Source organism: Erigeron canadensis, chromosome 2 (genome assembly GCF_010389155.1).
Source record: "Erigeron canadensis isolate Cc75 chromosome 2, C_canadensis_v1, whole genome shotgun sequence".
NCBI lineage: Eukaryota > Viridiplantae > Streptophyta > Magnoliopsida > Asterales > Asteraceae > Erigeron > Erigeron canadensis.
Window position 1 is genome coordinate 29,866,532 of NC_057762.1, and position 61,410 is coordinate 29,927,941.

The window sequence follows — 61,410 nt, forward strand, 5'->3', positions numbered from 1 at the left end:
CTATTGATAACATAGCTCCTTCATAAATCATGTTATTTCTCTGACTAATTCAAAATATTTTATCTCAAAAATCGTACATCGATAAATTATAAAAATTATATGGGTTTTCTTATAGATGTCATTCGTTATAATTTCGGCGAATTTTTAAATCAGAAGGCGGAGCCCGTATGGCTAAAACATTTGACTATCACACTCTATGATATATCACCTTATATGACCTATCACCCCTGTCATCTTATCTTTTCACCTCTATTTAAGAATTCAATTTTGAAAGTTCTTTCTTAAGTTTTTAGGCTCAAAAAGTCTACCATATGTGTTCATAGTTAAATTTTTTTAAAAAATTTGAAAGTAATTTTATATCAAATATATTGAGATTTGTAGATTTTGTATTTATTGTTAAATTTATAGAATTTTAGAATTTTGAATGGTACTATATTAAATGTCATTAACCTCCTATGTATTTGATAAAACATGTATTAATAAAAACCTTAAAAACTTCAAATAAATTTTTATTTAATAAATTTTCAAAGCTCCAAGTGTGAAAAATTAGCAAAACCTTTTTTTTTTCGTATTGGGTTAAGGGGAAAAAGAAAGTCCAAAAACTTTGGTTTTATTTTGGTGAAGTCGACTTCATAAAAAAAAGTAAATAAAATATTAAGTTGAATATACAACTTCTTATTTTGGTATTGGGCGAAGTCGGCGGCAAAAAAAAGTAAAAATAAAATATTAAGTTAAGTATACTAAGATTTAATTATAGAAACTATAAGAGATAATGTTGTGTTTTTTCAATGATAAATTTGGTAAGGATACAATTATTTTGATCTAAGGGTTGTAATTAAAAGTTTAAACTCATCTAACGGTTCTTGTTTATCCATAAAAGAATTTAGGTCCTTATTATATATATATTGGTAGATGCCTTACTTGATTTTTTTTTAAAAACATTTATTTTAATTTTAACTGTAAATATTTTTGTTTGTATTATATAACACATGATAAAAAAAATTAAAAAATTTCTTTTAACTTTAACTGTAAATATTTTTATTTGTATTATATAACACATGATTAAAAATATATAAATGCATTAAGTTTTAAATACTATATATTTTTGATATAATTTTCATCAACGACTATATAGTACAAACATCCATTTATTTAGTCACAAATAACCTAGTAAAAAATCAAAAGAAAATATTTAAAATGATATTCTACAACTTTTTTTTTTGAAAGGACGGAATCATTTGCTCTCAACAGGGGATCTAGTTTACGTTGTCTTAACCGGGTCCGCGTTAGAGAGCTCCTTCACCCTCAATACCTAGTAGGAGGAGAACCTCCCAACTAAACCGTCTAAAGGCACATCATTTAATTGGGATAAAACTTTGTCTCCTCTGCAGGCCTCAAACCTGCTTCACTGGAGAACTTTGTGAAAAGTCCTTAAAATGTTTTTACCATGTTTCGAACTCAAGACCTCCAGCATGTAAAGTTGGTGCTTAACCATTAAGCTATAATGGGAAGTACGATATTCTACAACTAATTGAAAAAAAATAAATGTCAAATATAGAAAGCTTATGCATGAATGCATGATATATATTTTGCCGTTAAACATGTTATGCGTTTTCACCCGTTCCGACAAAAGTCGTCGGTCAACGAATAGACAATAGTATCATACTATCATGGCATATATGACTTTTTTGCTCGTAATATAGCTAAGAAAATATAGAGAATAACTTTTATCGAACACAATTTATTTTTAATTTTTTTTGAAATTTAAATAAAATGTCAACAAATCACTAGTAATAAACATTATTAGAAGAAATTTGTAAATATCAAAGAGGACCGAGTGCTTCACATATCAAATGGTTTGTGCTTCACATTGATAGTTAGTGGTTGTGGTACTAATCCTAATTATGACTTTTTAATTTATTATTTATTACTCCGTATTTATAAATTAGATGCATGCCTACAATTGAGGTTGTTGATTAGATGATGATTTATCAAGTCCTAGTAACGTACATAATGTCACGTAAGAACAAAGTGACGTAGTGAGTAAAAATGTAAAAGTACTCATCATCATTTGGAGTTAAAAAATTATAGAGAGAGAGAGATTAATCATGATAAGTGACTGTTCATTTATAGACGAAGCTCTCTCTTTATCATCTCGCGTCAGATGAAACAAAGGATGAGTCATTTTTCCTTCTCGCGAATCAGTGAAATATATTTGTCGATGGACTTTCACAAATCGCATAGCAGTACACTATCATAAAAAGCATTCAGGATGATCACTTCATACTTTGGTACTAAGAACATTAATATAATCCAAATGATTAAAAAAATCATACATGCGGGCCCATACTTTATACTTTATATGCTAATAAAAATAAACATTTGCATTAATCGTATTCAGACTTTTCATTTACGTAAACGATTTCAATATATGTTATTTAAAATAATAATTTGACTATATTTAGTGTACATATCAATATGTTTCAATTGAAATCCTTTAAGAAAAATATGTATTATATTTAAAAATATGGTCTTATTAGTTTGTATCGACTCAAGCTTTTCTAAAAAATAACAAACTTAAATATCTAATTTTTATTACTTTAACTAATAAATTACAATGTTTTATATGAATTACAATCCATATTTTAGAAGACTTTCACTCTTTAACTTTATTAATACAAAACACTAACTTACCAAAGCTATATAATAATAATAATAATAATAATAATAATAATAATAAATAAAGAAATCAACAAATCAAATGAATAGTGATCACTACAACGCTAGCAAAATACTGTATTTGTTTTTTACTACTCGATATATATACATGGCACAGCCGCCATACAAGACTTCTTGCTCCACGTGGACGTCAAGTCTTCCTAAACATAGTAAACGCCGTTAAAACACCATCATTAATTAGCAACCAACACAACCAGACGAAAAGTTTATAGTTGGATAAGGTGATAACGGCGGCACCTCAAATATCCCTTCACCGTTACCGTCACTAAAATCCCAACAAGCTGCTGCCCAACATGACGGCGTTAACGGCACAACACCATTTTCCGTCTTAACGCCGTCAAATTCCGGCTCAACTTTAGGCCTTTTAACATCCTCTACTACTTCTGTCTTTACAGCTACCCTTTTCTGGCCGGTACTCTTCACCGCCGGCGGTGTTTCCGTCGAACACCCAATTTCCAAGGGGAAGTTCAATATAGCTTTGCTACCACGAAGCTTAAATGCGGCTCGGTCGTATGCTTTTGCGGCCTCTAGGGCCGTGTCATATGTCCCGAGCCACACCCTAGTTCCTTTTTTGTTTGGGTCACGGATTTCAGCCGCGAACTTGCCCCATGGGCGTTGTCTCACTCCTCTATAGTGTTTAGCTGGTGCAACCGTTTTCTCCCCAACAACTGGTGGTGGAAACGGAATGCTAATATTTAAAGAACATTTGCGTTCTTTAATACTAGTACTATTATTTTTAATAATATTAGTATTACTAGTACTATTATTTTTAATAATATTAGTATTACTAATACTATTATTATTCTTACTATTATAATTGTTGCTGACACTATTGGTATTCTGACCAGAGTTTAGAGTGTCAGCAACAGAATATTGTGAAGAAAAGGATGACGAGGAATATGTAGGAGAATTTTTTCGGTCATTTTGAAGATCGTTTTCGGGAAGGAGAGGGTATGTTTGAAGGAATAATTGATCATCGATGAGAAGGTGTTGTCGAATAAGGTCTAGAGTTGAATATTCATCAATAGAAGCCATTATATTATGTTGTTGTAATTTGAGAAGTCTTTTGAGTTTGAAGTGGAGAATAAAGAATGGTTGAAGGGATTTATATACAAGCGATAAATGAATGATTAAGGGAGTTGAAATTTAAATTCAAAGAGATAAAACGGTGGGGATCTATCGACTGAGTGAGCCAGGGAGGTTCGAGGACAGGGGTACGAAACATCCGTGATTTTCATAGGAACTTTAGATTTCTACTTCTTGGACTTTTGAGTGCCGCTTTTTAGTTTTAACTTTTTAACTACTAAAGTACTAGTTTCCAAAAAATATTAGTCATTTATTGGATAAGAATAAAAGGAATAGTAGTTACACTAATTATTTTTATAATCATATCTATTCATTAGCTATTGTTTTTTAATCTATCTACACATTAGCTATTTTTTAAGGCTAAGTAAAAATAATGTAGTAATAATGTCAATAGGTTAGTGGCTCATTGGTAAGGTCTTTGACATTGAAGAAATACATCAGGTTCAAATCCCACTTCCTATATTTGTATGAGTGGATTATTATGGGGATTTTTCGAGAGTCCTGAGCTCATTGGTAAGGTCTTTGACATTGGAGAAATACATCAGGTTCAAATCCCACTTCCTACATTTGTATGAGTGGATTATTATGGGGATTTTTCGAGAGTCCTGAGTTTCATCTCAGGAATGCGTGATTCGAGCTATGCATACTGTTCAATTGGATGTCACGGTGGTGTCTCAAATGCTAACTAACTATTAACAATTAACTCGTTGTTCAAAAAAATATATATAAAAAAAAGAGTTTATAATAGTTACAACTTAAAAAAAGTATGTTTAATGAAAGTTTTGCACTTAATTAAAACCCAATAGTATTTTTGAGAGTGTATGGGTAGTCGTATGTAAACAACTTTATCACTATATAAGATAGAAAAAACGACCTCTAGCATCTAGATTACGAAGAGTAAGAATATAATCGAACATTAACTTCTGTGTTTTGAAATCATGGATTTTGCACTTACAAATGTATATCTACAAATAAACTAAAACACGATTGATATATTTTTGAAACAACACGTGGCGTTATTCCTTATCGACAGATGTCCTTTTAATTTTCCTTTATTTTATTAAATAGTTTTTTAATTGTATATAGATTTAATTTCTTTATTAGACTTAAAATTAAACTTTAATTCTAGGCTTATAGATACAATTACATTATAACTTTATTTGATTGATCTTTTTATCATTGATAAAATTGTTTTTTTTTTCTCAAATTTTCAACTTCTATTGCTTATATTTAGAGATAATAAGTTATTAATATGAAAACTTACAAAATTTGAGTTTACGATTCGAAATCACAAGGGTATTTGCCGTCATCAACTATGCTTACAAGTTCCGATTTTGCGTGATTGTAAAAATTTAAGGTAAATCCAAAACTTTAACTAAATATATATTATATTTCTCAATATTGTTTATTATAGTTTAGTTTCGATCATCAGTTTACTTTAACCACATTTTATTTCATACTCACTAATCATGTATGTGGCATATTCGAATTTATTTATGATACAGACTATATAGCTACCATATATCATACTGGTATTAGGACTACTGATCAATAATTATAATGAAAGTGTAAAAGTTTATAGTCATCGATCAAAGTGGAAATTTTTTTTTTCTCACTTATAAATTTGAAGTTTCAGAATTTAAATTGAAGATCTAACAATCTGTCTAAACTCCAAACTATTAATATGATTTAGTAGTGCACTAGTGCTATTTAAACCTTGTTTTATGACATATGTTTAAGTACGATGTATACTCAAAGTAGTGGCGAATATAGATAAATGCAAAACCATAGCAGTCAATAATCTATTGTAGTTAATTTTATAAACAAGTTTTTGGTTGTTTGATTATGTTTGAGTCAGGGTGATATATAATATGAACAATACATAGAGTGTATGATATTTCAAGATTAGTTACAAAGAACAATGTTATCTATCATTTTCAATTATTGTACAAATCTAAGGGGTATTTAAATGTTTCTCAAATACTAAATCACGTAAATCTTTTTTATAAAGTTTTGAAAGTGCAAACACAAAAATACTAAATTGTTTTTGAGTGTAATGCAATTTGGCAAATCATAGATAAAATTTCTTATCGTATTATTATATTAAATTTTTGTTGTTATTACATACTTTTAAGAACACGGATTAATTACTTAGCTACGTACTTTGCTTTTGCATGGTTATTTTGTTATTTATTTTCTTGTATTTAGTCTAAACAGTATTTTAATTGTGATTTTTTTAAGTTAAAAAGCTTAAGAGAATTTGACTTTATTGATTCTAACTTGTCGTTTAATACAATACATGTTCTAGTTTGGCTTTGCTACCTATACCAGTTGGTTAATTCAAGTACGTATCCCATCATCCCAGCCAACTGTTTTCTATCTGTTTAGGGGTGTTTGTCATTGCGTTTACAAAATAAATTTTGCGTTTTTAAAATAGATTATGCGTTTTCAAAAATGCGTTTTGAAAAAACATCTATGTACATGCTTTTCAAAAACTGCATTTTCATAGCAAATAATCATTTTTTCACACAAACACTTTTTCAGATTATTTACATTTTACAAACGTAATAATCAAATAATCACTTTAAATCGTAAACTCAAACACCCTCTTAATCTATATTTAATAGATTATTGATTAACTTTAAGTATTCTAGAGTTTAGACTTTAGTATGACCATATTACCCACCATTATTATTTCCAATTTTAAACATTTTAATCTAGGATGAAGATTCCCTCAAGTTATAATATTAATGAAATAATTACAACATAAATCATTCAACTCTTAAATAACCACACTAATTCTTTTTCCATCAATTAATTTTACATTCACCTTACATCGTAACTGTCGCCCATTGACGCCACCACTATCAGTGTCGTCACACCGTCATTGCTACCACCATCGCCGCTGCATTACGCAGGTAATTTTAGATGTGGAGTATCATATTTAATTAGTCACATTAATTATTTATATAAAAAAAATAAGTAACTGCTCAGTGCCGCCTTCCGCGGGTTGTGAGCCCCAATACCTCGACGATGTATGGGGGAGGTTAGGATGTAGGCAGACCTTACCTTTACCTAAGTAGAGAGGTTGCTTTCAGTTTCTACCTAAATGGTAGAAAAGGCCCTCCAACCTTTGCATGGGATGAGGATCGAACCCATGATCTCTGTCTCTAGAGGTAAGGGTGTTTACCACTGATCCAACCATGCTGCTTACATTAATTATTTATACCCGCATTCAATTTGACACACATATATATGAATATATGAGAATAAATTCCCTCAAGTTATCCTTACATTGTATGAAAATTATGTGTCACTTAAGTTGGGGAAATAACTTAAGGAAATCTCCTCCCATCTTTTATAATGATATCAGTAACTATATGAGTGAAACACCAAAATATTATATTTAGTGTTTAGCTAATCATAGTCCTTATGATTATTGTTAACACGTATGAAAGGTATAAAAGAAAAGTGACTCATAATATTGTTTTTCATGGGTTATATCTTTCAATACTATGTCCGACGATGCATACGGAAAATTGAGATGTAAAGAGTTTTATATCTATTTATGATGGAATGGTTGTTTCCTAGGTTTATATTTTAGATTAAAAAAAAAAACAAAACTGTTGGTATTGCAATAAGTAAGGAACGAACATAATATTAGGATGCGGTTGATTTTATGTAGGAGCATTTTCCAGGCGTATTACGGATAACTAATGGTGATAATCTTGAGGGTTAATATTGTTGGGTTTTGATCATTTGAAAACTAAAATTTTCGTGAAAACTAAAAAACTGTCAAAACACACTGTGATCTGAATTTAACACAATGTGTTTTTAATATGTTTTGCGAAAACACATTGTGTTAAGTTCATATCACAGTGTGTTTGAACAATTTTTTAATTTACAATGTAATCAAAAACTCACCATGATTTAAAACTTAACACAACATATTTTAGGTTACACAATAAAAAAATACATTGTGTTTTATAAAAACACATTATGTAGTGTGTTTTGGTCAGTTTTTTAGTTTTCACAAAAAATTTAATTTTCAAATGAATATTTCACTAATATTGTTATCCACAAATTTAACGAAACATTCTTGATATTATAAGAATGTTTTTTTTTTTTTTTTCCGTATGATAAAAAAGTAATTAAAAAGATATGGTGCGATAACAAAAGGGCACAATATGGTCCCTATGCCAGCAAATAATCCAAAGGTTTGGACTTCCGACAATCATTTATACAAGTTGCAACACAAACGCCCAAGTTGTTTCCAATGGTCCCATACTCCCGTTTCATTCAATGTGTCTTGTTTTTTCAGTTTATTTTTAATATTTTCATGTGGTGATATACTGATATGTATACTTATAATGAATAAATAATTATACTTACATATTCTATATGAATTAAAATATAGGGGTTTCAATAACCAAACTTACATACATAACAAACATATGTTCACATTCCTTATATAATAAATAGGTTATTGGATTTAATTTGTAAATACCTAAGGAACTTGTATAAATACAAGCATAATACATGCGCGTTGCGGCAGAATTTTATAATCATCTTTTTGGATGAATACATTGGTTACATAGTGTAATTTCAATACAACAAAGTTGTGATTTTATTTGTCTGCTATTTTGTTTTAGAAGTGACAATTTGTTATAAGAGTATATATGGTATTTTAGTTTTATAGTGTGTGGAGAGACATTTTGAAAACCATAAATATGTTAAAAGAGGTTTTTGTGAAAAATATATGCTTAATTTTTTAATTTAATTCTTTTGATAAGGAGTTAAAAAAAATATCTACTAGGTTGTCTTAAGAGAAAAATGTAATAAAAATTTGTCTGATACTTATCAGAATATACGTCTATACACTCTTTTCCAATCAATATGGGCATATGGCCATAGCCCATAAGATTTGTTAAATTATGTATTTATCTTGAGTTTGACTTGCTATACATTATTTTCTTTCTCAACAAGTATCTACCAATAAACTAAAACATGATTCAGATTTTCTTAAAACAACACATAGCTTAATCCTTGATCGATACATGTCATTAAATTTATTTAATTAATTAAATTAGCTTTTTTAATTATATATAGATTTAATTTTCTTATTAGACTTAGAATTAAACTATAACTCTTAGCTTATAGATACAAAACACATTATAACCTTATTTGATTGATCGTTTTCCTATTAATAAAATTTTCTGTTTTTCTTTCTTAATTTTTCAACTCATATTAATTATATCACTACTACATTATAAAGCATTTGTTCCCTCCATTTTTTCAACTTTACAAGTGAAACCCTAAAATACTCATATCACTTATTGATAATACCCTTAATAAATCTCAACCACTCATTTTTCTCTCTCATCCTTAAATTTCTCTAATTTATTGAAAAATTTTTATCTCAAAAATCGTAAATCGATAAATTATAACAATTATATGCATGGGTGTTCTTAAAATTTCATGCTCTTTCATTAGAGATGTCATTCGATATATTTTCGATGAATTTTTAAATCCGATGGTGGAGCCCGTACGACTAAGGCATTTGGCTATCACACTCTATGATATATCACAACCTATGACCTATCACCCTACCATCTTATCGTCGTAACGCGCGGGTACTTACTCTCGTTACTTATAATAAGTTATTTCAAAAAATTGAGTTTACGATCCAAAATCACAAGGCTATTTGTCGTCATCCTCTATGCTTATAAGTTCTGATTTTGATGTTATTTAAAAAATTTAAGGTAAATCCAAAATTTTAACTAAACCTATATTGTAACTATCATTACTGTTTATTATAACTTAGCTTCTATCATGGGTTTTAACCACAATTTATCTCATATTCACAAATCATGTATGAGGTATATTCGAATTTCTTCATGATACAATCTATATAGTTACCATACATCGTACGGTCATACGGGTATTAGGACCAGTATCATATATATAGGTGCAAAATGCACACATTAAAATAGTCAAAAGTTTTATATGAAAAGGTTGGTTTACGATTATATATAATACCTTATAAAACAAGCTCAACTTTCCTCTTTATTTAATTAAGATTTTGAAATACCTGAATTACCTTCACAAATTCAACATTCTTCTCATTCATCCATTGAATGTATCCAAGATACCCCTAACAATTTCAACCCACACAAATCTACGGTCAAACCCTAATCTAATTATCTATCTACATCTACATTATATTATACAACAAATTTCATTTTGTTGAATTTTAAGTTTTAATATTCCACAATTCATTAAAATCACATTACATCAATAACTTACACTACTTGACGCCGCCATCATCACCACCAATCGTCGCCGCAAACACCGTCAACGCTACCGCCGCACGCCAACATTCGTTACCGCCAACGTCTATAGTTGTATATGGCCAAATTTTGTTGTAGAAAATATCACTTCCCTTATTATATACACAAGAACTCTATAGTTGTAAAAGTATGTGGAAGTATATATATAATATACACAAGATTTGGTATTTACTATAAATATTATTTTAAATTTAAAATAATATTTTATATGGTTATCCAATTAGGAAATGATTAATCCTTTTAACTAAATAGCCTAAAAATCCTCTAAACCATGATAAATGATGACATTTGAAAAATCAGGGTGCAAGATTAGATTAAATATTTAGTGGATATCCCATATCATCTTTTTATAGTTTTAGGGGGATTTTTAGGCTAATTTTTCGAAAGATTTATCATTTTTCATATGTATATTTACTAGATTATTGTTCCGCGTAATACGCGAGTAGATATATTTTTATACTTATCTATATCAAAAATATAACTTTCTTAAGTAATAATTAAGGAATTAAAATATTCAATTTCACTTTATTAACTTTTGTTTTTTTGACCTTGATAATTTCACGTAAATTTATTATGTTGTTAATTAAGTCTTACTGATTCAATAAATTATTCAATGCCAAAATTTATTTCTTATCCATGTCAGCACAAATATCTTAATGTCATTCGGATTTCCATGTCATGTCATAAAAAATATCACACATGACACATTCTTTAGATGGTGTCAAGGCATACAACCTTGTAAATCGAGTTGCAAGATTGCCACCATTAAGCCAATGATCATTCCAGAATCTTGTCTTATTTTCACTCCCAACTGATCTTTAATAACATCTTAAGGGGGCTAGCAATCGTGCCTCAGAGATGAGAAACATATATTCGTCCATATATATATTATTACCATTTGTTTTACATAGGAACGCAAACTCAAAACCATTAATCAAATGAATAATTTTAAACCTCATGACATCCAAGTTTTAAACCACATGTCATATCCATTTGTACATATCAATGCTAAATTTTGATTCTCCAGACCACCAAAACCTAAACCACCCACTTTTTTACCTGACGATTGTCTTCCAGTTAATCCGTTTCATTTCATTTTCCGAGTTCGACCCCCCTCCTCCCTCAGCCCTTCCACGCACAAAAAAAATGAAATTGTGATTTTTATCAATCGAAATAAAGAAAAATAATATATCCTAAATACTTTGAATTGCTGAGTTAGAATCCATCATAGGCAACACATTAGTATTGAGTTTAGATTTTTTTCTATAATAACTTTGCAAAATTTATGGAATATAACAATAGATGGAGTCTGACTCCAATTTTTGTACAATGTAAGGGTATATTTCAAAATATTAATAAATAAAGAATACATACAAACATTGACTTTGTTGTCATAAGTCTCTTATTTAAAAGTACGTCACTTGGTTGGAAACATTAGTCATGAGATAAACCTTTATATTGGTAGAGTAAAAACTTTGAGTTGTTTTGATTTTTAATAAAATAGGGGGAAAAAAAAGAGGATGGAAAAATGGTTTCTTTTTTATTTGGGTAAATATACAGTACATTGATAATATTGTTGTATGTAAAAACATTATATTTTTTTTCAAATTTTTTTATAACAGTAATCATAATAGTCACACATATTTACAAGCTAAATTATATATCATTAATTTATATAATTAATTTTATTTTGTTTAATAGAGCGTAACTTCACTGTCACCACATGCTCTAAAATTGCAGATAAATGTTAAAGGTTGATGTTCCCAAAGTTGTCACTCACCTAAGTTAAACTCGGCCTTCTCAACACTGGAGTTGATAATTTGACTAAACCGGACATTATATGTGTATATATATATATATATATATATATATAACTTGACTTTTTTATCAATAGAAAATTGATCTAAATATTTTAATGAAACATATCTCAAATATTTCAATTAAAATATGTTGTATTTTTTATATGATATTAACTATTATTCTATTGGATAAGATATAAGATAAAGAATATTATTTTGTTATCTCTAAATATATATTAAAGAAAAACCTTAGTTATAATTGAAGAAGTATGAACCCTTGGATAAATTTTAACTTTTATTTAGAGTCATTAGATCAAATGATGATATTATATATCTTATTTAACTTTTTTAGATTTAATATAATTTTATTAAATTTAAGTTATTATTACTTTCTTATTTAAACTTGTAGACATTAATAATTAATGTTTTTAATGTTATAATTATGGAAACTAATAATTTTTTTTTATTTTGCATCATTTTTTATCTATAAAATTAATTTTTAATGTTATTATAATAAAATTTTCTTTTTTAATGTAATACGTTTATATTAATTTGACTATTTTTATCAATAGAAAACTGATCTATATATTTTAAATGAAATATATCTCAAATATTTCAATTAAAATATGTTGTGTTTTTTTTATATGATATTAACTATTATTCTATTGGATAAGATATAAGATAAAGAATATTATTTTGTTATCTCTAAATATATATTAAAAAGAAAACTTAATTATAATTGAAAAAGTATGGACCTTAGAAAAATTTTAACTTTTATTTAGAGTCATTAGATTAAATTATGATATCATATATATTATTTTAACTTTTTTATATTTAATATAATTTTATTAAATTTAAGTTATTATTACTTCTTTATTTAAATTTGTAGACATTAATAATTAATGTTTTTAATGATATAATTATGAAAACTAATATTTTTTTATTTTGCATCATTTTTTATCTATAAAATTAATTTTTAATGTTATTACAATAAAATTTTCTTTTTTTAATGTAATACGTTTATATTATAAGTTATATTTTTGTATAAGATTTTTATCATATAACGAATAAAATTTGGTTATAAGGATTTTTGTATAGGATTTTTATCATATAACATTTTTATTAAATCAATGTTTTAAAAACTGGACCGGAGTCAAAACGACCTTCTTAATAAAAAACTAAAAAACAAATATGGAGTCTATAGTAAGCTATCACAATTATATATCAAAAAAATAATTGTATAAATATTGCAATGTATTATGCATAATTTCAAGTTATATTAACATAACATACGATATATGGATTGATAATTAAATTGCTTAAAAATTTTAGTGTATAACTAAATTATTCGAGCAAAACATTAAAACACAAGTGCAATGACAGTGCAGAAATATCCGGATGAATGGAAGACATCCAAAAAAACAAAAATTTTACTTAGCGGGATCTCTAATGGATGATGTATCCATTTTTCAAAACTGTGGTTAAATAACACACAAATATATATGAGAGACAATGACTAAGGTTTGTTACAAAAGCGAACTTCATGCCTAAAAGTGAACTGTCTGGTCACTGTTAAGGGGAATCTAATCGACGACTGATGTAACTTCATGTTTTCTAGTCATTTAATTCTTACCTGGTTAAATATTTGGCAACTTATAATACCATAAAAATTTAACATGTCATTAATTATATATGTTTCATGCGTATTACGCGAGTATTAATCTAGTTAGGATATATATTAGCTATTAATATAATAATATATTAAAAAAAATATTAATTATTATTCTATTAGATATATATATATATATATATTAGCTATAATTTTTGATTTGTTGATTAAAATTATAGGTAAAAAGTGTAAATTTATGATAGAAAACCAAAAAGTGTAAATTAAATTTAAAGAGGTATATATATTAGCTATTATTTTTGATTTCTTAATTAAAATTATCAGGTAAAGAATGTATATTTGTGATGGAAAATTAAAAAATGTATGTTAAATTTAAAGGGTTATTTTTGTGATGGAAAACCAAAAAATGTATATTAAATTTAAAGGGGTATTTTTTGTATAATCATAACAAGTATAAGTATTAATATTGCCATTTATGAAAGATAAAATAATTAAATTTGATCTAGTGGCACTAAATTAAAGATGGAATTTATCCAAGGTCATATATATATATATATATATATAGGGTAAGGTTCAATTAAGAACAATTTAAATTGGAAGAACCATGAGAACCACTATATTATAACTTGATGTTCATATGTGATAGGTATATGTGAACATATTCGTTCACATAGGTTCATTTGAGAAACATTCATATATGAACATAGGTAATATTAGTTATAACTTGACATGTTCATATGTGCATGAATTTGTTCACATAGACTATTCACATATGAACACCAAGTTATAATTAAAAGGTTATCATGGTTCTTCCAATTCAAAGGGTTCTCATTTGAACCTTTTCCTATATATATATATAGTGAAAAGTTATTTTGAGAACTCTTTTTTTTGCGAGAACCTTTGAGAACTTTTCAAATCAAACCCTACCGATGATTATTCTTTACATAAAAATTGTTTTTTGATTGGTTTTTGAATAATTTATGTGTAATTTTGAAATTTATAATTGTGTGAAGGCATGGATTATCATCCGTTATACAATTATGTGGAGATTTGGATTCTTGATCACATGTGCACGAATATTGCTATGATTACATGTGATCGACTTGCATACATGTGATCATAGCTAATATTCGTGCACATGTGATCAAGAATCCAAATCTCTACATAATTGTATAACGGATGATAATTCATGCCTCCACACAATTATAAACTTCAAAATTACACATAAGTTATTCAGAAAACAGTCAAAAAACAATTTTCATGTAAAGAACAATCATCGGTTGAGCTTGATTTGAAAAGTTCTTAAAGATTCTCAAAATAACTTTACTATATATATATATATATATATATTGTTGCACCTGTATTCATTAATTTAAATATAAAACAACTGCACCTAGAAGGCTACAAAAACATCAACCCACACCAGGGACTCGGAAACGCATTACCGAAGACTAGAGACATATGTGTTTGACTCCTTGACCTGTAATTTAGCATATATAGAAGAACTTCATATGTCATATTAATTAATTAATCATCAACATTTATATTGTATATTTGAAAGTGATTGACATACTACTATCAGAATATGCTGCAAAGGCCATAAGCAACTCTCAAAAAAGGTCAAGTCAACATACATTTATTTTGATTTGCTCGCGTGAGCAGAAACTTTAAAACTCACGTTTCCAAGAAAGGACATAATAAAATTTTCATATATTGCGATTACATTTTGTTATTTTGTTATTAATGTTTGATAAAGATATATATGTTTATTTAAGGGCAATACAATAACCACGTTTAAAAGTCTATAGTATCAAGTATTATATGTTTATTTTGTGCAAAACAAACTAAAAATAAAGAAAGAAAAACATTAGCAAGAAATTAACCAAACTAAGAACGTAAAAAACCAAAACGAAACGCAAGGCGGCACACTCTGAACAGTGAAACAGGAAGATGCATAGCAGGTTATTTTTGAAACCAAAGGTCATGCCACTATTAATCGTCGTGACCTTTTAATATATGAAATCCTAAATATAATACACGTTGTAATAAAAATGGAAAAGAAACATATGAAGTAGGATGGTTTTGGGTATGAGAATGTAATGAGAAATATATTATGTTTTGTAACGAACTACTCAGGTGTTTATTATATATGTTTATGTTTTGTAATGTACGAATCGGGTGTGTATTATATGTGATGAACTTTCGGATCCCATTTATTGAATGTACAGGTTTAGGGACTATGAAAAGAAAAAAACTTGTTCGGCATTTTAGACCTCCTGTCATTCGCGAGTAATACACATAATTTTTATCGTTTAAAAGATACAAGTTTATTTGTAAAAGCTTTTCAAGCAATTAAAATACACTACTAGTTTGAGAGACTCACCTTGAGTGTTAGAGGCAAATCTCAACTCAAAAGCTGTGGTTAATGAAAAAACAAACATTTACTATTGATTAGGTTGAAAGAGAAACAAACAAACAATCGGTGTTTTCTTAAACTTCAAAAGCTTGATGGTTATGCTTGGTATAAGCTTTTTAAAGCTTTATCTTTTTATTTTAAACTTAAAGCCTCATATAATGTTGATAGCTTGTTTGAATGTAATTAACTTTAGCTTTATTTGGAAAAAAAAAACCTTCCAAAATGAAATAGTGATTGAAGTAACGTTTCGGAAGCTGTTAGTTTAAATGAAACTTTTAATTTTTAAAATTACACAAATACCTCTTAAAGTTGTAGATACAGCTAACATACCAAACACTTTAAAAAATAAAAGCTCTAGTTAACAGTTTTGTTTAAAGGTTGTTAATATATGAGCACATAAACACATAACAATTCATAAGTACGCAGCGGATAAGAACGTATATGCAATCAAATTAATTAATAAAGAAAATTGAATATATGTACTGTGACATCCGTCACCAAAACTAGTAATTTATTATAGTCTCTAACTTACATTCCAAATTTCTTGACTAGTTAATATGCCTATATAGTATAACAAGCATAGAAATGTGGTGATCATTTCCAATATGGGATTTCTATTACTTGAATTTCAAAAGTTTAGGATTGAGATATTTGATTTTCCTAAACATAGATGACTATAACTATCCCCGAAATTTCTAGACTTGTAGTTGTTAGTCATATTTATTTCTAGACATTGATAAATTAGTATACGCTATTTAGCGGTGAACGAAATCAATAATTATGAAAATAATATATAATTAGTATAAGTAGTAAGATGGTAATAGTAATAGTAAAATATCATATGTTTAGTAAAAAATTTTAGTCATATATATATTACAACAATTTATGGTGAGCAAGGAATTTTAATTCCATTAGAATTCTTATGTTGCATTAAGTCTAATCATAAACTAACTAAAACACTTATCTCCATATATATATATATAATAACTATAACCTAAATAATAATAAAAAAAAACCAAAACCTTTTTTTGATTCTTTTTCTTCTCTTTGGTCGATCAACACCAAAGCACCACAACATCAAATATTTTTTATTTTTTTATTAATCATCTCATTGTCAAAGCAAACTTTGGTAAGTTTAATTATAATTCTATTGAATCTTGATTTAAATTACAATTAATAATAAAATTCTTAAGATTATATTCTATTCTTTTTTTAAGGTATCTAAGAAGAAGATCATCAATCTTGGGGTAAAATCACTTATATTCTCTTTTCATATATATTAGTCTTTTTATTTATTAAATATATATATATAAGCATATATTTTCTTTTATTTATTAATTTTTATTTATAAGTAACCTATTTGATGAATATATATTATGGAAAATTTATAATAATGAATGAAAGGGTTTTTTTTAAGGTTAAATCAAAAGCTTGAAGTATAAATCATATTAATGTTAAAAGTTTATGTATTTATTGTATTATAATAATTAATGTAATTAGAGAAATTCAATTATGAAGGCATGGAAATCATAATAACACATGTAAATAGGTGTTGGAAAGATTTGAAAGTTTATATATGAATATTAGTTGTAGTAGTCTTTAAAACAGTAAGTTTGGGTTATTTCAGAATCTGGACAGATTCTGTTTGTTAACTTTGAAATGTCGTATCTTGGTCATGGAAGATGGTTAAGTCACGTTTTTGGTGTCTAAAATTAATTTCAGGAAGTCTACTTTCTGGTGGAAGTGGTTTCGTGTCAAAATATGAAGTTTAAGGTTGTCAAACGAATTTTATAACAAAACTGCGCAAAGCTGAGTTTTCAGAACAGATTTAGGTCGACTTCAAATAGTCATATCTTGGTCGATTTTATGAACTGGAAGATTATTTTTTTCCAGAAACATTTTTAAGATGTTAAGAGTGTACAGTAAAAATTTGGATTTTTTTTTTAACTTCGAAGGCCCTTAACTTTTATAAAACTTTTCTGTGCGCAAACAGTGAATTTATTAACTAGTCTGTAATTATCGAATTTTTAAAAATAGTTCAAGAACAAAATAAATTCTATAAAAATTCATTTAAGTATCTAACACATAAAAGTTACTGTGGTAAAAATTTAAGGACTTGTTTAGTTCGGGTGATCTAGAATAAAAATTGATAAAGTTACTAAAAATTTCAGCGAATAAGAGCTTGTAGAACTAAATCATAAATCATTAAAACAAATACTCTATATTAAGTTATGTGACTTGTAACTTAATAATAGATGACAAATCAGTTGGGAATATTTTGAAAGTAGCCATATATGTATATATCATCAAATACGGGTTACAATGGATGGTTCTTGACCATGTCCATAATTGTAACTTGTTCATATATATGTTGTGTAGATTCTAGCGACCTTGTTGGACTTTGCATAACTACTTGCTTGTTGAGGTGAGTTTCGTGGCCCCTTTTTATTTTATTTTTTTGGGGGAAAATGATGCTCAAAACACTTTTCATTTCTTTACTAGTTGTGCCAAAACTTGTTTGTTTTCATGGACAAATACGTGTAATTATGAAATTGTGTATGCTAGCTTGCCTGTATTGATTTCTTTGATGCAATAGATGTCTTTTGATATCTATTGAAGACTATTGGAAAACTATCGACCAACTTTATACTCCAGCTGGTAGTTGTTGGTATTTAAAGCATGATTGAGTTGTTGGCAAGAGTGATGGGGATTGTGTTGTTGGATAACTATGATGGCATTGATCAGTATTTGGGTTGCATACAGGCTGCTACATGTTTATATTTACACTATTGTCCAAAACTTGATATATCATGCACAGCAAACTCATTTGTATTCCTTTAAACCTACGAACTCACCAACGTTATGTTGACATTTTCGAGCATTCATTTTCAGGTGATAACAATGCTTAAGAAGATTGACCTTATGGACTTTAGGAAGACCAATAAAGAGATCCTTCATGGACTCCTAGATTGCATGTGAAACATTGAACACTATTTGCAATTGTTACTTCTTTGCTATTTGAGGCGTGTTGCCTAGACTTTCCGTTTGTGAAAATTACATTTATTTGAATTTCATTTAGTATGACTCTATTATAAAGTCCATGTGCTATAACTATATCTTTTCGTCATATCCTACGATTCCGCCTAAGGTGGGGTGTGACATGTACCTTTTTGCGTAAGCTTTCAATAAGATAATAATAATATTGATATTATTATTGATTAGGGTTTAAAGTAAAACTCTTTTACGATCGCATACTTGACACCCCTATATCGTATGCTAGTATCCGATCACGAATTACAATCCTTTGTCTTATTCCTTTGAAGTCGAAAACCACAAAACCCAAAACCCTTTTGTTGCTTACTTTCGGTCGAACCCAAAAGAGAAGAGAAGAGATTTTCACAATTGATTGTATTGTGAATTGTTTGTGAAAACTCATGGAATTAGCCTTTTATTTATAGGCTAATATGTAAGGGTTTTTACCTTGGTGAACAAGCAATCATAAAGGCTTTAGGAAATAATACTAATTCCTAATTTCACTTTTACACCTCCTCTTTTAATTAATTAAACACTATTAAATATTTAATTTGGTTTAATTGATCATATCATGATCATATTAATTAAAATATTACAGTTAATACATTAATTAATTATATAGAGTTTACGTGTCATTTTGTGTGACCCCGTAGGCTTAAATAATTTCCAGACATGCGTTTATTTAACGTGATTACATATTACAACTCAAAATTCCAACTAAAACTACAGTTACAAGATACAAGTCATACAACTACTAGCTACAGTTACTTTTTTCAAACATATTAAATTATTTTGAAGACTTTTTAAATTACTAAAAAACTTCTATTTGGTAAGAAAAAAAAACTAGACAGGGTCAGATGCTCTAACCAAAGGGAGACATTGAATGGGACAGGATGATTTGCAGTCCTGCGTAAGATCACCACATCGGTAATGCTCCATGCTCTTAGAAGCAAACACACAACTTGAATTGAGGTAATATCAAACGAATTTCATATTATGATTTATGAAAGTGCAAAAAGATACCAAATGATCGAAAAAAACAAATCCACCTACAAGTTGGATCCAACCAGCAACATTACCTTAAGCATAATCAACGCAAGATGCTCGTTATTTGTTTGAGACGTCTATTGAGTTGTCTCGAGAAAAACCTTTTGCTGAGGAAATCAATGGAAACAAACATATTGTCAAAAGCAAAGGTAAATCATGAGATAAAATGTTATCGACTTTTAGCAAACCCTTTAGACAAATAGTTTCGGTTTGGGCCAAGCTCAAGCCCATTGTCAAATGCAAAGCCCTGTCGGCAACCGATGTAATAGACTTTTACCCTTTTATTTTTCTGTCGATATTAAGTCCAATTTGAAATCGTGTTGATCACTGCAGCCCTATACTTTAAAATAAAAAAAATTCATCATGAAATCAAACCAATTGTAACAAAAACGATATTTAGCTAGCTTACTAGTTATTACAATGTGTAACACATAAATTCAGTAAGGTTCTACTAGAAAACCAATTAGTTAAGAAAAGAATAATAGCCCATTTATTTGTTACATCTTTCAAAAAAAAAAAAAATGGAATTGACTTTTCAGTTTTCACCTAATAATACTTCTTTTGAACCTATGTATATATGTGATTTTTCTTTCGGTGGCTTGCTGAAAGATTTTTAATATAATTTTTGTTATAAAAGAAAAACAGAAACAAATGATGAGTTAAAAAGACAGACTAGGGTTCAAATCCTGACTAGGTGTCATGATATTTTTTCAATAGAAATTAATGGTATATAAGTTTAATGTGTTGACCAATCATCAATAGATGAATTAGTATATGGTGGAGTTTGAGCCTAAGGGGTATTGAGTTCAAATCTTGATGTGAGTAGAATAATTAAAGTAATGGAGACAGAATGTTTCCTTTAAAATTGGAGTTGGATATATGCATAATCATGCTATTGCGTCCAAATTTATTGTTTTAAAAAAAAAAGTTTATTATGTTTCTAAAAAAATGATAGATGCGGACACAAAGATGTTTTTTGAAAATGAACGTCACCATGGAAGGATAAAGTCGAAACAATAAACGGATGAACTCAAAAAGCGAAACTCTTTTTCATCGAACCGCATTCAAGATATGAAAGGCATTCCTAACTAATTTATATAAATAGAAACTCCTCATTGTCGCCTTTTGCGGTTTTGAGCCACAATACATCGACGATGTATGGGGGAGGTTATAATTTATATAGATAGAAACTGCTCAATGCCGCCTTCTGCGGTTTTGAGCCACAATACATCGACGGTGTATGGGGAGGTTATAATGTAGGCACACCTTACCTCTACCTAAGTAGGCTGCTTTCAGTTTCTACTTAAATGGTAGGAAAAAACCTCCAACCTTTGCATGGGATGAGAATCGAACCTATGACCTCTGACTTCAGAGGGTATGGTGTTTACCACTGATTCAAACCATGTTATTTTTATATAAATCTTTTTCTTAAAAGAAATCTTTGTTTCAAAAACATACACTTTTCTAAGAAGCTATAATATACTTTTTGAATGTTTTTCATTTTTTAAAATTTTGAAACATTAAATTGTATTAACTCTCTTTTACACCCTCGTCCAAGCCCCGTCACCCCTCGCCCCCACCCCGTCAGTATCAGCGGCGGAAGATGAACCCCTTTGTGAGGGGGTAAAAAAATTTTCCCATTTTTTTGAGGGGGTAATGTATATATAAAAAAAAAATTTAACTATAATTTTAAGTAATTGCTAAATAATACCCAAATTTTTGGGGGGCTCTAAACCCCTTCTTGTCCGTTAAATGTTCCGCCCCTGTCCGTCACCCCTCGCTCCTGCACCATCACCTCTCCCCCTTACCCCTCGCCCCAATATCCCACTTAACCAAGTATATTCGAACATGTTTTTTTTATATAATATATTTAAATAACATTTTTTAAGTTTTGAACGCATTTTTAAAATTTTTATTTGTTTTTTAGAAGAAATTAAAAACTCCTATTTTCTATAAAATTAGAAATAAAAAACTAAGAAACATTGTTTTGCATTTGTAGGAGTAGATTATTAGATAGTTTTCATGAGTTATGAGTTTCATCCCAGACATGCATAATTCGAGTGCCCCATATTAACCAATTGGATGTCATTGTAGTATCTCGAATGGTAACTATTAACTACTAACTATTAACATGTTGTTAAAAAAAAAAGGGAAACATCTCCTACAATTTAACGCACCCTAAATCTTCCCAATTACACGCACCTAAAGCATTTTTTGACACATGCATACACGTAATAACACCAAAAACATATACTCAAATATGGACAACGTGAAAATTGCCAGACCATGTTGATTATTTTTGTATGTTTATTGAATGGAAAATGATAATGACAGTCCTTAGACAACCCTAAGGGCTGTTACTAACAACTTATTACATATTTAAAAACTTATATAATATATATTTAAAACTGCCTTTGAATTATCTAACAGTAAGGTATAAATTTTTATGCACCCAATTATTAACAAAACCCTTATTGAATTAGTAAAATAAAAATATATAAAGTTGATAGAATCTTCTAAAATAATAATCGGCAATCTCTAATTTTAAATTTACTGGAGATTGGGAATTTATTAATTCTTATGCACTACTGGAAATTAAACTAACGTCTAATATCAATTATTTAAGCTACTTAGCTACACCTTTCACATACTATTATATTATGAACATTCGTTTTGGCGCCTTTTGGATGCTCTTGTTTTTTATTTCATTATTTTGTTACTCGACAATTGTATATTGTATTATTAATATTAATAATAATGTTAATTTACAATACAACTTGCTGGAGTCATCCCTGTTTATTTCAGGTCATGGGATTGACTCTCTAAAGTGACATGTCCAGAGGGATTTTTCTTTAAATCACCTGTAACGACTTATAGTCTACATTTTCTAATCTAGAGTACATGCAAGGCTTCATCATTATACGGTAAGATGTCCCCTAATTTTGAATACCGACTTACTGTTCGAAACAAATAATATTCTTTCAAACACTTTGCTTCAATAAAATAAATGCAACAACTTAAGGGACCTACAAATTTTAAAGCGTAAAACATTAGTTATATACAGTTGAGAATGTGGTAAAAAGGTAAAATGACTAAACGTATCTCCGCACGATGTGGCGGCGATGGTGGTAGTGATGACGGTGTGTCGTCATGTGTGGACGGAGGCAGTGGTGGCGGCGATGTGTGAGGTGACGGTGGTGGTGGTTGTAATGTGGTGATAAATGTAAAATTAATTGATGTAAGAGAGGTTAAGATGGTTATATAAGGGTTGGAGTACCTAAGTTGTAAGTTTTTTTTTATTAAGAGTATTATAGTTATATAGGTAGAAATGTTTAAAATTCATGAATAAATAAGAGGAATAATATGATTATTTGAAAGTCTTAATTGTTTAAAAGGGTTTGTTTGTTTTATATAGTAGCATAGAATTATGGAAAATGATCAATCTTCCTAAAAAAAACTCTTAATGTCATAAACATTTAACATATGTCACTTATTATTTTTCTTTATCTCCATCTTGATTTTTACATGTGACATTATCGATAATTTTTAAACGGGATTTGCTAACTAGTGCCTCTAGTGCACTAGTTAAAAAACATTTAATGAACTTGTTATTTCCTTATTAAATAAAAATTATATTTAATGTATATTAATTTGTCACGCCCCACCTTAAGCTGAATCGTAGGATATGACGAAATGATTTAACATAGCACATGGAATTTATAATAGAGTCTTGCTAAATGAAATCCAAATAAAAGTAATTTCCACAAGCGGGATAAGTCTAGGCAACACGCCTCAAATAGCAAAAGAAAAATGTAGCAAATAGCAAATAGAGTTCAATGTTCAAATGCAATATAGGAGTCCATGAAGGATCTATTTATTGGTTTTCCTAAAGCCCATATGCTCAGTCTCCTTAACCATTATTATTACCTGAAAATGAATGCTCGAAAATGTCAACATAATGTGGGTGAGTTCGTAGGTTTAAAGTAATACAAATGAATTTGCTGCGCATGATATATGAGGTTTGGACAATAGTGTAAAACATGTAGCAACTTATATGCAAACCAAATACTGATCAATGTCATCATAGTTATCCAACAATACAACCCCAACACTCCTGCCAACAACTCAATCACACATTACCTACCAACAACTACCAGTTGGAGTATAAAGTTGGTTAATAGCTTTCAAATAGTCTTCAATAGATATCGACAGACATCTATTGCCATAAATAGTCTTCAATAGATATCGACACACATCTATTGCATCATAGGAATCAACACAAGCAAACTAGCATACACATTTCATAATTACACGTATTTGTCCAAGAAAACAAACCAGTTCTGGCACAACTAGTAAAGAAATGAAAAGTGTTTTGAGCATCATTTTCCCCCAAAGAAATAATATAAAAAGGGCCACGAAACTCACCTCTATAAGCAAGTAGTTGTGCAAAGTCTAAAATGATCACTAGAATCTACACAACACATATATAAGAACAAGTTACAATTATGGACATGATCAATAACCGTCTATTGTAACCAGTATTTGATTATATGCATATATGGCTACTTTCAAAATATTCACAACTGATTTTTCATATATTATTATGTTACAAGTCACATAACTTAATATAGAGTATTTGTTTTAATGATTTATGATTGAATTCTACAAGCTTATATTCACTGAAATTTTTAGTAACTTTATCTATTTTTTTTATTAGGATGAAACGAACAATTCAAGCTTTCAAATCTTAACTACTGTAACCTCAAAGTGTTATAAACTTACATGAATTTTTACTTAGTTTATTTCACACGTTAACTATTTTTAAAAATTCCTTAATTACAAACTAGTCAGATATTTCATTGTTTGCGCACATAAAAGTTTTATAAAAGTTAAGGACCTTCGGAGCTTCAAAAAATCCAATTTTTTACTGTACACTCTTAATATCTGAAAAATGTTTCTGGAAAAAATAAACTTCCAGTTCATAAAATCGACCAAGATATGACTATTTGAAGTCGACTCAATTCTGTTCGGAAAACTCAGTTTTGCGCAGTTATGTTATAAATTCCGTTTGACAACCTTAAACTTCATATATTGACACGAAACCAATTCCACCAGAAAGTAAACTTCCTGAACTTAATTTTAGACACCAAAAACGTGACTTAACCGTCTTCCATGACCAAGATACGACCTTTCAAAGTTAACAAACCGAATCTGTCCATATTCAGAAATAACCCAAACTTACTGTTTTAAAGACTACTACAACTAATATTCATATATAAACTTTTAAATCTTTCAAACACGTTATTATGATTCCCATGTCTTCATATTTAGATTTCTTAAATCACATTAATTATTACGCTACAATTAATACGTATACTTTTAAGATTAATGTGATTTATACTTCAAACTCTTGATTTAACCTTAAAAAGACTTTTACTAGTTATTATAAATTTTGCCATAATATATATTCATCAAATAGGTTATTTATAATATAAGATCAATAAATATGAAGATAAATTTATATATATGAAAAGAAAATGTAAGTATTTTACCCCAAGATTGATGATCCCTCCTTATATACCTTGACAAAATAAAAATATATAATCTATAAGGATTTCATTATAAATTGTAATTTAAATCAAAAGTTCATAAGAATTATAATTAATCTTACCAATAATTTGTTTGACAATGATGATTAAAATAGCTTTGATCTTGTGATTTTTTTTTTCTTTAGTTCGACGGCAGGAAAAACAAAATCAAAGCATTTTAGTTTTATTTAGGGTATTTGATTTATATATATATATATATATATATATATTATAGAGATAAATGTTTGATATAGTTTATATTTAGACTTAATCCATCACAAGTATTCTAGTAGATTTGAAATTCGTTTTTGACCGACATTTTGATGGCATTGTCACTCGTTATATACTCTTTGTATTTTTTATTTTATTTTAAATATGTGTTTCATAAGGATTACTTAGTTATCCATAACTTTGCTTAATTAAGTTGTTGTTATCATTATTATTGTAACATGTAACATGCATTAAAATGAGAATTGAGATCCCTGTTGTTAGTCGAACCAATCTAACAGGAGGTTATCCTCCATATTTTATATATAGTATTTTTATTATATGATGATCTTGTTAGTCTTACATAATTTTTCATATTATAATTTAGTTTTATTATTAATTCACCATATATAGTTATTTTAATTTACTCGGATATTCATAGAATTTATCACACTGCTAAGTAGTGTATAACGATTTATCAACGTCTAGAAATAAATGACTAACAACTACGCGCCTAAAGAGTGCGGAAGTAGTATTAGTCATCTATATTTAAAGGAAGATCAAATGACTAAATCCTAAACTATTGGAATCCAAGAAATAGAAATCCCGTATTGAAAATGATCATTACATTTCTATGTTTGTTATATTATATAGGCACATTGACTAATGAGGAAATTTGAAATGTAAGTTAGAAACTATAATAATTTACCAGTTTTGGTGACGGATGTCACATAATTCAACCTAACAATTTTTATTTTTAAATGAATAATTAATACATATTTAATTAATACATATTTCCATACTTTAGGAAAGTTAGACTTCAATAAATATTTCATTAAATGTATCTTAACTAGTACACTAAGGACACTAGTTAACAAATCTTTTAGAGCCAATGATAACTAGTCCAATTGGTCAGAGGCATCCCAGGTTTTACCCAAGGTCTTGAGTTCGATCCTTAGGAATGACAAGTCTTGGGGTTTTTTCCTCCGAATACTTGTAACGGCTTATGGTCAACATCTCGTTGTCCAGGGTACATGCAAGGCTTCACCATTATATGATGAGGTTTCCTTGATGTCGCATACCAACTGAATGTTCGAAAAAAAAACAAATCTTTTAGATTAAGAAGTTTTTTAGGTTATTTGATGGGAAGTGATATTCGTATCATAACTTTTGATAATTTTACTACACTGTACAACTATTAAAACATACTGTACAAACCAATAATGCATATTTGTGGTAAATATATCAATACTTATTGTACGATTAACGATTCCTTATTTGATTGACAGAATTAATCATTTCCTTCCTTAGAATTATAGATGTATGTTATTGCAAAATGAATATATGATGCACAAATTAATGCGATTGGCACCGTGGCAGTGAGGTCATCAGGTGCTATACTTGGTACATGCACCACGTGAATTATTTTTTCGTTTTAATATATCTATTTCGTAATTTTTATCAACTTGACCTGCAAGTTGCAACCCCCCAATTATATGAAACTTCCACTTGACTTCTTTATCTAATCATCCAATGTCCCACATCAATGTTAACGATATTATGAAAACAGTCCCTGGACTCTTGTTTAATTTGTAGATTTAGGTTCTAGATTTCTCCTTGTACGAATGAACTCATCTAGGCATGTCAAATTGCCAATAATAATCAATGTAGACTAATATAACAAATATCTATGTGAACTTGTTCATCGATGAAACGATGATGGATATAAATAAAGTTAAATATATAAGTATTAGATATGAACAAATGAATGAATTTGGATGAAAATGTATCCTGGATGTGTATCTTTACCCGTTCACCCAAAATAAGAATTATAACTTAACATCATTCATTCTTCATCGGTTATCGATATATATAACCGTTGTGTAAAGATAAATGAAAAATCAAAGTCAGTAACTCGAAGTATGTTTTGCTAACTCCGCCATTTCCAAGTTGTTGTTTTATTTAGGATGAAACATCAAAAAGTCTTAACAAATACTCGTATAACACGAAAAGATCATTTTTGATATAGGGACTATATATGTCAAACGAAATTGCCAATAGATGATATATCCAAATTCAATAACTAATGTTTTTATAACTTTATGTCCCTATATAAACACCTTGTTATCAACTTTCTTCAAGTCTTCAAAGATAAAATCCAAAACCCACTTCTTAAAATTCCAAAAAAACCTCAAAAATGATGCAAACAGAAGCTTTTCCAGCGACTGTTCCCGGCGAACTTCCGGTGTTTTGCCGGAGCACAAGCTTTAGCAGTCTCATGCCATGCTTATTTGAAAACTGGGGTGACTTGCCATTAAAAGTTGATGACTCAGAAGATATGGTAATTTATGGCATTTTACGTGACGCTGTTAGTGCTGGCTGGACGCCATTTAATTTCCCGGCCAAAAATAATTTAGCCGAGAAAATAGCAAAAATGGAGCCAGCTCCACAAGTCGTGGAGCCGCATAAAACCACTACAAAAAATGTAGCGGTTTTGTCCCTAGTAAGGGGGAAGCATTACCGAGGGGTAAGGCAAAGGCCTTGGGGTAAGTTTGCAGCCGAGATAAGGGACCCAGCTAAAAATGGAGCCAGAGTATGGCTTGGGACTTATGAGACGGCTGAGGAAGCCGCTATTGCCTATGACATAGCCGCGTTCAGAATGCGCGGCTCTAAGGCTTTATTAAATTTCCCACAAAGGATTGGGTTGAATGAGCCAGAGCCGATTAGGGTGACCTCAAAAAAGAGGTCACCGGAGAGTTCCGCTTCTGATAGTGGCTCGGGAAAGAGGAGAAATACGAAAGTATCGACAGCTGAGCCAGTGGAGCCGGAAGTACAAAGCCGATCACCAAATGAGCTAGACTAAATACATAAATGCCAAGTGGGTTGCAAGTGTGGTTTGTTAGATGCCAGTTTGGACCACATTTGGGGGGGGGGGGTTTCCATAAGAGGGTCCGACCCGAACTTACAAGATACCCGGCCCTGAATTTGCTTTTGCGAAAATGGTGCATAAGCCTTGCCAATGGAATATGACATCATTCATCTCAATGGTTGTGTACAAGGGGTGATGTCATAAATGGAATTCGAAGGCATTTTGGAGATTGGTATAAGTCTACAACCAGAAACGGCTCTATCAAGCAATTGATTTTGATCATATGTTAAAACATAAAACGACGTCATAAATGTCAAAAGTACATAATATTGTAACTTTGGATATATTTTAATCTTATTTTGGTGTGTGTAAATAATAGAAGCAACGTGTGCAATTTTTTCATTGTGTTTATTACGAGTAATATCTTATTAGAAATAAATAAATAAATTTGTTTGGTTGACAACTTGACACGAAATAAATGCCTTGGGAAATCAGGCATCTAATTTGTGTTATTGTGGGCCAATTTTATTTTGATATACCAGCTTGCTACATTTAGCAATCTGTGAATAGCAGGAGTAACAGTACAGTATTGTGAATTTTTTTTGGGTTTTTATAAGTTTCAGATAAAACTAGAGGCAAATATCTAACCAAACATGAGGCTTCTAAGAGATTGCTTCGTCTAAATATGAAATTAAAACAATCACTTCCAAATTAAAAAACCTCTAACTGAATCAAGAGATCGTAGGTTTTCAAAAGTTTTCTTCACAAAAACAAACAAGGCCTGAGTTATTAATAAAGAGGTAAAAGGTCCTTCAGCTACGCTTCAAGTTTGTTAAACTTGATAATATCATATCCTAATCGTTTGAAAGCATTATTTGAACCAAACTCCCATAGTAACATGCATCTCTCCCACCAACTTGGATCACTAGTTATATAAAAACTATCATACTTAGCAATTATTTTTGGGTCTTTAACTTTTAACATTAACTCTAGCTCACTGCAGGCAAAACATGTAGTTGTTGCTGAAACCAACTACCAAAGTACAACCACTTCAAGTACAAAACAAGTTTTTGCTGGATAATAAAAGTATATAAAGGAAATGGATAACTTGAAGATAAAAGGGATACATATGTTACATATATAAACCCCACAATGGAAGAGCGTCATGCAAAATAGAGAAATTGGATATCCGCTTTGACTTGTACCAGAATCAATCAGTATATTGGCATTGTTCAAGTATTAGGTTACAATAATCCATGGTTCGTTCGTCAAGAAGACCGTGATTCCAAAGTTTAATCATGAATAATCTCCAACACCTGCCAAACAACGTAAAAGCCAAGTTCCACAAGGTTAGGAAAATACTAATACATAAACAGTGAATAGGTTGGTCTTGTGTCCTAGGATATAGTAATCCATGGTTAGTTCATCTAGAAGACCGTGATTCCAAAGCTCTTGGACTTTGAGCTATTTTGACCCTCTTGACCAGTTACCTTATTGGCTAAGTTTTTCAGTTAATTCTAAAGATAGACTACCAAGATATGACATATAAATGAGCGTAAACTACTGTTTCTAACCATCACATTGCTGGTTTAATGGCCACAGCTGTCAACAGGTATTATTGATACAGGTCAAAACGAGAAGGTGAGATAGGATGTTGAAACGGTATAGAGATAAGTGGTTATTAATGCGCATCTAAACCAGCGAATAAGTTAATATGTCAAAGAAGGTATGACTATACTCTTCACGTGGGGTCATAAGAGAGCAGATTTAAAAAGGTTGCGAGTATCTACATGAACTGTGGGTCATTACTCATAACCGACAAGTTGCACACTTCCACTCATAACCAAGTTTATAGAGTTCATTCATTTGACCTGTTATTATCTAAGCTCAATACCTAGATAAGGATCGAAATTGTTCACCACTAACTGATATTACAAAATGATATTTCCAACTCATTCATCCAAACTCATTTCCTAGAAAGGATTGATATTACAAAATTATTTGCAAGGTAACCACCTGTGGTCAAAATCATTTTGCACTAGCTATATCATATCAGGCATCATAGACCTAAGTCACCTAACAATATATATCAGGGTCAAGATTCAAGGGCTTCATTGAACACTAATCACACATACATAACAATCAAACGAATCATATGCCCGCATAATGCGGCGGCGATGGTGGTAGCAGCGCGGGTGGTGGCGGCAACGGTGGTAACGACATGTGGTGGTGGTGACGGGTGGTGGGGGGCGGCAATGGTGGTGAATGTAAAAGTAAGTGATATTAATATAGGTAGTGCAGTTATTTTAAGGATTGAGGGATTTATGTTGTAAATTATTTCATTAAGGGTATTATAGGTATATTAGGTGGAGATGTTTAAATTAATGAATAAAGAAGAGGAGTATTTTAGGTAGTTCAATTCCTTATTGAGATTTTTGGAGGTGGGTTCCCCTTTTATGAGGTACGAGTCATATGCCCGCGCAATGCGGCGGGGATAGTGGTACTGGCGCAGGGTGGTGGCGGCGGCGACAGGTAGTGGCGCCGTGGCGGTGAGGGAGGCAATGGTGGTGAATGTAAAAGTGATTGATGTTAAAGGAGGTAGTGTAGTTGTTTTAAGGATTGAGGGATTTATGTTGTAATTTATTTCTTAAAGGTAATATAGGTATATTAGCTGGGGAGTTTAAATTAGTGAATAAAGGAGAGAGGTATTTTAGGTAGTTCAATTCCTTATTTGAGATTTTTTTGGGGGGGGGGGGGGGGGTTCCTCTTTTATAAGGTAGTATAGTATAGATTATAGATAGTAATAAAAAAGTGTAAGACAAGTGCAAGTAATAAAACGTTAACGAGTATCGTAAAGTGTGATGATGGATCTCAGAGGTATAATAAGAGAAAGAAGACGGAAGGATACCAGAGAAGTGGTGGGTTATTGACAAATTCAGGTCCATGCAACTTCGTAAAGGCCTCACATGCCCATGAAATATGATCATCTGCCAGCACCCTAACACCATAAATAAAGAAATGTAAGTGGTATGCACAAGATCATAATTTTAACCCCCTTTTTTTAAATCTAATGAATTTTATTAAATACCCATATAAAATATATTGGTTTGAAACAACGATAAACAATATCACAAGCTCACAAGGAGGGGGGCCAACGATTACACGAAGAGCCCTTAACATGCCTTGTACATATAATATATACAAAGACTACCAGAACTTGCACTGAACTAAAGCAATTTAGCATATTCTAGCCAGTAGCCACAAGTGGTAATTGTAAGTCAACACCAAACATAATTTTAATCCATCAACTTACGAATGGGCCAATGTGGGCTATGTTTTATCTTTTAACTTATTGAATTGGTTCAATATACTAAATGCAGAAAAACACAGTAATTTTAATATCTAAAAAGTGGATTTTAATTGCAATAGTACAGCAATTGTATCTGAAGCACCAAATTTTTATTTTTTATTTTTGATCAGCGTATCTGAAACACAAATAAGAATCAGTTTGCAAATAAAGCTGTGTTGGTCCAGAATTTCAGTTACTCAAGAATATGAAAAAGTTGAAAATTGCTTGAAAGTAAAAAGATGCAGAAATGTCTTTGACCATTAACCTACTCGTACAACAATATTACATATTCACATGAGATATGTGCATCTAATGTAATGAACTGTAATGTAATGCGGGTTACACATTACCGTTGCTTTCGAACAAAGGAGTTCCAAAGATGCATCATGTGCTTCTCATCTTGGGTAACATCAACAAAGTCGTCCAGCATCTGATAAATATGAAAGTACCAGTCAATACTTCGTATTCAATTAGATCATACAAACATCCAGTTCTGTTGGATTTTAAGGGAACACGTCTGATTTGCTGGCCAACAAATTATAGATGTCTTAATGAAGAGGCACAAGTACAAGTGTTAGGATTGTCACAGATACACCCTAAGTGCCTATGAAATTAAAGCAGATATCTTATACTTTACAGGCCATAGCAGAACAGACATACCCTTCTGTCTTCAAGATCAGCAACATCATCGTCAACTTCATCTTCGCTATCTCGATCATCAAAAACTTGCTCTGGAGCCATTGGCTGCAGGTCATTGAAACATAAAGTTCAGCTCAAATACTTGATGCTGGATTGTAATTTCCATAAATGAATAATCCAAATCTTTTCAAAAAAAAAAAAAAACACAACAGAGAAATAAACAGGAACACAACAAAATAATACATGATATTCAAGCATAAATAATACCAATCAAACTAGGAAAACAATCATGACAACTTTAGTGTATCATTGATGTGCTCTTTTTTTATCTATGTACATGAGACTTTTACGACATATCCAATACTAACAGATATCCCCTATGGATGATCCTAATAAAAGCCTTTGTTGACAAATTAACAAGATGTTTAGTGGTCACCTGAGCTCGGTGTGAGTGAAAGACTTCCCGCTTCTGCAATAGTGCCCGACTGCAATATAGAACAACAGCGACAAGTGTTTCTTATATAGTAAGCATGGAAATTTAAAATTTTATTTGCCTAGAAATGGGAAGATTCAAGTACTATTTTAACTCTCATGGCTCAAATGCATAGAATTAAAGAACATGATTAAAAATGAAACGGGATTTATCTTGTATTACAAAGCAGATTTGGCAACGTATTTATATGTCCTCCTGGGCCTTGTCATGTATTAACAAACTTCAAGAAGAGAGGACAAAAATCTGTTTGCGTATCACCCCAAACCAACTACTTTGACACACATTAAAAAAATGAACCGCTTGTGACCCAATCTATATAGATTTGTTACCCAATCCGCTTGATGACCATTTTTCCACCTCTAATATATACCTTTTCTACATGCATCTAATTCATTGACATTCCATGCTCATAAGGTATTAATTTAAATATTTTAACAGGCAGTTTAGGCCGCATCAAAGAGATAATAAAGATAAAAGGTATGTACCTTCTAGAGTCGGATAGTTCACTGGATAGCTTTCTTGTCTTTGCAAATTGCAACATAGCAGGAGGCGTAAGGTTGCTTCCAGATACAGAATGTACAGAATCCGGTTCAGCTAACGAAATACCAATAGGACTTGACATAGATGTTGTATTAGGACTAATATCATTTTTTGCACCCTCACGAACATCTGTAGACAATCAAGCAACATAATATCATCTTTTGCCCCCTCGGGAACATCTTTAGTCAATCAAGTAACTTTCTAAACTTAAGGATTTGTCGTTCAAGTAATAGTTAGTTATTGATCCATTATCATCTACCCGAAACAACACAGATAACTCAGGAAAAAGAAACATAAGCACACTGATAAGTGAAGAAGATGTGACAGGCATTTAGGATTGTTCTTGAGCTCATTGAGCTTTGAAAGCATACCTGAGTCCAATGGAAGGGAATGCACATGGACTGAATTTTGAATTCGGCTCCTTTTCCTAGGTTTTATGAAACTGTAGCCGTACAAAGTGGTTTACAGCCATATTAGTAAAAAAAAATTACTATAATTAATAGCTAGAATTATACATCCTGAAAAAATTCACTATAATTTACCAAGATGAAAACGTATCACTTCTGGGATCAACATGAACAAAAGGAATCTGAGCAGCACATTTTTAGGAAGAAAAGTGTTAAACAAGAGAAATATAAAATTAAAAGGAACTTCAAATAGAAATAATTATAATGGATAACTCATATTTGAATATATGAGCATGTAGACCCAACTGATGGATAAGACACCACGAAAATGCAAATGTATAGTTATAATTAGCATTTCCTACTACTACAGTACTACGGTCCCGTTAAACTAATCACAGGAATATAAACAATCCACCTAGTCCCCAAAACAATATTTCAACAAATCCATCAAGAAACACAACCATCTCTGTTTGCAACTCAACAGGAAGATGGCAAAAATTATGAATGTCCTTTAAACAAGAAGTTTTTGAATGTCCTTTCAACAAATGAGGAAATAAATTATGAATTACGGGTACCATCCTACACAAGTTACTTTAGAGATGATCCTATCCTTACCGGCAAATTACGAGTATCAGTCTTCACGGATACATTAACGACTTGGTAATCTTCATTTACCTACATAAAAGAATGCAAGTATATCAGATTCATAATTAATCTATTAAATTATTATATGTTTATTAGTACAAGAAGCATCCTATATATAGATACAAAAAAGAAAAGGCCAAGAGCCATGAATTAATAAACCCACTGTTAATGCTACGTATGTAATTCTATACATTGAACACATGTGACTGCAAATATTTTGGTTAAAATTGGCAATAAGGTCGTGAAAGCTTCATATAAGTTACCAACCCAGAATTCAAAGTTAAATAGATCATGTGACGAGGTCAAGTGCAATCTGAGACCCTGAAAGAAAGCAAGATAATCACATAATGATTACACTAAACAAAACATTAAGAGTATTAATGTATAAATAAACAATATGTCAGAAACAACAATTACCTTATAACTTGCACATGCAATCAAGCAGAAAGGACATGCAAATTCTTCCGTAACTGTGCAGATTTGAACACGTAATTAGGTTCCAAAAAACAATAATAGGGTGAAAAAATTCATAGAAAGAGGTCGGTAAAACATTCCATAGAAAGAAAGCTCATTTTTACTTTTAGCTCGGCAAAACATTCTACTGTTACATTTTTACTTTTAGCTTGGCAAAACATTCTACTGTTAAACATCATAGACCATTTAATGTTGAAATATTATACTTGTTCATATTTCACAAGCTAAATATCGATGGCTTTTTTGAAGTGGACCCCAATCTGAAACATTTCAAACATATCGAGGATATATTGGATTTCTCGGGGATATATCAGGAACATATCATCTCGGTCGACCACCGACAAGCGATATATCAGGGATATGTCGGCCGTGATAACCGAGATTTACAACCATGACCGAACATTAATGTTCTGAGCCGTGAATAACTGATCAGACCAACCCACCCACTTTCCAACTCTCCCAAATTAAATTCCACAGTGTAACAGAAAGTAATTGGTCCCTATGACTCTATGACGGCCTTAATCAAGTTAGAGTAAAAGTCTAACTAAGCTTTCACCTCATCTCTCTATGTTCAATCTTATGCCATGTGGTAAATATACCTTCAGAAATGATCAGCGGAAAATCTAACTTTGCTGCCTAAATAAAAAATATCAGGTCTAATGCCCATCAGGTTTATAGTGTCCACCTTGTGTTGACATTGGCAATTAAAATGGGAAGCATATAATAATTTTGGATTTATAACACTAAGAATCGATATCCTTAAAGAACTTGGATAAAATGGATATACATATAACACTAACGATATATCAGGGATAGGTCGGCCATGATAACCGAGATTTACAACCATGACCGAACATTAATGTTCTGAGCCGTGAATAACTGATCAGACCAGCCCACCCACTTTCCAACTCTCTCAAATTAAATTCCACAGTCTAACAGAAAGTAATTGGTCCCTATGACTCTATGATGGCCTTAATCAAGTTAGTAATAGTCTAACTAAGCTTTCACCTCTTCTCTCTATGTTCAATCTTATGCCATGTGGTAAATATACCTTCAGAAATGATGAGTAGAAAATCTAACTTTGCTGCCTAAATAAAAAATACCAAATCAGGTCTAATGGGAGGCATATAAATAATTTTGGATTTAGTGTCCACCTTGTTAGATTTAGAAAATCTAACTTTGCTGCCTATGCCCATCAGGTTTATAGTGTCCACCTTGTGTTGACATTGGCGATTAAAATGGGAGGCATATAATAATTTTGGATTTATAACACTAAAAATCGATATCCTTAAAGAACTTGGATAACATGGATATACATATGAACGGATTTAATTACCTTAATACCAAGCATGGTTGTCAAATCTGTATCTGAGCCTTAATTAAACCATAAATAAACAGCAGAAATGCATGTCAAACAATATATAAACATGAATACACGATACTAAGGGAAAATATTATAATTAAGGTTACGAACCCCATGTGTATTTAACTCCACCCCTGAAGTATTGTTCAGAGACATATCAATAATTTTGAAGGTTTTATTTACTAATAATTGTATATCGCCGGCACTTACTACAAAGTACTAATGATACTTAATCTTTCTAGGTCATGAATTTCTTGGTTTGGAAAAAAAAAAGGAAAAAAGAAGATAACATGAACCACCACTAGGGGTGTAAACTAGACAATACAGTTCGCGAGCTACCCGAATTCAACTCGCAAATTATTCGAATCGACTCGGTCTTAGTCGAGTCGAGCTCGAGCTACTCGAGTAGACGTTCGAGTCGAACTCGAGCCTCAAAATAGCCTACTCGAAAAGCTCGCGAGCTTAATTGAACTTGTACTTATTTACAATATTACCCTTGAATGTTATTTATTTTTCATAATTTATATTCTACCGAGCTGAGCTTAATCGAGTTGAACTTGCAATTGTCGAGCTTATGACACTAACTTAATTTAAAACTTATTTTTAATTCTTAATCGAGTTGAGCCGAGTCGAGCTCGAAGGTGTCGATTCGTGAAGCGAGCTCGAGCTCGAGCTTGAAAATAAAGGCTCGGTCGAGCTCGAGTCGCGTTTCGAGCTTCGAGTTTCACAATCGAGTTGAGCTCGAGCTTGGCACTGTGTCGGCTCGATTACACCCTTAACCGCCACGAATCCATCACAGGCCATATTATTTTGACAACACTAAGACTAACAGTTTGCAGGCAAGATTTATTTTCCAAAAGAAGCAAATAAATATTTGAACAAATTCAAGCAGCAAAATATGAGCACCATCAGAGAGTTTCCCTTTATGAAATGAAAAGGACAGACCACAGCTATTAATAGTGTAGTCAATAAATTTTCATACCTTCAGTCTTCTGGAACGTATCATTGTAGTACTTGTAATTGAAAATGACATTTCCAGTTCTCAACCTGATAGTAAATGCAGCAAAGTTATAGTTGCCATTCCAAAATCAAAGGAAAGTAACCATGGGGAAAAATCAAAATCGAAAAAACAAAAGAAACGAAAACAAACAAGGTGGTTGTGTTGAATAATTATATAGGATTCATTTTCTTAATTAAAAAACATATAAATAGGGAAACTAAGAAACCAAGGTACCAAGGTACCAAAAAAAGGCAAAAGCTACATTGCTACATTGAGGTACATAAACACTGTATGATTCCTCCATACACGACAATAACACCACATAAGCTTGATAATATACTGAGCATATGTCATATGATATGTGAGGGTCATGAACCTATAATGATCCATAGGCATCAACTGGCAACTCTCTACGTGAGGAAAGCTCATACATGTATATGAGTATATCAAAAAATAATAGCACGTGATTAACTATTTCTGCGTGTAGCATAGTACCTTAAGACACAATATACATTAACATCTTAATGAAAAATTCAATGAGAACTAGCATAGTACCCGCTTAACGCAACGGCGTCAAATGGTGTCAGTAATTGATGTAAAGTGTTTGATTTAAAGGGGTAGTATAGATATTTTATAATATAATGGAGCAATGGTGTAATTTAATAATCAATGGTTGGTAGTGATTTTAATTAATTAGGGGTAGTTTGGTCAATTCGCATGTCCCATTTTCTTAACTTTTAACATAGGGTGGAAGAATTTTTATAAGGAAGTATAGATAACAGTAATTTTGGAAAAGAAGAAATTGAAACTTATTATAATAAAGAAAGATGCATGCTGGCAGAACTATAATGCTATACTTAAAATAGCTCAAGTATTCCATTTAAGCAGATCATAAGAAGGGGTCACACCTGATATATAAATCAAAATACAAAATTGTCAAGTTGGGAACACAGACCTGATTAAAAAATGAACAATAAGGGTGTTCTAGTCAATATTCTGATGCCCTCTTAGGTGACATGACTTAAAAGGGAGTTATTTTTCTAAACACCATCTAGTGAGTATTTACGACAGACATGCTACTCATTAAAAACATGGAACTAGCAGTTACACTATGAAAGTGAAAACTAACCAGACAATTATAAATCACAATTGCGAACAAGTAATGCCCATTAGAAAAGACCAATGCTGCATAAATAACATAAATACCTCATAATATGAGACAGGGAATTATCAGGAATATCTCTGTATGAATACAAATCATAAGCTGATATATCTTTTGCACCAAGCTCTTCAGCAGAGACAATAATTGGTACCTGTTGCAATATAGTCTGTGGCAACAAAAATGAATTTATGAGCAATAGCCAATAGGAATAGAATCATCGCATAAGTCAACCAGCGAGCCACAAGGGAGCATACCACTGCTTCGGAATTATGTGGAAACTGAAAAGACACGCGTTTTTCCTCATCCAAACTGCTCAACTGCAAAAACACAAAGTGATGAAAACAAGAAGGGAATATAACATGCAGAAATAAAAGCAACAAATTAGTCCAGCTTCTTCCAGGAGCCTGTGTGGACTCAAGAGGACAGATCAGTACGATGCATTTCCTAATGCATCTGTGCATATAAGACATAAACGCGTTAAAGCATCGTAAAATCTCAATTTTACCACTCTTCACCAAATTATTTATTTGTCGTTTTTCTAGTGTTCGGTGAACATACCTTCATATAGCAGGAACGCATGCTAACACTTGACATCGTCTCAGCTCTCCCTCCTAAACTTAAATTCGGAGATCTTTCCAGCTGAAGTGAATCCATTGGGATCTTACCCATCAAGCAGTAACCTCCGACATTTGCTGTCAGCATGTATGAATAGTAAACAGATGCAAGAAACATATGTTTATTATTAAAATATTAATGTGTATATATGAACAGAGCCAAAATTAAATCTTAAAGATTGGACACTACAGTAAGAATTCATTTAGACAAATATGAAGGGTAAACTAAGGCTTTCAACAAAAATTTCAAACAAAATGCTATCTCAGAACCACATGTTGAAAGTTTTAATTCTGTTTACGTTTCTATTATGTGGTTCGATATTTTAAGCATCATAAGGAATAGCATGAGCACAATCCATTTACCATCCACAGCATTGCACAAGAGTTTAATAGGTGAAAAGAATCGGTCCGACCAAAATTGCATTGTTATTTCTACAGCTAAAATTATGCAGGAGGGCATTGGCATCTTTTCAATAACTTATTATGTTAATTTGGTCCACAAGACTTCCTTATTTCCCTCATTAAAGAGTATCAAACAAACCTAACTAATAACTTATTCACTTTATGCTAAAAGAAAGGGAAAATAAGTATTGTTGTATTTAAGATGATTTAAAAGAAGCTCCTAGTATGGACAGTTCTGGGAAGAACACTAATTGGTTAAAAAAATTATTTGAATAAAGAAGCAGAAACTATGACTAGAAAGGATATTACATAACAAAGCAGCAACATGTCCATAAAGGCTCTTAACTATATATTGTTACCACATTTGACTTATATGAAATGCCTATAAAAGCATAACTATTCATCTTAGTGCGAATGGTAATACTTACGCCGGTACTAATGCAATGATATAATTGAAGATGTGATAAAATTCCAACACATAAAAGCACAAACAAAAAGCACAGATAATCGTGCAACAGGGTGTGTATAGAGAAGTATCACTTGTCATATTAATGACATCTAAACTCGATTAAAAAATATACTTTGTCTAAATACACATCTTACATGAAGCAAAAAACATGCGGTCATCAGTTAGATCAATTCCTTGACGACTTGCGCTATCAACTGTAAAATAGATAGAATATTGTTACTTATCACCAAGAGAAGCAACAAAATATTTGCATCCACTAGATATGACCTAAACTTGCAAACAATGGCATACCACAGCTCACTAACAGCATTGCAAGGGAGCCAGATTTGACCTCTGCTGATAATTTACTAATTTCTGGGAGAACAAATGTAGCTTGAGCAGAACTCACAGTCCCAGCTACACTAAAAGCGGTCACTTTACAAGCCCGACTGAAGCAATAAACAACAGAACGCTGCATCTGGAAACAACCACAGGGTCCACATGGCGTCAGGAAAACAGGTAACAACACAAAAAGTTAGCATGAAATAAGACATAACAGAACAATTCATCCAAAACTTAAAAGATAGCCCTACCTCCACATTTGTGGTAGAGCATGTCCTTGCCAGCAATATGTATAAAGGGAAAAGGTTTTGAGTACGCATCCCATCATCAATAGTTCCAGATACGGATACCGATAATTGAATCCTGGAATGAAGTCATGAACAGATGTGACAATTGGTAAATTTGTAGGCTACCGGTTAAAGAAGACTATTCATCTCAGCCTGAATACAATCAGCAAAGTCTTTTATCCAAAATCAGGGCTAGGCTGAAAGATTTAGGGAAAAAGCTATTAAACAATCAAGAACTTATAATGCCAGTACTATTCCTTCACACTTTCTAATCTGAAACTAATCATATAAGCACATTTCTGTCTTCCAAAAACTCTATTGACTACTTCCCGTGTTACCTTTGGCCATCTCCACGTCTACTTATTAAAAATGGAAATACTAACAATAACTGTTAACATGCATTGGTCTGAGGTTTTTGTAAACTTCTAACAAATATTATAATTGCGGTCAAAGATGTTGGGGAAAAATCTTATATGTGCATAACTGACTCTGTGTTGTAGCATTCTTGCCTTCTTTTGTTCTTCGCTTGTAATTTATAGCTCAAGCATCGTTGAATGAATGTTGGCTGCATGAAATAATACCATTTGTTAGAAACAAAACGTATAGGCTATCGGTAAAAAAAAACCCATCTATATGTGAGTTTCTTTGTAGCGACACTAAAATCATAACTTTTAAAATCATCTCTTGACATATAATGTCGGCAGAAAATTGTGTGACTGATATAAAACTAACACTGCTAGTAAATTATTCTAGCCACTGTTAATCACCGACAAATACAGATATAAGAGTAATATCTGTGATCAATATCAAGCAGGATATTCAACCGTCGCACAACCTCAAATCTACAACAACCAATCATACCCTAAAAGACAGTAAATTAATAAAAATGGAAAACATTGGGTTGAATAAAGTGGGTCACATTATGAGTTGCTCGCCGTTGAAGAATGTTGTAAAACTCCACAGGCTTGCAATAGATAGAAAGGCTTTCTTCCGCTGCAACTTCCTCTTCTTCATCCAACTCAATATGACGTCCTCGCGGGTCTGAGCCTCTGGAGTAACTGCAATTGCAAACAGAATTCCTGTTCCATGAAATTGAATACAATGAATATTATCTATTCATAAACTAAGAGATACCGATTGTAAAGACAATCCATAAAGAGAAGAAAAACTTCATACATGGTTTTCCGGGCAGCTAAATTTATGCCAGGCATTCTTTTTAGAGAATGTCGAATCGCAAATTCATAGCTATCTTTTCTATTCAAGAGAGTCCGTTTTGACCCCACCACACCTGCATATAACCCTAGAAATTAGTCTATATTAATGCTAATAACTTCAATGACGATTGATGTCCTAATGTGTCATCGCTAATAACACCAGATATTAAAAACACACACGCTCACACGTGGATACCTTTTACAAATACTTGTAACGCTCTTTTTCCAATCAATTGTCATTTTATACCACAAATACAAAATAAATCAACTGCTTACATAAAACCAGTCCAATACACACGATTTTAACATCAAAAGGTAAGCAACCCTAACCAGCAAAAATCTATTTAAATTCATTTCAGATTTTACAATAATCTACCATTACATCTATAGATTCTAACAAATATACTTTAAATGTAGATTATGATACCATATATTTCCACAACATACACCGTGTTCATAACTTCATTCAAGGTATAGTTCTTCGTTTTTGTTAGATCACATGTTAAAATATTCTGCCCCTTCATTAAACACTTCTTTTCTACTTGGTCATCATTTTATACAGCGAACACAGCCTAAATCAACATCTACTTACATTATTTTCAGTTCAGAACTCCATTCATTTAATTCACTCCATCCACAAACTACAGATTTTGGCATTTAAAAACAATAGCTGGCCTATCCACCCTGATTAATGGAAATCTGATCCTACAATAACCCACCTTCTAGATGCTAGCATATACTTTTAAAACGAATAATGTTACCAAATGATTCCACAGCAAAAATCGTATTATTTGATTATTTCAACATCTATATCTTTGTATTCCTTAAATCATAAGTTGACATCTTCTGAGACAAAGAACTATTTATAACACTTAATCGGTATTCATTTCATACTACAAACACAACCTAAACGACTTCTTACATATCTTCCACGATCCACAAGTTTGAACATCAAAGAATAACCGCCGTATGCACCCTAACCAATGGAAACCTATTTAACTGAACTCCAAATCTTATGAAATATGCTCAGATATACTTTAAATACCGATAATTCCAAGGCAAACGTCATATTTCTTTGTTTTCCTTCGATCACATGTTAACATGCTTCTACTGTTCTACAACTACTTATGACAGCCTTTCTAAAAAAATTTAAAATATAAACATAATTTTAATCATCTCATCCACTCCATCCTAAGCCACATGTTTTTAAACCTAATACAGTTATACAGTGACCATCCTATGCACCCTAACCAACGGAAATATACTCAACATAACTCCAAACCATACGATGAATCACATTTACATTTATATATACCAACATATACTGTTAATACATATTTTTCGGGTCGAAGCCACCACTCCATGGCAAAATATTGCGTTCTTTAATAGTCACTTTCTTCATTTTCCCTAAACCACATGTTCATATCTTCCACAACTACTTATAGCTCTTCGTTTCTAATTAATCATTAATGTAAACCACAAACTAAATCAACGAGTACTTGCATGATTCAACTTTCTAATTCCAATCACTTCATGCACGTGCCACCACTTTTAACAACCTAAAATCATGTACGTATCCGTAACGGTCCTATCGAAACCTAACTAATAAAATCTATGCTCAACTTAATCCGAATCTTACGATAACATATATCCATGTATAGAATTATATCTCCACTTTTAACAACCTATTATCATGACCGTATCCGTACCGGTCTTATCGAAACCTAACTAATAAAATCTATGCTCAACTTAATCCGAATCTTACGATAACATATATTTCCATGTATAGAATTATATCTCCTAAACACAAAACCTAAAAATTCTATTCATCTACAAAATCACATTATATAGATACAATTAGAATATCAACACTATTTTTACTTCGTAATTTCATTATGCTCTAACTGCTTAAACAAACCGAGTCAAATCAGAACTTATAAAACATTGAATTTAACTACTTTTACGTAATTGAAAAACAAACAAATTGAAAAATTACATTGATCAATCAGTAACTTGTTAAAGTATAACCATAATAAGATTGAAATGAGACTGAAAGTGTTACCGGTGGAATGTTAGGAGCCCTAATTATAATTGAAGAAATGGGAGAGCAAAATTAAGAGTATGAAAATATGAATTAGTAACTGAGGGGGAAATAGATATAGAGATATATATATACAGTTTGTGTATGTATTTTATAGAGGACGGTGATGATGACTCTAGCAAGTAGCTCGGAATTTGGGGGGGGGGGGGGAGTGTTTTCTGGGCAATAAATGCATAAGTAATAAATACTTTGAATGGAATGTAAATGTAAATTGATATAAAATGTTAAAAGTGTTTTCGTTAAAATATATTAATTATACACTTACTATAGAATTATAAAGTTAGGAGTGAACTAGGCTTCATTTAGCATTTTTTTAACGTTAAATGCAGGCCAAAGTTCAATCTTTTTTAACGTTAAATGCAGGCCAAAGTTCAATTTTTATGTTTAGAAAAGATAGTTTGAGCCTTCTGAGTTTTTTTTTTTTACTTTTTGATAAAATTTAAAAACAAACTTTGTAAATAAAATTGTCTATATTTCAACTTTTCTCATATATCATCTAAGATAATATTGGAATTCAAACTCGTAAAAGACCGCATTAAAAGAGTTACTTTTTAGTTTGAGTATAAAAGATTATATTTTTTATATTAAAAACATGGCCTTAAATTTAATGGTATTTATATAAGTATTTAATGCCCTTCAACTATATCCTTTATTGTTGCATTTAATTTAACAAAACCCTTTTTCATTTTGATTATTCATTCCGTCTCATTAAAAGTGTCTTATTTTCAATTTTAAAGTCTTTATATATAAACTTCAACCTTATATTTTTATTTTTTTTGCATTGTATAAAAATTGATGAAAAGTTATACCATTGAAAACACTTCAAAAACACAATCAATTCATATAATTTTCCTCATGTATTATTTAGCACAAACAAATTTATTTACGGTCAAAGTTAGAAAGGTTAAAGTTTGAAAATTCAAAAAATAACACTTTTTGTGAGACAGAGTGAGTATTATTTAATAAACTCAATTTCTTGTTTTACTTTCCTCGGGAGTAAACTTATACACGGGTAACTTTAATTAATACACAAAAACTTTATGCATAAGGATAAAAATGCTCTTTTTTGAAATTTTATGTTGAAGTCTTCAAAAACTTTAAGCACATTGTCACCTTTTATCTTCGTTTATTTAGATATAAATTAATTCAATCGATACAAAAATAAAAAATAAAAAAAATTCATTGAGTTCTTGAAAACTTGACTACAATCAACAAAGCTCAAACTTTACCAGCTAGTAATAATGGGGACAAAGTTTGTTGTTACTTTAACCAGTTTACAATGCAAAAACATACATTAAATTTTTCAAACTTATGGTTCTATTTCAACTTTGTTTCAATTTCAAATTATATTTTAGAATTTCACCCATCGATTTAAGGATTTTCTCATCTGTTAGCTGTTGAATGACTCGATGCTTTTGTTCCCTATAAATTCGCCGTAAATGTATTTTAACTGTAAATAATATAAAAGGATACACTCACTTAAGATGATCGGAAGCAAAAGTGATAAAATTTTGATTTGTTAACGGCAAAGTAGAATAGGATTTACTTAATTATTATTTTTGAGGTTGGTTGACTTTCATAATATAACCTTTAAATTCACTATAAAAATTTAATGTATGTAATAACTGTACCCTAATCAATTCTTTTTTCTTTTTTTTTTTTGCAAAATATTTAAGGGTTAAATGAAGCCCTTAGGGATGTGGTTAAGATGCATTAAATAATTGTACATTTATCATAAAATTCAAGAGGCGAACTTCTAATATAAAAGGTACAAGTTTTTATGCGCATTAAGTTCAACCCTAAGGGTTGCATTTAACATTTTCAGAAGTTTAGTGTAAATGTATTGTTAGGACAAAAATAAAATTAAAACGTAATCTACAGTGGTAGGGTTCGACTGTTTAGAGTGACGTGTTTTGAAAGTTTTTTCTATGTATTCCCTATAAGGTTTCATAATCTACGTCTCGTAATTATATAAAGTGCGACAATGCGTGCAAGACCTTATCAATATATAGTAAGATGTCTCCAGATATCAAATATATATATATATATATATTATATAATAATAGTAATAATAAAAGGCTATTTAATAGAAAAAAAGGTAAATAACACATGTGAAGATATATCATATTTCATATATATCCTTAATATGATAATTATATAATAACATATATGGTAATTACGTAATAAGGTTTTAGGTAAACTAAACAAGTATTAAAGTAAAACAAATAAAACAATAGGTTTATCTTTACTGAAAATCATCATGCATCATGAAAATCATGGTGCATCAATTGTTTCGTGAATCTTCGTGCATCAATCTAACCATGATTTAAGCGTCAAGATCTTGTCCTAATTTATTTTACTTTAATACTTGTTTTACAATACCTAATCCTATGTAATAATAAAGGCTATTTAATAGAAAAAGCTAAATAAAACATGTGAAGATACATCATATTTCATATATATCCTTCAAAGCTTGTAATATTATATATTTATATAACATAGTATTTACGTAATATAATGGGATTAAATATTTTTTGTTTATGGTGTTCAATAATTTTTATTAGTTGTTTTCATTGTTTCGTGGTAGTTCAATAATATTTCTAAATGCTGTCACCATTTCACATGATATGTATAGTGTATGTGTATGTCCTAATCGTTATGTTATTTTTTAAAAGGTTCCAGGCAGTGTCAATTCTCATCCTATTTTTTTAATTAACTTGATGAAAAGGAGAGAAAAGAAAAGAAAAATTTTCTAAGAAAAATTTTGAAACAAAAAACAACTACACTTCTCCCTCAATCCTCTCCGCTCTTTCTTTTTCCCCTCTTAAAAAAATCTTAAAAATACATTTTATAATTTTTCCCTTTCTTTCCACTCTTAAATAAACCCTTAAATAAACTAAACAAGAGTTTGAAGGTCTAATGCCTCGCACCCCTCCACCTAGTAGATAATTCAAAAAATTAATGAAAGAATTTTGAATTAATTGTCGGAACAGACGTCAACAGATAGAATTTAACTAAATAACTTAACACTAAAATAATATGTATTTGAGACGTCATTCCAAGTATGTCTAAATCCTTTCCACTTACAAAAATTCAAGAAAAAACGAATTCTGGTTGCAGGGACTTTTGAATTGCGGCCAAAAATATCAATAAAGAATAGCAAGCCAACACTAGCAGTAAACAAGTCTTGTAATTTGTACAACCAATTTAAGAACCAGAATCTTAAAAGAATAGCAACTATAGCTTACAAGTAAATGATTGGAAAAACAAAATGCAAAAACTTTAAACGCAAATTGGAGAAAAGGTGAGTTTTATAATCAAAAGTTGCAGAAATGGCATTTTCTAAGTTGAGCAGCAACCACCCTTCTCCCCAACAGGTTGGCCCTTGAGCTGCACAGAAGGTGGCCTCATGTTGTTTGAACCAGGCTGACTTGCCATCCTGCAACAAAAGATGATTTCACACAAACAAATTATAGATCAAAAGTTATAGAAAAAGAGTATTTGAGAACAAAATTAGATTTATAGAATTGGAAAGATGGGCTGGTTGGTTGAGTCGGTAACGGATTAAAATGCGTCTGGGGTAGTTGTTTGGAAAATAAAAAATAAAAAAGGGCCTCGGTAAATTGTGACTTTTTTTAGAGCAAAGTTCAAAACCGACAAGGTCCGTTCAGGTCGTTTTGTCGGTTTTACTGGAAGGAAATCTTTTATCCCTGTAGGTTTTTATTTAATTTGTAACGAACTGATGTGTTAATTATGAAGATGATTTTTTTTAAACAGAAACAGACTTTGGGTGATTTTCTACACGTTTGATCCGCCCGCACTTTTAGCTAAGTTTTCTATTTGACCCATTTTTGAGTCCAAACCGCAAACACAGATCCCATCCATAAACTAAATACACCGAAATTGCCACCTTTATAAATTTTGTTAGAACCTAACATGAACATTCTATTTGAAGATAAATTGAACTCCATAGTATTTCAATATGCGGTTACTAGGCTCCAAAAATATAAATTATAAGTCACCATGAGTAGTAAGGCATATGAAGATGAAAATCCGCATGAAATGTGGTGTACCTGTTTTTAATATCAGCAGACATGGCCATGAAAGCCTGTTCAACATTTGTAGCATCTTTTGCACTAGTTTCCATAAATGGAATGCCAATACTATCGGCAAATTCCTGAACAGAAAAAAGAAGTACCAGATTTAGTTTCCTTCTCAACATTGACGAAGTCTGTCATCAGACTCGCACACACACGGCACATGCATATATCAAGCATATAGATATAGTTGTACCTTGGCAGTATCATACGATACGGCTCTGCTTTCTGTAAGGTCACATTTGTTTCCAACAAGAAGTTTATTCACATTTTCACTTGCATAGCGATCAATTTCGCTCAACCATTGCTTAACATTGTTGAAACTTTCTAGGTCGGTGACATCATAAACTATCTGCCAAAACACCAGATGAACCACTTTAGTAAACCCACACAAAGTCATAAGGTGAAGCATATACTAGCAAGCGCTGTCTTTCCATAACTCATTATAACTTTCCATAGAGACGACAATTGACTCAACTTATAACTAAGTCAATTTAGAGTATGTTTTATCTTTTACGAGTCAAATGACTTGAGCTCAAGGATTTAACTATAAGGCAGCATGCATCGAATGAATTAAACGGTAGAAAGCATCCAAAGTGTATTCTTATGCATAATATCATACATCAATTTGAAAGTGTTTTGCAGGTCAGTCCAACCCTCCACAACCTGTTTTGACTTCTAACTTTTTAGTTCTTGAAGAGAGCTACAAATAAATAAAAAAACATACTATAATGCCATGTGCCCCACGGTAGTAGCTACTAGTAATTGTCCTGAACCTTTCTTGCCCAGCTGTGTCCCACTGCATTGCCCAAAGAAGCAATGGTTAGTCGATACAAAATATCTTTTTCAATTAAAAATTTCTACACATTTTCTAAAAAAAAAACCTCACAATTTGAAGCTTAATGGTTTTTCCGTCCTGCTCCACAGTGCGAATTTTCTGTAGAACAGATAAGAAATAAAACCATCATTTTACAAAGGCAACCATGATAAACTGTAAACCTAATTGGTTTAGGACAACAGATTAAAACACATAATACTAGGTTCTTACAAAGTCCACGCCAATTGTACTGATGTAGCTGTCAAGATACGAGTCATCCTGTGTCAAAGAGATCAAAGTAAGAAATAAAAATACATAGCACATATCAAGTGGTATCTCCTATTAAAAGGTTAAAACAATCAACTTATCTCCAATTTCCACAACAAGATACATTTTAAAAGATTGATCAAATCCATATTCATCTACCTAACTCCCTAAGATAATAGCAGCAAAGGGAGGTGGGGGTGGCAAACATTTGACCCATTTGCTTTTTAATGAGTCTATTTGGGTCATTCTTTATCATACAAAAAGTTTGAATGAGTAGGACAAAAAATATATGACTCAAAACAGATGGGCTTAAACTGGTCAAAGATCCCCCTAAAGTGTATTTTTAGCAGCACAACCTCGTCTATTGATTTATTAAAGAATTTAGATCATGTTTGTAACTTTATAACAGCAGCATTATTGTAATTATACTTGACACAATAAGTTTTAAACAAAAGTCTATGTAACAGAAAACAAGTGGTCATTGATCATAAAAAGTTAATGTAACAGACAAGAAGTGGTCATTGATCATAAAAAGTCTACGTAACAGACAACAAGTGGTCATTGATCATTAACCCATTTCGAAGACCGTCCATCTTGCCACCTCTAGTAAAAAAGCATGGTATGTAAGGAGATAAGTGATACTTATGGACCACATCTAATCAAACAATCAAACTTAAGTGGGGAACGCATCAAAAAAACAAGGAACCATCCTAAATAACATATTGTCTTACAGCAAATCTAAGCAGCAAACAAGATTTTCCGACTCCTGAGTCTCCGATCAGCAAAAGCTTAAACAAGTAGTCACTGCAATAAAGAAATCAAAAGTTACACTCAGAATCTAACACATTATATGTTTTTGAACAAAAGTTGAAAACTTTATAATAGACATTCTTGAAAACCATTATCAACATAACGTAAGAACTTGTCCTAAATTATCCACACACCAAAAACCCGCACCGACACTTTACTTCATATACCCAAATTACCGAGCACTGGGTTTACATTATATGCCAATATCCACCAATCTCAAAACTTGAAACTTTTCGGCATTAAAAAGAACGATACTAATTCAGCTTGTAACAGCTACATAATGATCAAAATTCTTTATGAACTCAAAGTTTTATACGAGTAACAAAAATCCTTATAAACTTTATAGCCAATCATATTCTCTAACCAAATTCTGCTAGTAAATAAGTAAGCAGTAAATTTATTAAATCGATATATACGACATCTAAAATCGATAAGCATTTACTGTACTATTCTAGGTGCAGGAACGATATAGCAAGAGAACTAAAAAATTATGAGTTGATAAATATCCAGGTTCGATAAAAATCGAAAACCTCCTAAAACAATGTGTACCATTCAAAACAGTATATAATTATATATAATATACATATACACATACATATATTCACAAAGAAAATAATTGGAAAAAATTACAATCCATCACTAAATAAAACAATAAATTCCAGAAAACAAGAGATCCGATTCAATTAACAATAATATATTTAAAAATATAGATCTAACAGGCGAAAATCGGTAGAGAGAGATCGCGGACTTACTACTCTTGATTCATGATTTTGAATTTTTATTATACTGATATGTATAAGTAAACGGCCGATTGATCCAACGGCCGGTGATCGATCGGTGGAAAAAGAATTAATTTATGTCGGAAGAGAATTTATAAAACGTATGATTATAATGGAATTGATGTAAGGGAATGGAATTTGGGGAGCAAATCTTAAATTATTTTTTTATTATTATATAAATATATAGTGGAAGGCGAATGTATTCCGTGTTTGATACAGAGAGAGGAAGAGGGAAACTCTAACTAACAAACAACCGACAGATTGGAAAAAAGGAAATAAAAAAAGAAAAAAAAAAAGGATTTTTTTTATATCTGTTCTTTACTGCGTGCCACCCAATTAATCCTACATTCCTACCTTTTTGTTGGGAATTTAGTTTACAGGGATCAATTATTCGAAAATGTTTATAATAAGTTGTTTCATGAGAGTTTTTTAACGAATAAGTTTTTTAAATTAAAGATCTGAAATCAAAATCTTAGTTTCAAGTAAAACAATCAAATTTTAGTTAAAACCGGTCCTTTAACCATCCTAAGTCAATCGATGAGACCAACGATCGACCCATCTAAATGAGTTGATTTTTGGAATTTCTTTCTTGTTTTTATTTACTTACGGCATATATGATTAAGTTGATATAGCAATATATTAAAAATATACACCCTCACAAGGTTTTTTTCGATAATAAAAAAGTCATCGGTTCAAAACTCACATGTAATTAAAAAGTAGAGTTTTATGTTGAATGAGAGGGTTTTTTTTTACCTATGATATGTTTCCTCCCGTTGAAAACGGAGGATTGAATGAGTAAGTTGCTTGTCAATTTTTCAAATTTATCGTTAAAAAGAAAAAGTAATAATAAAATTTTCTAAATAATTTTATGCATTGTTTTTCAAAATTTGTTAAAAGTATTGCCACCAATCAATAGTTATGTGAATTTAAAACACCATAAACTATGTGTGATTTTATAATGTAAATTTTTATTTTTACACAATAAAAATGTGTCGAAAGTTATTATGATTGTTTTCAATCGTCAAACTCAAGGATAGAGAGGGTAATCATAAGCTTAGATACATGCTTGTATACTTCAAATTCTAATGTAGGATTTGAGTCTGCATAGTATCAAGCCTAACTCATTAAGCTCAATAAAATTTCGCTCTAAACTATATAGTTATATGTGTTTTTGAAAATAAAATAAAAGAATGAATAGAAAGATAACAATTCCATAGCAGATGACTTATACGAGTGTCAATGTCAACTATATAGTTACATGTGCTTTTTTATGCTTGCAATGGTCGTAATATCAAGAGAGACCCGGGGACAGCCTTTCCCACCCTCCTCCCCGCCCTATCGGCACCGGTACCACGGGGTGGTGTTCAATTAGGTACTGGTCCGGTATCGGCATTCTCTCCTACTCCGTCCACCCTTATATGAACACGGTACGGAGATGATTTGTACAGTTGTACTAGTGTGTAACTTTTGATATGTTTAAAACAAGAATAATTGAAATGGTAGATAAGCCCCTGACAGCATCAAGACTTCGCTGTTTGCTGATTAAAATGTGAAGAAAACATGAAGGGATGTTAAAGTACCGCCATCTCTCATCTTTGTAATCACTTACAGACAAAAGTACAAATTGGAACTCACAAAATAGCAACAAAATTAAAAGGGTCATATACTCATATCTTGTTCAAGGAATAGTTCAAAAAACAAGCCGTCTCTGTAAGAGTTCGAATGCATATCGATTACCACCTTCAAACGGACATAACTTTCAAACGTGACGAGTTAACTTAGAAGACTGTGGGGCACGGACAGCTAATAAATGGGCCTGACATCATGACAAACACCTACCAGGGTCTGTCCTAATTGCAGGGCCACAAATTTATTATTTTCATTTGTTAAGTAAATGTTGTGAAATCATATATGATACATTTGTGTCAATCATCTGTTATATACTATATGCTATGTTATATCTTATATTTCACATGGCAGCCGACTCCAAAACAGTTTAGAACACAGAAAACACAATCCACTAATGGCACACACAAAAAAACCTCTCGTAATTTTATATATATCCTTTTAAAACAAAATGATAAGTGCAGATGTTTTCTGCGGTATGTTCCTTTATACAGCGTGCTGAACTCTTGTCAAGCCTTCACATTAGTGTAGTATATAAATAACCAAAAATTTTACTAAGCGTTGTACAAAAAAGTACTACTGAAATAAATCAATGTTCTACCAGCATTGTCTCAAGCTTTGTCATTTTCGCAGCATTTTTTAGTTTCTCTAGTGCAACAAGTCCAATCTTCCTAACACCTTCTCTCGACAATCCCATTCTGAAAGATCAAATGAGATACAAAGGTCATATGTTTGTGTGTGTGTGTGGGTGGGTGGGAGGGGGGGGGGGGTATTTTTGGGGCCTAATCCGTGTGTCAATTATGTTGTCCTACCCATATGAGCTTTTAATATATAACCTCAAATCCTCAATTGACTTGGTCACAGAGTAAATGGGCCAACATTGCCACCTCTAAGGATGAAGTTGTAACCGAAGCTCATTTTTAAAGTATGTTTGATACTTCTAAGCTCAAACTTTAGAAGAATTTTCTGTTAGAACAACTTATTAACCTTCTAAACTTGTTCATACAAAATGGTGGTATGAAGTCTTGTACCTTTTACCAATATCTTCCCAAATAAGGCATTCATTGTCAAGACCATAATAAAGACGGATGATATATCTCTCCCGTTCCCCAAGAGTTGTGGAGATGAGCTTGTTTACTTCCTCCTACAAATTTAGAAGCAAGTCAGTAAGTGGAACACCTCAAAGTTTTTTTTTTTTTGATTGCTTAAAGACCAAAGGTGGCAAAAATAATCCAATGTTTAAAATATAACAGTCTAGGAAGATTTTATGCACTATAGATGACTTTCAACCCATTTGACAGGTTAGACATAGGGAATACTCGGCATGTTTTAACATGTACCAAAATTGACCCTTTTGGCATTTATTGACCTATTATCCAACCCACCCATCTTGCCACCTTGTGAAAAACTGTAACAACATAATGGATTAAAGAAAACCACTCAGATGAGTTCTAAAAAATGTAAAAGTACTTTGAGAGCCTTTTTATCTACTCCATGCCATGGGTTGTTCTCCATGCAAGTATCTGCAATGTCCTGTAGCAGTTACATAGAAGCAGTTAAAAGTCCAGAAAATGTGGGAATTCAGGCGTTTCACAACTTCAAAAAATAACTATAAATAGATGATATTGGACTTACACTATAAAATATTTGTCCATGAAGACCATTTATAGAAAGGGAAGCTCCCCTATCAAGTGAGAAAACTTTAGTGATTGCCTACATGGAATAGTTTTTACATATTTATAAAGCTTTGATCACGAAAAAACATTAATGCAAACATAAATGCAGAAATTCAAGTGTGCAAATCCCTTTAGTACCCGCGTCGCGTTCGTAACTTTCTTTCTGGATATATTCAGGCTTTCTGCAATCCTCTATGGCGTTATAAGGAAAAGAACAAAATCAAACATAAGAAAATATAAAGAACGAATGATAGTGGCATTGCTTCTAGTGACTGCCACTCCTATATTTACTTACATCAATAGATGGGTTTATTCCTTGTTCTTCCAGTTTGATCTTGACATTTCGGATTGCACTTTGTCTTTCATGTAAATGAGTAGGCAATCTTAGGATTCTTGAATTTTCCATTAACGCTCTTGAAACACCCTGGCGTTAAAAGGCATAAGCAAATACAGTCTTCCCATGTAACTTATATAATCGCTTATAAATCTTGTTATGAAGGAACAAATAACGACTATCACAGTGCTAAGAAGTGGGAAAGTGGCACATCGGATAACAGGTAAAAAATTTTGGATCAAATAGTACTTTACTGTTCTTTCTTTTTAAGTTTTTAATATATAGTTAATATGTTAAATATGATTTAAAACCATGTATTCTATGTTTTTCCAACAAAAAGATTGAGAAAATGTTATTTGCAGCCCAGCCCCCCCCCCCCCCCCCCCCCCCCGGACCATTAAACATATAAGTTAAACCTTTTTTGCTTGACGGTTCAATCCATTGAAGATTGGAACATAACACAAACAGAGCGGCTAATATCTAAATGGGTGAAAATTGACACCTATTGATAAAGGAACAAAATCTATGAACATAAAAATTCTCCATATTCTAAAGTGTTTACCTGTCGTATCCACCAATACACGTAGGTAGAAATCTTGTAACCCCTAGATGAATCGTATTTTTCTATCCCTCGGAGTAGTCCAATTAGACCCCCCTACACGATAATAAGGCAATGGTATAAATGAGAATCCTGCAGCTATAGATATGTCCATTGTATTATGAAAAATTAATGCTTGTTAGTGTAGCACTAAAGAGTCTAGCCACCTGAATAAGGTCATCCATTTGAGCTCCCATGTTATCATATCTTTGTGCAATCGACATCACTAAACGGACATTGCTCAACGCAAGTTTTTCTCTTGCCAAAGTGCATTCAATTTGTTTGGTTCTTAAGTCAGTTCGGGAAATCCTCATGGAAGTAGCAAGTTGCTCCTCTGAAGGTTCAGTTCCCAGTTTTTTCTTCAGTCTGAAAAGTGCATATTCATTAAGTTCTTCATAGCAAGAGGATCGACTTATCAAATATATTTAATCTAAGGATGCAGTAACCGCATTGAATCTTAGTTAGAAAACATTGGAGAGTTCCCGTATACAGATATATATTAGATATGGGAAGATTAGTTACCTTAGTTTCTGCTCTTCCAAGCGTAAACCAATCTTGATTTTGTTTGATAGAATGACCACTTCTGAGTGAGTGAGCAATACCTCACTTATCCCACCTTTAACATAACCTTTAGATTGATTTTGAAGGAGCTCTGAACCAAGTGTAAATTTCGACTGCTTACTTGTAACACCTTGCTTAACAGAACAAGTATACGTTGTTTTCTTCCTAGCATCTAGTCTTCGCCTTCGTGCAGATATCTGTGAACCAGTAAAGTGTACTTTTTTGTTAATTTTTTCGTTAGGAGTAGCTGTTGTGGAATTCCTCTCGGTTGAAATTTTCCATTGCTTCTCGAGCAAAGACTTTTGTAACAATAACAAAGATTCAACCGAAAGTTCATCCTTGGAGCCTTTCTTATCCAAATGGTTAAAGGTTTGAACCCATTGATCTGTACAGCTTGAAGGATCCTTTAGCACTCTTATGGTATTCGTAACTGGGTTGGATATAGGACTATTACCATAGTCAGGTGATTTCTTTGCAGAGATCACATTCTTAGTAAAGACAAGTGTGAACCCAATATCGCTACTGCAGGACAGTTTTTCATTCGTATTAGAGTAATAACAAGATGAACCCAACAGCCTATTTCCTGCCGTTAATCCAATTGCAGTTGTAGACATCATATGTCTAGCTTTATTCGACTTGCAAGAAATAGCGTCACATACCCTGAGAATGTTGCATCATAGAAACCATGACACACTTCCTCCTTCACGGTAAACAACAAAATTGTTGAACAGTTCTGAAGGTTTACTGGAGATCACTTACTTATACATTCTGACAACAACAAAAAAGACAACGATTAAAAGAAGTTTTTATATGGACATAACCCTTAAACAGGCTTCCAGGTATTGCTATATAATCAGTCTAAAAGAACAGAACGCGTGTACATTTTTAAGCACTTCAATTTCTTTGGTTTGTAACAGGCAGTCAAATGCATGATCTTTTATCAGCTTATCTGAATGACTAATTAACTATATCGTGTTACCTTATTTTAATGTATAACCCCAAATTTGAACATTAATTTTATAAGATTGTTTTGTTTTTTTCATTTTGATTTTGTGCTGGGTAACCGCAGATATTCCACAATGGGCAAGGTTATTGATATGACATGTCTCCATGAATACAGAATACCAAGCAAACCCATGGAACTTTTGGCTGGCAATACTCGTCATGACCCAAAACCCAACTTGACTCGGGGTAGGGTTGTGTAATCTCACAGCGCTAACTTTAATTTTTTCAGGTCATGTATGGGTTGGCCATCTGGGTAAATGGGTTGACCTCCCAACCTATAACTTATTACACAAATTTTTTTTCAAATAAAAATATACACAAGTTTTTGATTATGGAAAAAAAACATATTTTAAACATGTTGACATGAAATCAACCCACTCGACCCAAAACCAACGTGTCAACATGTTTGACCCGATCGCAAAACAGGTCAAACGGTTGGTTCCTGATTATCTAAAAAGGTCAGTCTCAGTCCAATATCAACCCACAAACCTGCCAACCCGAACACGTCCCAATTTCCATTTAGACTAGAACTAAGTTAAACAACCAACCAGTATTCTAGTTCTACATCTTTTAGGCCGGTACAACGTATCAGGTATAAACATCAAACATTCAAACACAAACATTTCATTAACAAAACTATCATTGAAACCGGCACACAAATGCTTAAAGATAAATTTAATAACCAACATCACATTCACCATAAAACTTATATCAGAAAAACATGAAAGATTGCATATAAATAAAAATGGACGTTATATATTTACAACATTATTTACCTGCAGTGACAGAAGTCAGTTATGGTTGCCTGCTATGTCGTTAGATTGTGTGAGAGAGGGAGAGAAAAAGGGTGATGGATAAAACAGGAACAAGTGAGTGAACCTGAATTGCAGAGGGACTTTATGGCTGACTGTATCAACTTATGTTATTTTGTTCTCTTGTACTTCGTAGGAAAACAATGTTTCTTGTTTCTTTTGACTCTTTATTTTTATTGGTTTCTTTTTTGTTTTTTTTTTTTAAATATTCAGTCCGTATGTGACATTAGGAAATCTCTGGTGAAACTTTGCACGTACTCTAGACAACGAGATGTAGGCCACGAGCCATTACAAGTATTCAGAGGGAAAAACCCCAAGATTTTGTCATCCCTAAGGATCGAACCCAAGTCTTTGGGTAACCGAAAATGCTTTTAAACAACTAGGTTGACCTTCATTGGCTTTTTTTTCTTTTAATAATATCAATTTATCAAGATACAAATGATTTTCCACCGGAGTAATCGATACAATTTTATAAAAAGAATAACCTCATGTTGGAAGTTACATGAGTGAAAATGTCTAAAATACCCCTTAATGATTATATTACACTATTAGTCATTTGTCTTTTAAAATATTTTCATTAACTCTTTACGTCAGTTATTTTTACATCAATCATGTACACCACTCAACGTCACCTACAGTCGTCCCCCACCACCACATCATCGCCGCAGGAACACCGCCGCATTACGCAAATACCGTACTAGTAAGATTAAAAGTCTATAGTTTATTTACATTTGTTATACGTATTTCCATATGTATAAAATAGATATATCTGTTCTTCTTAAGTTATTTTCCATTTATAAACTATAAATTTTAAATAATAGTATGTCATAAACATAAAACCTGAACTATAAACTATAATTTTATATTTAAGTACTAGTATATCATAAACATAAAACATATACTATAAAAACTCCGATGCCAAATCTTAATAGACTAGTTTGGGTGATAAATCCAAGGTGGGTGGATGTTACAACTTACAAACTATGGAGTAGATGAAGCAGTTGGTTTAGACAACAAATTATTGGTGGGGTTGGTTGAATGCCAAATAAAAATCAATTTGGGTTCTTTCAACCACGTCCAAATACAAGTGTATGTGAATATAGCAAAGTTTTTTTCGTTGCTGTTAGGAGTTCTCATGTTTAAATGTTATAATTGGAAGAAAGATGTCATCAGTGGTCCTATGGTCTAGTGGTTAGGACATTGGACTCTGAATCCAGTAACCCGAGTTCAAGTCTCGGTAGGACCTTTTCATTTTTGTTTTTGTTTTTGTTTTTCACTGCTAAATTTACTTTCATTCTTTGTTAACTTCATTGAAGTTTGATGGACGTACACGCTCCATGATAAACGCCCTTACCATTCCATACTGCTCTGCAGTCAACACTCCCAAATCTGGAAATGCTAACCAAAACTTCAATGGTAAAGGAAGTATGCCAGTCAGCGAAAACATTAAGAGATAATGGCGCTTCCAACGTTTAGATGCCGGAAGACCTTGACGTGAGTAGACCTTATAAGAGAAGGCTGCAAACAAGTAAACAACAAAGCCAAATTACACTTTTGGTCTCTGAACTTGGCACATTTTTCACTTATAGTCACTAAACTTCGAAAATTGCAAATTATACACTGAACTTGAAACTTTTTTTCACTTTTGGTCACTGCGCCCAGTTTCGTTAGTTTTGCCCCGTTAAGTTGCACAGATTCGTTAGTTTTTTTTCCACTTTTCATCCTTCCAATTATTCCATAACTAAAATCAATAATCGACAAACTTCAGTGATTGAAAAGTGTAATTTACCTAAATTTTTTTTTATATATACCTCATTCGTCCAATTTTAAATGTTATTATTTTGATTTTTTGTTAATATTTTTACTTTTAACTTTGACTCTAAAGATTTTTATTTATAACATATAGTAGTTGGTGTAAATTTTATCAATGAAAAATATATTTAAAAAATTAGTTCATTATTATATGTTTTATAACAAATTTATATAACATAGACAAAAATATTTATGGTTAAATCATAAGTCGTTATAGATAATCAGAAAAACCTACAACACGTTATTTCAGATAAACATTACAATATCTTATTTTTATTTTCGTTTATTAATAGTTAATAAAATGAATTAAGAAAAACTATATAAGTTTATATAACACAAAAAAATTACGGTTAAAGTAGACATAAGAGGACTCGAAATTCAAACATAGTCACTAAATAAATCTATCTTTATAAATAAAAATTTCAATAACAATTTCATCGTCGTTAAAAAAAAACAATTACTTCATTTAATCAAATTACTGTATAACAAATAGATAGTAACTATAAACATAAAAAATTTATTTTAAAACATAATAAATGAATATGTATTTTCACTAATCGGACAAAACAATATATAAAACCTGAAGTTGGACCGATTATCGATTTTAGTTATGGAATAATGGGAAGAATGAAAAGTGAATGAAAATTAACGAATCTGGGCAAGTTAACGGGGAAAAACTAACAAAGTTGACGCAGTGACCAAAAGTGAAAAAAAGTGACAAGTTCAGTGTATAATTTGCAATTTTTGAAGTTTAATGACTAAAAGTGAAAAACGTGTCAAGTTCATGGACCAAAAGTGTAATTTTCCCTTAAACTAATCTCGAGCTCAGTTACACAATAACTCCGATTCCAGAAATTAAAACTCGAAGACATGTATGTATATACGGAAATGTAAATTTGGTGAAACTATCGAATTGTAAAAGTGAACTTTGTAAAAATAGGAAAAATGACATATATACTTAGCATATGAAATCAAATCAAATGAACAATAGTTGAATACTCGGTACAATGAAAAGTCGTGTCGTAGAAATGGAAAACTATGTGTTCGATTTGCTACATCCTACATGTACACCATATATTGATGGACTAGTTGATTTAATTTATTATTCATTTTCGAAATATATACATTCTCTTATAAGTTATAACAATTGTTTAGGGGTTGTTAAATTATTTACATTTACAATATGTTAATACCCAACGCATGTTAGTACCACTTCGGCACTTCCTTTATCTTATTTTATTTTTATTTTTTAAACATTGATATGTGAAATCTAGTTTAAAAATTTATAACAAGATCTACCTCTATCTGACTACAACACACTTACGGGCAGTGTACCCGTTCGTATGAAGTATAGCTAACTGGCAAGACCAAAATCGAACAAAAGGACTGAATATCGTACTTAGGGTTGTAAAAATGTAAATCAAGAGAAAATTTGGCTTGTGACCGAGTTGTCACTTTGCGTTTTGAAAAGTTAGTTTGCAGAAATAAAAGCATGTTAGTAATTTCAAGGAATTAATCGAAATTGGTTTTTGTTGTAGACAATGGTTAAAAAGCCATCTATGTCGAACCCGCTCCACAAGAAGTCTATGTTGCATATGGGTTACGCTCAAAATTCATTAATGTCGGTGATAATAATCGTGAAAAGTCAAAAACACAAATGGGTGCACAACGTTTGTAAAATCTACTCAATCACCTAATCCACTCAATTCCTTGTAGCAAGTGGTACCACCAACCCTATTACAATTCCTTGAACTAACTAGTTTGTTTGATTATTTAAATAACAGTTTTATCTTTGTGAAAGAAACGTGGTACCACCAACCGTTAAATCCATTTAACAAAGTAATTTCTATTAGACTTGAATTCTTTACTATCATACCATGACCTAGCAAGAGTTGTTCATACACAAACAACTAAAATAATACTTGCATTCAACTGGTACCAATATCGAAGAACACAAATATCACCAAAAACACAA

The 61,410-nt window shown here is 31.3% G+C and overlaps 5 protein-coding genes and 1 non-coding gene across 9 annotated transcripts; 2 read left to right on the forward strand and 4 right to left on the reverse strand.

Moving 5' to 3' along the window:
• Window positions 1-2,710: 2,710 nt before the first annotated feature.
• Window positions 2,711-3,989, reverse strand: LOC122588399 (ethylene-responsive transcription factor 5-like). Its single transcript, XM_043760503.1, has 2 exons — window positions 3,507-3,989; window positions 2,711-3,473 (listed from the first exon to the last, which is right to left on the reverse strand). Exons 1-2 carry the CDS (start codon window positions 3,772-3,774, stop codon window positions 2,917-2,919), a joined length of 825 nt encoding a protein of 274 aa, XP_043616438.1. The 5' UTR covers window positions 3,775-3,989; the 3' UTR covers window positions 2,711-2,916.
• A 24,006-nt stretch (window positions 3,990-27,995) lies between these two features.
• Window positions 27,996-29,163, forward strand: LOC122586524 (ethylene-responsive transcription factor 2-like). Its single transcript, XM_043758511.1, has one exon. The coding sequence runs from the start codon at window positions 28,090-28,092 to the stop codon at window positions 28,753-28,755; it is 666 nt and encodes a 221-aa protein (XP_043614446.1). The 5' UTR covers window positions 27,996-28,089; the 3' UTR covers window positions 28,756-29,163.
• Window positions 29,164-29,852: 689 nt separating this feature from the next.
• On the reverse strand, window positions 29,853-44,362 carry LOC122586522 (polycomb group protein EMBRYONIC FLOWER 2-like). 4 transcript variants are annotated; one of them, XM_043758509.1, is made up of 22 exons: window positions 44,203-44,362; window positions 42,103-42,214; window positions 41,846-41,984; window positions 41,415-41,491; window positions 40,891-41,002; window positions 40,610-40,775; window positions 40,453-40,512; window positions 39,392-39,525; window positions 39,088-39,150; window positions 38,878-38,999; window positions 37,654-37,718; window positions 35,252-35,304; window positions 35,102-35,155; window positions 34,805-34,864; window positions 34,325-34,371; window positions 34,154-34,224; window positions 33,728-33,911; window positions 33,186-33,234; window positions 32,771-32,854; window positions 32,461-32,540; window positions 31,670-31,759; window positions 29,853-30,077 (listed from the first exon to the last, which is right to left on the reverse strand). In XM_043758509.1, exons 2-22 carry the CDS (start codon window positions 42,135-42,137, stop codon window positions 29,972-29,974), a joined length of 1,851 nt encoding a protein of 616 aa, XP_043614444.1. In that variant the 5' UTR covers window positions 42,138-42,214; window positions 44,203-44,362; the 3' UTR covers window positions 29,853-29,971. The 4 variants fall into 4 exon arrangements, with proteins under 4 accessions (XP_043614444.1, XP_043614443.1, XP_043614442.1 ...); XM_043758508.1 differs by having other exon boundaries at window positions 41,436-41,491; window positions 41,846-42,005; XM_043758507.1 differs by having other exon boundaries at window positions 41,846-42,005.
• A 3,050-nt stretch (window positions 44,363-47,412) lies between these two features.
• On the reverse strand, window positions 47,413-51,223 carry LOC122588427 (ras-related protein RABD2a-like). Its single transcript, XM_043760537.1, has 8 exons — window positions 50,985-51,223; window positions 50,154-50,226; window positions 49,387-49,434; window positions 49,228-49,275; window positions 49,066-49,137; window positions 48,535-48,690; window positions 48,315-48,418; window positions 47,413-47,680 (listed from the first exon to the last, which is right to left on the reverse strand). Exons 1-8 carry the CDS (start codon window positions 50,996-50,998, stop codon window positions 47,584-47,586), a joined length of 612 nt encoding a protein of 203 aa, XP_043616472.1. The 5' UTR covers window positions 50,999-51,223; the 3' UTR covers window positions 47,413-47,583.
• Window positions 51,224-53,035: 1,812 nt separating this feature from the next.
• Window positions 53,036-57,724, reverse strand: LOC122587478 (RNA polymerase sigma factor sigA-like). The gene is made up of 10 exons (XM_043759665.1): window positions 57,588-57,724; window positions 55,768-56,574; window positions 55,413-55,611; window positions 55,210-55,302; window positions 54,609-54,737; window positions 54,452-54,505; window positions 54,273-54,350; window positions 54,108-54,170; window positions 53,669-53,781; window positions 53,036-53,335 (listed from the first exon to the last, which is right to left on the reverse strand). Exons 2-10 carry the CDS (start codon window positions 56,421-56,423, stop codon window positions 53,227-53,229), a joined length of 1,494 nt encoding a protein of 497 aa, XP_043615600.1. The 5' UTR covers window positions 56,424-56,574; window positions 57,588-57,724; the 3' UTR covers window positions 53,036-53,226.
• Window positions 57,725-58,797: 1,073 nt separating this feature from the next.
• Window positions 58,798-58,869, forward strand: TRNAQ-CUG. Its single transcript has one exon. It is a non-coding gene; the product is annotated as a tRNA-Gln (tRNA).
• The last annotated feature ends 2,541 nt before the right edge of the window (window positions 58,870-61,410 follow it).

Excerpts from the sequence above, each read along its gene's own strand:
- LOC122586524 (XM_043758511.1), top strand. The coding sequence starts at position 28,090 with ATGATGCAAACAGAAGCTTTTCCAGCGACTGTTCCCGGCGAACTTCCG.
- LOC122588427 (XM_043760537.1), bottom strand. Across the intron at positions 49,435-50,153 it reads GTTTGCTGCTTAGATTTGCT|GATGACTCGTATCTTGACAG; the intron begins GTAAGACAATAT and ends TCTTTGACACAG. Across the intron at positions 49,138-49,227 it reads AAACCATTAAGCTTCAAATT|TGGGACACAGCTGGGCAAGA; the intron begins GTGAGGTTTTTT and ends TGGGCAATGCAG.
- LOC122587478 (XM_043759665.1), bottom strand. The coding sequence starts at position 56,423 with ATGATGTCTACAACTGCAATTGGATTAACGGCAGGAAATAGGCTGTTG. Across the intron at positions 54,738-55,209 it reads TGTATTGGTGGATACGACAG|GGTGTTTCAAGAGCGTTAAT; the intron begins GTAAACACTTTA and ends TTTTAACGCCAG. Across the intron at positions 54,171-54,272 it reads ATGGACAAATATTTTATAGT|GACATTGCAGATACTTGCAT; the intron begins GTAAGTCCAATA and ends TAACTGCTACAG.
- LOC122586522 (XM_043758507.1), bottom strand. The coding sequence starts at position 42,137 with ATGCCTGGCATAAATTTAGCTGCCCGGAAAACCAT. Across the intron at positions 40,776-40,890 it reads GCTCTACCACAAATGTGGAG|ATGCAGCGTTCTGTTGTTTA; the intron begins GTAGGGCTATCT and ends GGTTGTTTCCAG. Across the intron at positions 34,225-34,324 it reads AGTGATACGTTTTCATCTTG|TTTCATAAAACCTAGGAAAA; the intron begins GTAAATTATAGT and ends GTACGGCTACAG.
- LOC122588399 (XM_043760503.1), bottom strand. The coding sequence starts at position 3,774 with ATGGCTTCTATTGATGAATATTCAACTCTAGACCTTATTCGACAACAC. Across the intron at positions 3,474-3,506 it reads TAATACTAATATTATTAAAA|ATAATAGTACTAGTATTAAA; the intron begins ATAATAGTACTA and ends ATATTATTAAAA.